This window comes from Rutidosis leptorrhynchoides, chromosome 6 (genome assembly GCF_046630445.1).
Source record: "Rutidosis leptorrhynchoides isolate AG116_Rl617_1_P2 chromosome 6, CSIRO_AGI_Rlap_v1, whole genome shotgun sequence".
In the NCBI taxonomy this organism is placed as follows: Eukaryota; Viridiplantae; Streptophyta; class Magnoliopsida; order Asterales; family Asteraceae; genus Rutidosis; species Rutidosis leptorrhynchoides.
The window spans coordinates 337,865,926-337,938,014 of NC_092338.1; positions in this window are offsets into that span (position 1 = coordinate 337,865,926).

Consider the following 72,089-nt stretch of genomic DNA (forward strand, 5'->3'; position numbering starts at 1 on the left):
TATATCCTGCTTGTAGTAGTTATCCACCTCCTGTTGTTCCGCATTCTCAGCAGGAGCATTACGGGCTTGGGATGAAGATTCACCCCTTTCAGTCTGCAAAACACATCAAACACAATTTTTGTGCATCCAAATATGCATTAGTGTCAGTAAAATCATCAATCAAAATAATTACAATGACATTTTAAACTTAAGCTTATTTTCACATTTTTATCAAATCTACACTTTTTCAAATAAGCATATACGAAAATGTTCGCCAAGTTCATAAGCATTCAACTCAAATAACATGTCAAAATAATCATTACTAGCAATTAAACAAGTTTCAAATGGCATTATCTTTCAAAAATCAAGTTCATGAATTTTAGACTTGAAAAAGTCCACTTTAATTCTCAAAATCATGTTTAGGCTCAAAGTTTGGATCATTTAACTACCTAAACATGTTACACTACTTAATTTAGCAACAATTCATGACAAAAATCGGCCATAACCTGTTTATATCAAAAAGCCCCAAATTGCTCAAGAACACAAACCCTAGATTATTCAAAATTTGAAGTTTAAGGCTTCTAATCATGTTAAATAGCATCAATCTAGGTTATACAAGCATAATACATAAACAATTTAAGCCTAATTACACTAAAAAGCATCAAAATCAAATTGGGGAAAAAAATTGCTCAAGAACACTAATTTCGGATTAAATGGTGTTTAGGTGTAGAAATTTACCGTTTTTCTTGAGTAATTCCTAGATAGCATCCTTCTCAACATGATTTTAGTAAAAGATTTGGTGATTAACGGTTAAAAATTGTGATTTGGGGGTTTTTTTTCGGGTTTTTCGTGGGTTTTTTTTTCGCAGTTTGTTTGAGTTGTGGAGTGTGAAACTGAGCTGTTGCAGCTCTTTATTTTTTTTCTGTAATCCGGTACTCCCGCGACTCGCGGCATTTAAGCCTTCAAACTCCGCGAGTCGCGGAGTTTGCTATATATATATATATATATATATATATATATATATATATATATATATATATATATATATATATATATATATATATATATATATATATATATATATATATATTTATAATCATTAACTTATGAAACAATTAAGTACTTAATTTTAAAATTTTGTTTCCCTTGTTATTTAGGACGAGGTCGTTTCGGATCGATGTCCTAGTCCGTCCCTCGACAAAATTTTAAAATTTGTCTTTTTGTAGCGATTGTTTTAAAAGCTAAGATTTTTTTTTGTTTTTTTTGGGGTTTTTTAATGTTTTTGGCATACTTTAATTCAATGAGATTAAAAATAATGATAATAAAAGTTCTCGTCCCTCTCTCGGGTAAAGCAATTTCGGTTCAAAGACCTAGTCTTCAACTTACGACGAATTTTAAAAATCATATTTTTAACTTAATGAGATAAAGTAAATTTTTGTTTTTTAAATTCACACAACTTAAATATAAAATTCAAAATTTATATTAAAAATTCACACCAAACTTAAAATTCGAAATGCATAAAATTAAAAATTTATATTTTTTTAAAAATTAAAAATTCACACCAAACTTAATTTAAAAATTTATATTATAAATTCATACTAAACTTATATTAATTTTTCAAATATTTACAATTTTAAAAATATATTTTTTTTTACAAAGTTTACAATATTAATTTAAGATTTAAATATTAATTTTAAAAACATGGTAAAAATAAAATTAAAAATCTTTTTGGCTTTTTATCCCACTTTAATCAATCAAATATTATCAAAAATATGCGCCCCTCTTTTCGGTAAAGTAATTTCGGTTCCAAAACCTAATTGAACTCATGACGAATTTTTAAAATATTTTGGGTTGATTGTTTAAAGATATTTATACCTTAAGAATAAACGTTAAATTTCGCAGTGATGTAATAAATTTTTTGAATGATATCAATAATTTCGGTCGCCAAACCTAATTTTATTCAATACCAATTTAATACTTTTTAGCGAACAAATTAGCGTTTATTATCAAAAGGTTAAAAATAAAAATAAAAATAAAAATTGTACAGACATACCTGTGGAATAGATTTCTTGGTTATATGATCTATCCCATTCATAAGATAGTCGGTTTAATTGGTTTTCCATGGCTACATAGGTTTTAACCTCGAGCATTCAGTGTCTTTTCTTCTAAACATATGAACGGTCCGTCTCTGCATAAAGTAACAAATTCGGTATTTGAATAGGTTTGATTATTTGAACATTTACCTCCATGTGACCATTTTCCGCATTTGTGATATCTTTCTAGGTGTCGTGCTCTTCTTTTCGCTGCGGATTTTGATTTTCCTTTACCAAATTGTAATTTATTATCTTCGCATCTGGATTCTTTTCTAACTCCGTCCATTCTTTCTCTGATTACTGATACTATTTCACTTGGTAGTATGTCATTATTTCTTTTAGTGATCAAAGCGTGTAGCATTAGACCATGGTTTAGTTCACAGGCAGTCTTCATTTTGTAAAAACCTATAAAAAAAAAAAATTCAGAATGGGGGGAGAAGACTAGTTCTTTAGGGTCTGCTAGGGAAAGACCATTCGGATTCTATTTTCGAGAACTACACGAAAACAGACAATCTAACTCTAACATAAATACATATTATCCTTTAAAGACTTGATTCTCCCCACACTTAGTTAGCTGTGGTGTCGAAATTGATATTAACTTCGTTGTCGACTTCCATTGGACCATGTATGTAATGTTTAACTCTGTGACCATTAACTTTAAATTCCATCCCATTTGAATTTATTAATTCTATCGTTCCGTATGGGAAAACTCTTTTGACTATGAATGGTCCAGACCATCTTGATTTCAATTTTCCAGGAAATAGCTTGAATCGTGAATTGAAAAGAAGAACTCTGTCTCCTTCTTTAAATTCTTTTGAACTTTTGATTCTTTTATCATGCCATTTCTTCGTTCTTTCTTTATAGATTAACGAATTTTCGTATGCTTCATGTCTTAATTCTTCTAATTCGTTTAGTTGACTTAATCGTAGACGTCTGGCTTCATGTAAATCAAGATTACATGTTTTCAAAGCCCAAAATGCTTTGTGTTCAATTTCTACTGGAAGATGACATGCTTTTCCATAAACAAGTCTAAAAGGTGTGGTTCCAATTGGAGTTTTGTAGGCTGTTCTAAAAGCCCAGAGTGCATCCTCCAATTTAATGGACCATTCCTTCGGATTTGATCCTACGGTTTTCTCTAGAATACGTTTTAAGGCTCGGTTGGTATTTTCAACTTGTCCACTTGTTTGTGGATGATATGCGGTGGAGATTTTATGAGTTACTCCATATCTTTTAAGAACTTTCTCAAGTTGATTATTACAGAAATGAGTACCCCGATCACTTATTAAAGATTTCGGTGTTCCAAACCTTGCAAAAAGACGTTTTAAAAAGTTGACTACAACTCGTGCATCGTTAGTTGGGAGAGCTTGTGCTTCCGCCCATTTAGATACATAATCAATGGCTACGAGTATATATAGATTATTATGAGATTTTGGAAATGGACCCATAAAGTCAATACCCCAAATGTCAAATACTTCACATACTTGGATGACATTTTGTGGCATTTCATCACGTTGACTTATTTTTCCGGCCCTTTGACATGCATCACAGGATTTGCAAAGAAGGTGTGCGTCTTTGTAAATTGTAGGCCAATAGAATCCAGCATCATAAACTTTTCTTGCTGTTAGTTGAGGCCCATAATGCCCTCCTGTTGGTCCTGTGTGACAATGGTTTAATATTTTACTAGCTTCATCTCCAAATACACATCGGCGTATTATTCCATCGGGACAACTTTTAAACAGATGTGGATCTTCCCAAAAATAGTGTTTTATATCACTGAAGAATTTCTTTCGTCTTTGGTACGATAATCCTTTTTCAAGGAATCCACAAACTAAGTAGTTTGCATAGTCTGCAAACCATGGGATTTCTTTATAATCTATTTTCAATAGATATTCATCAGTAAAGTTGTCTTTTATGGCTGATTCATTTAGAACTTCTAAATCGGGATTTTCAAGACGAGAAAGATGATCAGCGGCGAGATTTTCTGCTCCTCTTTTATCTCGGATTTCAATATCAAACTCTTGTAAGAGTAAGATCCAACAGATTAATCTTGGTTTAGCATCTTGTTTTGAAAATAGGTATCTAAGAGCAGAATGGTCGGTATAGACCACCGTTTTTGCTAGAACGAGATATGATCGAAATTTGTCAAAAGCAAGGACAATAGCAAGGAGTTCTTTTTCAGTAGTTGTATAGTTCGTTTGTGCTCCTTGTAATGTCTTACTAGCATAATATATAGGTTGAAATCGTTTTTCAATCCTTTGTCCTAAAACAGCTCCCATTGCAAAATCACTTGCATCGCACATTAGTTCAAATGGTAGATTCCAATTTGGTGTTATCATGATCGGCGCATTAGTGAGTTTCTCTTTAAGAATATTAAAAGATTTGATACACTCATCTGAAAAGATGAATGGCGCATCCTTTTCTAGGAGTTTATTCATAGGAGTGGCAATTTTAGAAAAATCTTTTATGAAACGTCGGTAAAAACCGGCATGCCCTAAAAAACTCCTAACTCCTCTAACATTGGTGGAATGTGGAAGTTTAGCAATTACATCTACTTTAGCTCTATCCACTTCAATTCCTTCTTTTGAAATTTTATGTCCAAGAACGATGCCTTCTTTAACCATGAAATGGCATTTCTCCCAATTAAGAACTAGATTTGATTGTTCACATCTAATTAGCATTCGTTCCAGATTAACTAGACATGATTTAAATGTATCACCGAAGACTGAAAAGTCATCCATGAATACTTCCATGCATTCTTCTATCATGTCGTGAAAAATCGCCATCATACACCTTTGAAAGGTTGCAGGGGCGTTGCAAAGTCCAAATGGCATGCGTTTGTAAGCAAAAGTACCATAAGGGCACGTGAATGTGGTTTTCTCTTGGTCCTCGGGTGCTATTGGAATTTGAAAATATCCGGAAAATCCATCTAGAAAACAATAGTAACTATTTCCGGCTAATCTTTCCAACATTTGATCTATGAAAGGTAAGGGAAAGTGATCTTTTCTGGTGGCGTCATTTAATTTTCTATAATCAATACACACACGCCATCCTGTTACAGTCCTAGTAGGAATAAGCTCATTTTTCTCATTTGTAATGACAGTCATGCCACCCTTCTTCGGCACGCATTGAACTGGGCTTACCCATGGACTATCAGAAATTGGATATATCAAACCTGCATCTAGCAGTTTAATAATCTCTTTCTTAACTACATCTTGCATATTAGGATTTAGTCTTCGTTGGCGTTGCACATACGTTTTATGACCTTCTTCCATAAAGATTTTATGTGTGCAATACGAAGGACTTATTCCTTTAATATCATGAATCTTCCATGCAATGGCTGGTTTATGAGCTTTCAACACAGAAATGAGTTGTGATTTCTCATTTTCAGTAAGAGAAGACGATATTATTACAGGTAATTCAGATTCACCATGTAAATAAGCGTATTCCAAATGGTTTGGAAGTGGCTTTAACTCTAATTTCGGAGGTTCTTCTATCGATGATTTGTATGGATATCTGTCTTCTTCTTTTAGCATTTGAATTTCTTCTGTTGTTGGTTCATATCCATTAGCTATAAGTGTAGCTAACATTTCAGCTTCATCAATTGGTTCATTACCTTCTCCTAAAGAACATTCTCCTGTTCCTTGTAATTCTGGAAATTCTTCTAATAATTCTGCATGTGCATCTATAGTTTGAATATAATAACATGTATCATCTGCAGATTGTGGTTGTTGCATTGCTCTATCAACTGAAAAGGTAACACTCTCATCCTCTATACTTAGGGTCAGTTTCTTATCGAACACGTCTATCATTGCTTTAGCCGTGTTTAAGAATGGTCTTCCTAATATGAGAGGAACTTGAGAATCTTCTTCCATGTCCAAAACAATAAAATCTACTGGAAATACTAAAGTACCAACTTTAACTAGCATGTTCTCCATTATCCCTCTAGGATATTTTATTGATCTATCGGCTAGTTGTATGCTTATTCTGGTTGGTTTCAATTCTCCAAGGTCTAGTTTAGTGTATAGTGAATACGGCATTAGATTTATACTAGCACCTAAGTCTGTCAATGCTTCTATTGAACTAAGACTACCCAGAAAACATGGAATTGTGAAACTTCCTGGATCAGATAATTTTTCTGGTATCTTATTCAACAGCACTGCTGAACAATTAGCATTCATAGTAACAGCCGAGAGTTCTTCCATTTTCTTTCTATTTGAAATTAGATCTTTCAATAATTTAGCATATCTAGGCATTCCTGAAATCACATCAATGAAAGGAAGATTTACATTTATCTGTTTAAACATATCCAAGAATTTGGATTGCTCGGCTTCAAGTTTCTCTTTCTTCATTTTACTCGGGTAAGGAAGTGGTGGTTGGTATGGTTTAACATAAGGTTTATCCTTAACTGTGTTATCTTCATTAACCTTTTCAACTACCGGTTCTTTTTCCTTATCTTGATCAGGTTGTGGTTCTTGTGGAGTAGGAATGGCTTCATCAGAAGTTACAGGTATTTCAGGTGGTTTAAGTGTTGTGCCACTTCTTGTGGTAATGGCTTTAGCTGTTTCACTCCGGGGGTTAGCATTTGTATCACTAGGTAGACTTCCCGGTTTTCTTTCACCTATTAACCTTGCTAGGTTACTCACTTCTTGTTCCAGATTTTGAATAGAAGCTTGTTGATTTCTAAATGCTTGAGCATTTTGTTCATTGGTTTGTTTCTGAGATGTGAAAAACTGCGTTTGAGTTTCAACTAGCTTCGTCATCATATCTTCTAAATTCGGCTTTTTATCATCGGTTTGTTGTGGTGGTTTGTTTTGAAAATTAGGTCTTTGCTGATTATAAGTATTATTGGATACTTGTTGATTGCTAGGACCTTGTTGGTTGTTGTATAGAATATTTCTGTTATAATTCTGGTTTTGATTGTAAATCGGTCTTGGCGGTTGATAATTATTCTGATAATTATTTCCAGGCCTTTGGTTTATGTATGAAATATTCTCTCTTTGTTCCATTGTTAATTCAATACTGAGACAATCTTTTGTCAAATGTGGTCCTCCACACTGCTCACAACTAATTCGTATTGAGTGAATATCTTTAGTCATCTTTTCCATTCGTCTCTCCACAGCATCTATCTTTGCGGAAATGGAATCTAAGTCATGGCTAGAATCGGCTCTAGCTGCTTTAGATGATCTAACGATGTCTTTTTCTTGGTGCCACTCATGTGAGTGGGAAGCAGTATTATCAATAATTTTGTAAGAATCAGTTTCGGTTTTCTTCATAATAGAACCACCAGCTGCTATATCTATGTCTTTTCTTGTAGTGATGTCGCATCCTTGGTAGAATATTTGTACTATTTGACAGGTGTCTAAACCATGTTGCGGACATCCTCTTAACAACTTTCCATATCTAGTCCACGCCTCATATAGAGTTTCATTTGGTTTCTGTGTGAACGTAACAATTTCTGCTTGAAGTCTTACGGCTTTAGATGCAGGAAAGAATTGTTTAAGAAATTTGTCAACTAAAACGTCCCATGTATCGATCGCCCCTTCAGGTAACGATTCCAACCAATCTTTGGCTTCTCCCTTTAAAGTCCAGGGAAATAACATGAGATATATCTGTTCATCCTCCACTTCTCGGATTTTAAATAGTGTGCAGATCCTATTAAAGGTACGTAGATGTTCATTTGGATCTTCCTTCGGCGCACCACTAAATTGGCATTGATTAGTCACCATGTGTAGAATTTGTCCTTTGATTTCATAATCTGGCGCATTAATGTCTAGATGAGTAATTGCGTGACCTTGGCCAGTGCGTTTAGCTCTCATTCGGTCTTCCATACTTAAAGGTTCCAGATTCTCCATAAATGAATTTGTTGAATCGGTATCACTAGATGATTCTGATTTAATGGTTCGTTCCTCAACAATCTCTGTTTGAATAATTGGTGGCTCCGGAGGAAAGTTTAATGGTTCAGGATCTACGAACCGTTCCTGAATATTTTCTGGATTCTCAATTGTGAGGTCGGGTTCAAAAAATGGATTATCGGAAATTTGAACTGAAGTACTTGGTCTACTGGATGACGATTCTAAAGAAAAATCAACGGCGGTTATATTTGCTAAATGTCTTGATCTAGTTACAGGTGGTGAACGTACAAAAGGTGGTGAACATCTTGCTCGGTGCATTCACTGAATATCCTATTAGTTTTAAAAAGGAAAGAAAAATTATAATAAGTTATCCAATCAATAGACTTTTCTGATTTTGCCCACGTTTCGAAGAGCCAAAAGATGCAGCAGAGGGGCAGGATTCATTTGGTCTCAATATAATTGAGGACTGTTTGGCTCCAATAACCCGGTCCACGTACAAATCCAACTATTACTACGAACCAGAAAATTTTGATGTCTATCAATTTAACCACTCAAAATAAATTTTCGTAATTTTAAGAAATTTAGATAAGAAGTAGAATAAAAATCTATGTCCTAAAACTAGAATAGCGAGAAATAAGAAAGAAAAAGAGTTCGTCGAAAAAGGTCGAAAAAGAAAAATGGTTGAAAAATAAAAGGTGACGAAAAAATAAAAGAAACTTATAAAACTTAAAAATACTTGACTAACCTAACCTTATTACTACAACTAACTTAAAATTATAATCGCAAATTGAAATTACTAATTGGAATGATAATTGATACATAGGTAAAAGTCGTCTAAAAATATTAAAGCTTACAGGAAAAACTAAATCCCAAATGGAAATAACTTAAAAAGAAACTAAAACTTAAAAAGGCGTCGCAAAATTCTAAAGCACCTAAATCTTAGTCTAAAGAAAAAGCACTTAAGGAATTTTACGGCAAAGCCTAAAAATCTAGGAGTAAAAATAACTATAGTAAAAACTAAGTTTAAAACTAAATATGAGCTAAAAATACAAATATTATGCTACAACGATTAAAAAGGGACAAAATATAAAAATATACAAAAAGTTGTAAAAAGTACAATTTTTATAAAAATATTATTTTTATATTATTTAATTAATAAAACTATTAATTTAATATTTTAATTAAACTAATTAAACAAAATAATAATAAAAACTAAAATTAATACTTAATTAAAACCTAATTAGGGTTTTATATTAATAATTATAATATAATCCGTAATTAATGTGAAATTAGGGTTCTGTCAGCGTGTCAGAGCAGCTCCGCGACTTGCGGTATTCAAAGCTTCAAACCCCGCGAGTCGCGGGGTTCCAAAATTCAGCTGACAGGTTATTTAAATTCGACGCGTTTTTTTTTATTTATTTATTTATTTTTTTTTTCTGTTAAAAAAAATATGTGTATAAAAACTTATATTTTAAAAACTTAAATAAAATAGAACTACTTTATAATTTTAATAAATAAAATGCTTAAAACTAGATTTATATATATAATTTTTTTAAGTTTTTAAATAAAAACAAAATACTTAAATAAAACTTATGTTTTTATAAAATAAAAATAAAGAAACTTTATAAAACTTAAATATTTAACAAAATCTTAAAAATACTTATATTTTTGTTTTTCTTTTTATATTTTCGAATATTTAAAACGTATTTTTACAAAAGCGACTTTTAATAGAAGTAAACTAAAAATCTCTTTTTTTTTTATTAGCGTTGCGCTTCCGGCGTTTAGAAAGATCCCCGGCAGCGGCGCCAAAAATACTTGATGTTAAAGCGAAGGGGTACAAAATAGTTATTATATTTAACTACGAAATACGTTACAAATTACACAAGTTTTAATTATTTATAGAATGGATATACTTAAACCTTGCTACAACACTTATAGGCAGTGTACCTAATCGTACAGTAGTGTAGTTTTTAGTAAGTCCGGTTCGTTCCACAGGGAAAATCTTTAAACAAAGCTTAACGCTATATTAGTTTACTTTTATAAAAATACAAATATATATATATATATAAGTAATATTATTATTATAAAGGGGGGTTTTTACCGTTTAATGACCGGTTTGTCGATTTTAAAACTTTAGTCGCAGTTAAAACCAAATGTAAAATATTAAAAATGAATACAAGACTTAAATTAAAGCATAAAGTAAATAACGATAATGAAATTGCGAATAATAAAAGTGCGATAAAATAAACTTGCGATAATTAAAAAGTACGATAATTAAAAGTGCAATTAAATACAATAATAATAAAAATGCGATATTTAGAAGTGCAATTAAATATAAAATAAAGGAAATTAAATATGAAATAAAAGAATTATGCTTATTTAAACTTCCGTAATCATGATGTTTGACGTGTTGATTTTTGTTTTATGCCCATGGGTTAATTGTCCTTTGTCCTGGATTATTTAATATGTCCGTCTGGTTTTTGTCCATAACAGTCCATCAGTCATAAATATAAAATGCGAGTGTCCTCGTCAAATTATCCTTATACCCGAAGTTAAATATTCCAACTAATTGGGGACTTAAACTGTAACAAGATTTTAATACTTTGTTTAATAATTACACCAGGATGTCGACTGAGTGTAACCCAAGGTTTTAATATTTTGTTATCAATTATACCAAGTGTCCTTGTACATAATTTCACCCCTGTTTTAATTATTCTAGTGGCTATTAATCCATTCCCGTGTCCGGTTAAATGAACGATTATTCGTTGGTATAAATACCCCGCCCATCGTGTCCGATCGAGTGTATATGGTAATTTATAGGGACGCCCAATTGTAAATCTTTATATTAACATTAACAAACTATCATTTAGTTAAACAAATATAAAGCCCATTAATAGCCCATAGTCTAATTTCCACAAGTGTCGTTCTTTTGTCCAAACCCCAATTATGGTACAAAGCTCAATTACCCAATTTTAGTAATTAGCCCAATATCATGATTACTTCGTTTTAAATAAGCATAATAATAACTTAGCTACGAGACATTAATGTAAAAAGGTTGAACATAACTTACAATGATTAAAAATAGCGTAGCGTTACATGGACAGAATTTCGACTTACACCCTTACAATATTCGCTAACATACCCTTATTATTAGAATTATAATTAAAATTAAAATTAAAATATAAATTATAAATATAAATATATCGTATGAATGAGGAGAAAAAAAAGATGATGATTTGCGATCAGAATTCGGTTGCTTTTATAGGAAAATTCAACTTTTGGGGCTCCGCGACTCGCGGTGAAATACTCTTCAAACTCCGCGAGTCGCGGAGAATGAAATTACAGCTCAGTCCCTTTGGAGTCTTTCTTGCCGACGGTTTTTATTATTTATTATAATATATAAATAATTATAAGAATTATTTAAATATTATATTATATTTATGTGCATAGTTGACTTGTAATTTTTAGTCCGTTGCGTCGAGCGTTGAGAGTTGACTCTAGTCCCGGTTCCGAATTTTCGAACGTCCTTGCGTACAATTTAATATCTTGTACTTTGCGTTTTGAATCTTGTACTCTTGTAATTTCGAGACGTTTCTTATCAATAATTGGAACCTCTTTGATTGTCTTTTGTACTTTTGAGCTTTTTGGTCGTTTGCGTCTTCAATTCGTCGAATCTGTCTTTTGTCTTCACCTTTTATTATTTAAACGAATATCACTTGTAAATAGAACAATTGTAACTAAAAGCTTGTCTTTCTTGAGGAATAATGCTATGAAATATATGTTCGTTTTTAGCATTATCAAAGAAGCACTTGAAATAAACATCAGGTAAAATCTTTTTGCATAAACAAGAGCAATACATTCATCCGTCACACTCTAGACGGATCCACCATACCTCCTCGGAGTTACCATACCTCTATAAATTAGGTGTCTCATCCCTGGACAAGCACTTTGTCCCGGAGTAAGCAAATAGTCCTGGAACAAGCACCTTGTCCCGGAACAAACACATGATCCCGGAACGAACACACAAATGGACTGCAAACCACGTCATCCCATGAATCTAGGAAAGTTTGTTAGGATCTGTTTGTTATTCCATTAAAAGGGACATGTGCCACGTTGATATCGGCTAAAAAGTCACGTTTTCACCCCGGTATTAAGGCCCAAAAACAAGAAAGATTCAAACTTTGTCGGCAACATACCCACTTTGTCGGTTAGAATTGAAGAACAAGTAATTACGATCCAGAGAAAAGGCTGACTAGGCCAGCAAACGGCTTGCCATATGGCTTGTCAAACGACATGCCAGTATGGCAAACGGCCTGAAAAGCGGTCAGATCAAACGGGCTCGATAAACGGCTTGCCTTAGCAAACGGCCTCCACAAACGGCCTGTCAAACGGCCTGCCAGCCGTTTGCAGGCAAAAATCTTGTTTATTTAAAGGGTCTTTGTCATTCATTCCAACACACACTTCAAGTCACTTATTTCTCTCTCTTGTACAATATTAGCCATACTCTCAAGCCCTTCGACTCAGTAGGGGAAACCTAGTACCCAGAGAAGAACAGAAAATTAGGAGCGCTCTAGAGTCTTGAAGTTGTCACTTTTGTATTCGGAACTCATTTAATCTACTGGTACTTCTATCCCTTATCTTTATATAATGTCTTCTATCATTATGTTATGTGATATTGTTGACATGATTAGCGAGTAGTTATCTTTAGTGTATGCTATGATGTAAGCAGTTATAAATAATGCCGAAATAATATTATGGTTTGTGTATGCTGTTGAAATGCTTTCCGATTATGCTTTAAACTCAATTGCTTTTCCAACTAATAGAACGTATTTATTGGCTCTGTTATTGGGAAGTCGCGAACCCCGATTCAGAGTACACTATCTGTGTCACCCCTTGGTAAGAGAAGTCTATCGGATAAAACGTAAGATCGACTGAGGCACACCGGTTTTAGTAAGTCTAACAAGCTTTGGATTCCGACCGAGGACTCTTTCGTAGTGAAACATCTGACTAGACCCTTAGTACATTGTCGGTCCCAGACCATGCTAGTGTAGTCACCAAGCATATAAACTTCGTACAAGCACGCTGAAGCACAGCAATTGTTGTAAGCTGTATGATAATGCTAAAAACGAACATATATTTCATAGCATTATTCCTCAAGAAAGACAAGCTTTTAGTTGCAATTGTTCTATTTACAAGAGATATTCGTTTAAATAATAAAAGGTGAAGACAAAAGACAGATTCGACGAATTGAAGACGCAAACGACCAAAAAGCTCAAAAGAATAAAAGACAATCAAAAAGGTTCCAATTATTGATAAGAAACGTCTCGAAATCACAAGAGTACAAGATTCAAAACGCAAAGTACAAGATATTAAATTGTACGCGAGGACGTTCGAAAATCCGGAACCGGGACCAGAGTCAACTCTTAACGCTCGACGCAACGGACTAAAAATTACAAGTTAACTATGTATATAAATATAATATAATATATAATTAATTATATTAATTATATATATATTTATTAAAAACCGTCGGCAGCAAGAAACTCCAAGGGTGTGAGCTGTAAATACCTCTCCGCGACTCGCGGAGTTTTAAGGGCATTTTGCCGCGAGTCGCGGAGCCCCAAAAATCAAGTCTGGCTATAAAGCCAACCGAATTCTGATCAAATTTCATATCTTTTTTTCTCTTCCTCTTCATACGTAAATATATTTATATTTATAATTTATATTTTAATTTTAATTATAATTCTAATAATAAGGGTATGTTAGCGAATGTTGTAAGGGTGTAAGTCGAAATTCTGTCCGTGTAACGCTACGCTATTTTTAATCATTGTAAGTTATGTTCAACCTTTTTACATTAATGTCTCGTAGCTAAGTTATTATTATGCTTATTTAAAACGAAGTAATCATGATGTTGGGCTAATTACTAAAATTGGGTAATTGGGCTTTGTACCATAATTGGGGTTTGGATAAAAGAACGACACTTGTGGAAACTAGACTATGGGCTATTAATGGGCTTTATATTTGTTTAACTAAATGAAAGTTTGTTAATGTTAATATAAAGATTTACAATTGGGCGTCCCTATAAATTACCATATACACTCGATCGGACACGATGGGCGGGGTATTTATATGTACGAATAATCGTTCATTTTACCGGACACGGGAATGGATTAATAGCCACTAGAATAATCAAAACAGGGGTGAAATTACATTCAAGGGTAATTGGTGTAATTGTTAACAAAGTGGTAAAACCTTGGTTTACACGCAGTCGATAACCTGGTGTATTCATTAAACAAAGTATTAAAACCTTGTTACAATTCGAATCCCCAATTAGTTGGAATATTTATCTTCGGGTATAATAATAATTTGACAAGGACACTTGCAATTTATATTTATGACTGATGGACTGTTATGGACAAAAACCAGACGGACATATTGAATAATCCAGGACAAAGGACAATTAACCCATGGGCATAAAACTAAAATCAACACGACAAACATCATGATTACGGAAGTTTAAATAAGCATAATTCTTTTATTTCATATTTAATTTCCTTTATTTTATATTTAATTGCACTTCTAATTATCGCACTTTTATTTATTGTTATTTAATCGCACTTTTAATTATCGTACTTTTATTATTCGCAATTTCATTATCGTTATTTACTTTACGCTTTAATTTAAGTCTTGTATTTATTTTATATTTTACATTAGGTTTTAACTGCGACTAAAATCTTAAAATCGACAAACCGGTCATTAAACGGTAAAAACCCCCCTTTTATAATAATAATATTACTTATATATATGTTTGTATTTTTATAAAAGTAAACTAATATAGCGTTGAGCTTTGTTTAAAGATTTCCCTGTGGAACGAACCGGACTTACTAAAAACTACACTACTGTACGATTAGGTACACTGCCTATAAGTGTTGTAGCAAGGTTTAAGTATATCCATTCTATAAATAAATAAATATCTTGTGTAAAATTGTATCGTATTTAATAGTATTTTCCTAGTAAAATAATAACTATTTTATATACACCTCGTTCGACATCAAGTATTTTTGGCGCCGCTGCCGGGGAAAAACTCTTAAACGCCGGAAGCGCAACGCTAATATAAAAAAGAAAAAAAAAAGATTTTTAGTTACTTTTATTAAAATTCGTTTTGTAAAAATACGTTTTAAATATTCGAAAAATATAAAAAGAAAAACAAAAATATATGTATTTTTAAGATTTTGTAAATATTTAAGTTTTATAAGTTTCTTTATTTCTATTTTAGTTTATAAAAATATAAGTTTTATTTTAAAATCGTTTATTTAAATTAAAAACAGAAAAAATAAAAAAAAAATAAAGAAAAACGCGTAAAAAGTAAAACCTGTCAACTGAATTCTGGATCCCCGCGACTCGCGGGGTTTTCTTCTCTCTTTGCCGCGACTCGCGGAGGGCTTCTGACACACGGACAAAACCCTAATCAAGCATTGATTACGGGTATTTTTAATTATTATTATTAAAACCTAATTATTATTATTATTATTATTAGTTTTAATTTTACTTTTACTTTTTATTTATATATTTTAGTTAAATTAGTTTTAATAAAATTGTAAAATTAATAGTTTTATAAAATAAATAATATAAAAATAATATTTTTATAAAAATTGTACTTTTTACAACTTTTTGTATATTTTTATATTTTGTACCTTTTTAATCGTTGTAGCGTAAAATTTGTATTTTTTAGCTCATATTTAATTTTAAACTTAGTTTTTGCTATAATTATTTTTACTCCTAGATTTTTAGGCTTTGCCGTAGAATTCCTTAAGTGCTTTTTCTTTAGACTAAGATTTAGGTGCTTTAGAATTTTGCGACGCCCTTTTTAAGTTTTAGTTTCTTTTTAAGTTATTTCCATTTGGGATTTAGTTTTTCCTGTAAGCCTTAATATTTTTAGACACCTTTTACTATGTATCAATTATCATTTCAATTAGTAATCTCAATTTGCGATTATAATTTTAAGTTAGTTGTAGTAATAAGGTTAGGTTAGTTAAGTATTTTTAAGTTTTTATAAGTTTCTTTTATTTTTCCGTCGTCTTTTATTTTTCAACCATTTTTTCTTTTTCAACCTTTATCGACAAACTCTTTTTCTCTCTTATTTCTCGCTATTCTAGTTTTAGGACTTAGAATTTTTTCTACTTCTTATCTAAATTTCTAAAAATTACGAAAATTTATTTTAAGTGGTTAAATTGATAGACATCAAAATTTTCTGGTTCGTAGTAATAGTTGGATTTGTACGTGGACCGGGTTATTGGAGCCAAACAGTCCTCAATTATATTGAGACCAAACGAATCCTGCCCCTCTGCTGCATCTTTTGGCTATTCGAAACGTGGGCAAAATCAGAAAAGTCTATTGATTGGATAACTTATTATAATTTTTCTTTCCTTTTTAAAACTAATAGGATATTCAGTGAATGCACCGAGCAAGACGTTCATCACCTTTTGTACGTTCACCACCTGTAACTCGATCAAGACATCGTTTAACAAATATAACCGCCGTTGATTTTTCTTTAGAATCGTCATCCAGTCGACCAAGTACTTCAGTTCAAATTTCCGATAATCCAGTTTTTGAAACAAACCTCACAATTGAGAATCCAGAAAATATTCAGGAACGGTTCGTAGATCCTGAACCATTAAACTTTCCTCCGGAACCACCAATCATTCAAACAGAGATTGTTGAGGAACGAACTATTAAATCAGAATCATTTAGTGATACCGATTCAACAAATTCAATTATGGAGAATCTGGAACCTTTAAGTATGGAAGACCGAATGAGAGCTAAACGCACTGGACAAGGTCACGCAATTACTCATCCAGACATTAATGCGCCAGATTATGAAATCAAAGGACAAATTTTACACATGGTGACTAATCAATGCCAATTTAGTGGTGCGCCGAAGGAAGAACCAAATGAACATCTACGTACCTTTAATAGGATCTGCACACTATTTAAAATACGAGAAGTGGAGGATGAACAGATATATCTCATGTTATTTCCCTGGACTTTAAAGGGAGAAGCCAAAGATTGGTTGGAATCGTTACCTGAAGGGGCGATTGATACATGGGACGTTTTAGTTGACAAATTTCTTAAACAATTTTTTCCTGCATCTAAAGCCGTAAGACTTCAAGCAGAAATTGTTACGTTCACACAGAAGCCAAATGAAACTCTATATGAGGCGTGGACAAGATATGGAAAGTTACTAAGAGGATGTCCGCAACATGGTTTAGACACCTGTCAAATAGTACAAATATTTTACCGAGGATGCGACATCACTACAAGAAAAGACATAGATATAGCAGCTGGTGGTTCTATTATGAAGAAAACCGAAACTGATGCTTACAAAATTATTGATAATACTGCTGCCCACTCACATGAGTGGCACCAAGAAAAAGATATCATTAGATCATCTAAAGCAGCTAGAGCCGATTCTAGCCATGACTTAGATTCCATTTCCGCAAAGATAGATGCTTTCGAGAGACGAATGGAAAAGATGACTAAGGATATTCACTCAATACGAATTAGTTGTGAGCAGTGTGGAGGACCACATTTGACAAAAGATTGTCTCAATATTGAATTAACAATGGAACAAAGAGAGAATATTTCATACATAAACCAAAGGCCTGGAAATAATTATCAGAATAATTATCAACCGCCAAGACCGATTTACAATCAAAACCAGAATTATAACCGAAATATTCCATACAATAACCAACAAGGTCCTAGCAATCAACAAGTATCCAATAATACTTATAATCAGCAAAGACTGAATTTTCAAAACAAACCACCACAACAAACCGATGATAAAAAGCCGAATTTAGAAGATATGATGACGAAGCTAGTTGAAACTCAAACGCAGTTTTTCACATCTCAAAAACAAACCAATGAACAAAATGCTCAAGCATTTAGAAATCAACAAGCTTCTATTCAAAATCTGGAACAAGAAGTAAGTAACCTAGCAAGGTTAATAGGTGAAAGAAAACCGGGAAGTCTACCTAGTGATACAAACGCTAACCCCCGGAATGAAACAGCTAAAGCTATTACCACAAGAAGTGGTACAACACTTAAACCACCTGAAATACATGTAACTTCTGATGAAACTATTCCTACTCCACAAGAACCACAACCTGATCAAGATAAGGAAAAAGAACCGGTAGTTGAAAAGGTTAATGAAGATAACACAGTTAAGGATAAACCTTATGTTAAACCATACCAACCACCACTTCCTTACCCGAGTAAAATGAAGAAGGAAAAACTTGAAGCCGAGCAATCCAAATTCTTGGATATGTTTAAACAGATAAATGTAAATCTTCCTTTCATTGATGTGATTTCAGGAATGCCAAGATATGCTAAATTCTTGAAAGATCTAATCACGAATAGAAAGAAAATGGAAGAACTCTCGGCTGTCACTATGAATGCAAATTGTTCAGCAGTGCTGTTGAATAAGATACCAGAAAAACTATCTGATCCAGGAAGTTTCACAATTCCATGTTTTCTGGGTAGTCTTAGTTCAATAGAAGCATTGGCAGACTTAGGTGCTAGTATAAATCTAATGCCGTATTCACTATACGCTAAACTAGACCTTGGAGAATTGAAACCAACCAGAATAAGCATACAACTAGCCGATAGATCAATAAAATATCCTAAAGGGATAATGGAGAACATGCTAGTTAAAGTTGGTACTTTAGTATTTCCAGTAGATTTTGTTGTTTTGGACATGAAAGAAGATTCTCAAGTTCCTCTCATATTAGGAAGACCATTCTTAAACACGGCTAAAGCAATGATAGACGTGTTCGGTAAGAAACTGACCCTAAGTATAGAGGATGAGAGTGTTACCTTTTCAGTTGATAGAGCAATGCAACAACCACAATCTGCAGATGATACATGTTATTATATTCAAACTATAGATGCACATGCAGAATTATTAGAAGAATTTCCAGAATTACAAGGAACAGGAGAATGTTCTTTAGGAGAAAGTAATGAACCAATTGATGAAGCTGAAATGTTAGCTACACTTATAGCTAATGGATATGAACCAACAACAGAAGAAATTCAAATGCTAAAAGAAGAAGACAGATATCGATATAAATCATCGATAGAAGAACCTCCGAAATTAGAGTTAAAGCCACTTCCAAACCATTTGGAATACGCTTATTTACATGGTGAATCTGATTTACCTGTAATAATATCGTCTTCTCTTACTGAAAATGAGAAATCACAACTCATTTCTGTGTTGAAAGCTCATAAACCAGCCATTGCATGAAAGATTCATGATATTAAAGGAATAAGTCCTTCGTATTGCACACATAAAATCCTTATGGAAGAAGGTCATAAAACGTATGTGCAACGTCAACGAAGACTAAATCCTAATATGCAAGATGTAGTTAAGAAAGAGATTATTAAACTGCTAGATGCAGGTTTGATATATCCAATCTCTGATAGTCCATGGGTAAGCCCAGTTCAATGCGTGCCTAAGAAGGGTGGCATGACTGTCATTACAAATGAGAAAAATGAGCTTATTCCTACTAGGACTGTAACAGGATGGCGTGTATGTATTGATTATAGAAAATTAAATGACGCCACCAGAAAAGATCACTTTCCCTTACCTTTCATAGATCAAATGTTGGAAAGATTAGCCGGAAATAGTTACTATTGTTTTCTAGATGGATTTTCCGGATATTTTCAAATTCCAATAGCACCCGAAGATCAAGAAAAAACCACATTCACGTGCCCTTATGGTACTTTTGCTTACAAACGCATGCCATTTGGACTTTGTAACGCCCCTGCAACCTTTCAAAGGTGTATGATGGCGATTTTTCACGACATGATAGAAGAATGCATGGAAGTATTCATGGATGACTTTTCAGTCTTCGGTGATACATTTAAATCATGTCTAGTTAATCTGGAACGAATGCTAATTAGATGCGAAAAATCAAATCTAGTACTTAATTGGGAGAAATGCCATTTCATGGTTAAAGAAGGCATCGTTCTTGGACATAAAATTTCAAAAGAAGGAATTGAAGTGGATAGAGCTAAAGTAGATGTAATTGCTAAACTTCCACATCCCACCAATGTTAGAGGAGTAAGGAGTTTTCTAGGGCATGCCGGTTTTTACCGACGTTTCATAAAAGATTTTTCTAAAATTGCCACTCCTATGAATAAACTCCTAGAAAAGGATGTGCCATTCATCTTTTCAGATGAATGTATCAAATCTTTTAATATTCTTAAAGAAAAACTCACTAATGCACCGATCATGATAACACCAAATTGGAATCTACCATTTGAACTAATGTGCGATGCAAGTGATTTTGCAATGGGAGCCGTTTTAGGACAAAGGATTGAAAAACGATTTCAACCTATATATTATGCTAGTAAGACATTACAAGGAGCACAAACGAACTATACAACTACTGAAAAAGAACTCCTTGCTATTGTCTTTGCTTTTGACAAATTTCGATCATATCTCGTTCTAGCAAAAACGGTGGTCTATACCGACCATTCTGCTCTTAGATACCTATTTTCAAAACAAGATGCTAAACCAAGATTAATCCGTTGGATCTTACTCTTACAAGAGTTTGATATTGAAATCCGAGATAAAAAAGGAGCAGAAAATCTCGCCGCTGATCATCTTTCTCGTCTTAAAAATCCCGAATTAGAAGTTCTGAATGAATCGGCCATACAAGACAACTTTCCTGATGAATATCTATTGAAGATAGATTATAAAGAAATCCCATGGTTTGCAGACTATGCAAACTACTTAGTTTGTGGATTCCTTGAAAAAGGATTATCGTACCAAAGACGAAAGAAATTCTTCAGTGATATAAAACACTATTTCTGGGAAGATCCACATCTGTTTAAAAGTTGTCCCGATGGAATAATACGCCGATGTGTATTTGGAGATGAAGCTAGTAAAATTTTAAACCATTGTCACACAGGACCAACAGGAGGGCATTATGGGCCTCAACTAACAGCAAAAAAAGTTTATGAAGCTGGATTCTATTGGCCTACAATTTACAAAGACGCACACCTTCTTTGCAAATCCTGTGATGCATGTCAAAGGGCCGGAAAAATAAGTCAACGTGATGAAATGCCACAAAATGTCATCCAAGTATGTGAAGTATTTGACATTTGGGGTATTGACTTTATGGGTCCATTTCCAAAATCTCATAATAATCTATATATACTCGTAGCCATTGATTATGTATCTAAATGGGCGGAAGCACAAGCTCTCCCAACTAACGATGCACGAGTTGTAGTCAACTTTTTAAAACGTCTTTTTGCAAGGTTTGGAACACCGAAAGCTTTAATAAGTGATCGGGGTACTCATTTCTGTAATAATCAACTTGAGAAAGTTCTTAAAAGATATGGAGTAACTCATAAAATCTCCACCGCATATCATCCACAAACAAGTGGACAAGTTGAAAATACCAACCGAGCTTTAAAACGTATTCTAGAGAAAACCGTAGGATCAAATCCGAAGGAATGGTCCATTAAATTGGAGGATGCACTCTGGGCTTTCAGAACAGCCTACAAAACTCCAATTGGAACCACACCTTTTAGACTTGTGTATGGAAAAGCATGTCATCTTCCAGTAGAAATTGAACACAAAGCATTTTGGGCTTTGAAGACATGTAATCTTGATTTACATGAAGCCGGACGTCTACGATTAAGTCAACTAAACGAATTAGAAGAATTAAGACATGAAGCATACGAAAATTCGTTAATCTATAAAGAAAGAACGAAGAAATGGCATGATAAAATAATCAGAAGTTCAAAAGAATTTAAAGAAGGAGACAGAGTTCTTCTTTTCAATTCACGATTCAAGCTATTTCCTGGAAAATTGAAATCAAGATGGTCTGGACCATTCATAGTCAAAAGAGTTTTCCCATACGGAACGATAGAATTAATAAATTCAAATGGGATTGAATTTAAAGTTAATGGTCACAGAGTTAAACATTACATACATGGTCCGATGGAAGTCGACAACGAAGTTAATCACAATTTCGACACCACAGCTAACTAAGTGTGGGGAGAATCAAGTCTGTAAAGGATAATATGTATTTCTGTTAGAGTTAGATTGTCTGTTTTCGTGTAGTTCTCGAAAATGGAACACGTATGGTCTTTCCCTAGCAGACCCTAAAGAACTAGTCTTCTCCCCCCATTCTGAATTTTTATTTTTTTTAGGTTTTTACGAAATGAAGACTGCCTGTGAACTAAACCATGGTCTAATGCTACACGCTTTGATCACTAAAAGAAATAATGACATACTACCGAGTGAATTAGTATCAGTAATCAGAGAAAGAATGGACGGAGTTAGAAAAGGATCCAGATGCGAAGATAATAAGTTACAATTTGGTAAAGGAAAATCAAAATCCGCAGCGAAAAGAAGAGCACGACACTTAGAACGATGTCACAAATGCGGAAAATGGTCACATGGAGGTAAATGTTCAAATAATCAAACCTATTCAAATACCGAATTTGTTACTTTATGCAGAGACGGACCGTTCATATGTTTAGAAGAAAAGACAATGAATGCTCGAGGTTACGCTTATGCAGCCATGGAAAATCAATTAAACCGACTATCTTATGAATATAATAGATCATATAACTAAGAAATCTATTTCACAGGTATGTCTGTACAGTTTTTATTTTTATTTTTATTTTTAACCTTTTGATAATAAACGCTAATTTGTTCGCTAAAAAGTATTAAATTGGTATTAAATAAAATTAGGTTTGGCGACCGAAATTATTGATATCATTCAAAAATTTATTACATCACTGCGAAATTTAACGTTTATTCTTAAGGTATAAATATCTTTAATCAATCAAACCAAAATATTTCAAAAATTCGTCATGAGTTAAATTAGGTCTTGGAACCGAAATTACTTTACCGAAAAGAGGGGCGCATATTTTTGATAATATTTGATTGATTAAAGTGGGATAAAAAGACAAAAAGATTTTTAATTTTATTTTTACCATGTTTTTAAAATTAATATTTAAATCTTAAATTAATATTGTAAACTTTGTAAAAACAATATATTTAAAATTATAAATATTTGAAAAATTAATATAAGTTTGATATGAATTTATAAATTTTTAAATTAAGTTTGGTGTGAATTTTTAATTTTTAAAATATTAATTTTTAATTTTATGCATTTTAAATTTTGAGTTTGGTGTGAATTTTTAATATTAATTTTGAATTTTATATTTATGTTGTGTGAATTTAAAAACAAAAATTTACTTTATCTCATTAAGTTAAAAATATGATTTTTAAAATTCGTCGTAAGTTGAAGACTAGGTCTTTGAACCGAAATTGCTTTACCCGAGGGAGGGACGAGAACTTTTATTATCATTATTTTTAATCTTATTGATTTAAAGTATGCCAAAAACATTGAAAAAACCCAAAAATCTTAGCTTTTAAAACAATCGCTACAAAAAGACAAATTTTAAAATTTTGTCGAGGGACGGACTAGGACATCGATCCGAAACGACCTCGTCCTAAATAACAAGGGAAACAAAATTTTAAAATTAATTTCTTAATTGTTTTATAAGTTAAAAATTAAAAAAAAAAAAAAAAAAAAAAAAAAAAAAAGGTAAACTCCGCGACTCGCGGAGGGACCAAATTACAGAAAAAAAATAAAACAGCTGAAACGATCAGTTCACTCCCACAAACAAAAACACAGAAAAATACTGCGAAAAAGAACCCGAAAAAACCCGAAAATCACCCCCAAAAATCCCAATTTTTAACCGTTAATCACCAAATTTTTTGCTAAAATCATGTTGAGAAGGATGATATCTAAGAACTACTCAAGAAAAACGGTAAATTTCTACACCTAAACACCATTTAATTCGAAATTTTGTGTTCTTGAGCTATTTTTTCCCCAATTTGATTTTGATGCTTTTTAGTGTAATTAAGCTTAAATTGTTTATGTATTATGCTTGTATAACCTAGATTGATGCTGTTTAACATGATTAGAAGCCTTAAACTTCAAATTTTGAATAATCTAGGGTTTGTGTTCTTGAGCAAATTTGGGGCTTTTTGATATAAACAGGTTATGGCCGATTTTTGTCATGAATTGTTGCTAAATTGAGTAGTGTAACATGTCTAGGTAGTTAAATGATCCAAACTTTGAGCCTAAACATGATTTTGAGAATTAAAGTGGACTTTTTCAAGTCCAAAATTCATGAACTTGATTTTTGAAAGATAATGCCATTTGAGACTTGTTTATTTGCTAGTAATGATTATTTTGACATGTTATTTGAGTTGAATGCTTATGAACTTGGCGAAAATTTTCGTATATGCTTATTTGAAAAAGTGTAGATTTGATAAAAATGTGAAAATAAGCTTAAGTTTGATATAAATTGATAATGTCATTGTAATTATTTTGATTGATAATTTTGCTGACACTAATGCATATTTGGATGCACAAAATTTGTGTTTGATGTGTTTTGCAGAATGAAAGGGGTGAATCTTCATCCCAAGCCCGCCATGCTCCTGCTGAGAACTTGGAACAACAGGAGGTAGATAACTACTACAAGCAGGATGTACCTCATCCAGTCATGACCTTTTCAGATATGCACTTGGAACAGTTGCACCCGAACCTGCGATTTGACAGACTTTGGATAGATTATCCAAAATATCAACGGGGTTTGCATACTCTTCACTCTAAGGTTGTTGAGGTACCGAGGGTCATAGAATGGGGACCCTTGGAAGCTGTAGAATTGGCCGGGCCAATTAGGGAATTACTGGTACAGAGGTATGGTAATTCTTCTTTTAATGACTGGATATGTTTATTCACCATACGCAGACCTGTATATAAAGTATGGTGTGAAGAGTTGTTATGTAGTATAGAGTTGAATGATCGGGTAGCTAGTTTAACCGATCGTTCTTTTATTAGATTTTTGTTAGGCGGTTCGATGCGCCACATGTCTTTACTGGACATGGCTCAGGCTTTACGTATATATACGCCTGAGGAGTTAGCGTCTGCCGATTGTAGAGGATTGATACTAAACGGTAGAAAGATAGATGAGAATTTTGATACACACGGTGTGTGGAGTCAAATGACAAGCCATCACCGTTTCAAAGGGGGAAACTACTCTTATTTGGATATAGATAGAGCCGAATTAAGAGTAATACATAGGTTTTTAGCTAATTCGATTACACAAAGGGGTAAAAACAAAGAAAAGGTAAATGAACAAGATTTGTTTTACCATATGTGTATTCGAGACCCACACAGCGTTGTAAGTATACCATATTGTGTGGGTTATTATTTATCAGCTATGGTTCGGGGGATGCGTCCACATAGCATAATAGGAGGTGGTATTTTTATTACTTTGATTGGTGAATATCTCGGTGTGGATATAAGTCGGGGGGGATTATTAGTAGAAGAGCCGGAACCCCGCGACACTATAGGTTTAAATGTATACCATGGTGCAAAAGTTTTGAAGCGGCGAAATAACGCCGCAGTACGATACAATGGTAGACATCCACAGGTAGAGAGAAACCAGGAACAAGGTAATGTAGGAGGGGGGAATGAGATGCAAGAAATGCATAGGTTTATAGCTTCTCAGGAATACGAAAATGCTAGACAGAGAGCATTTGAAGATTGGCAAGTTCATCAGAACCAGATCATAGCGCATTGCCAACATATAGGTAGAAACTATATTCCTACACCGAAACCCGTCTTCCCTCCTTGGTCGATAGAGATGCAGCCACCATATCCTACGTATGACCCTGCCGAAGCATTCTATAGCACTTATGGTTATGCGTGGAACCCCTATTGGTACCAATATCATCCTTAGTTTACTTATTATTTTTTATTATTTTGTAATTTGTAATTATTTATACATTTAATATTTTTGTTAATATTGTAATCATTTTTATAATTTCTAACTTTTATTCTTAGATTTTAAAAATTTTTGAATGTGGGGTAATAAACCAAACTTCAAAAATATGTATATATGTTTGCAGTTTATCTTATGTATACAACAGGGTAAAACAACACATTTTCAAAGACTGGCATTAAGTTCAGCAAAAGCAAGTAATTTTGACGACAAGATGCAAAATATATGTGAAATAACAACAAGACGGAATGAACAAATGATGTGCACCATTTTCATTCAGCAAACAAACGCCAATATATTTGGAAACTTTGGTAAAAATTTAATCATTTTCACACAAATCACCCTCAATAATTTAAATTGTTACTGATTTCTTGCAAATGAGGGCATTGCAAGATCTTAAGTGTGGGAAGGGATTAAATTCTTTCGGATTTTAAAATTTTTATATTAAACACTTGGTTACCATTAAAAATACTAGTAAAGCAGTAGTTGTATTAGAATCTAGTGCTCTCTGATAAAAAAGAACAGCCCTAGTCTTATATGCTGACTACCCAATTCTAGTAAAATTTTTCAAAATTTTCAATTAAATGAATTAAAATCATGTTTATACATATTTATGAACGATAAAACTAGGTTTTAACACCGAAATTATTGTTACCTCGGAAAGGAGATAAATTGAGAAACAAACTAAAATGTTAAAATTCATTTAAAATGGAATAGAGGACGATAAAAAGGAAAATAAAAGCCAAGTGTGGGAAAATTTACCAAGTTATTTTAAACATATGTCACATATATCTGTAAAAAATAACTGAAAATACTTTTGCTTTGGACTAAACTAAACTGTTTTACCCAATGAAAGAAAAGAAGAGATGGATCTACACGATGAATCAATTCCATCATTAAAAGGAAGTAAAGTCTTCCGAAAAAGACACGCGCTTCTTGATTTAGGTCATGAAGTTGTCGTCCAGACCAGCTGTAGGTTGACGAAAAATCTAGAAAAGTCATCACTAAAATCAGCAGGAAATCCACGGACCTCAGCATCAAACAGGGTCGCCAAGTGGTCAGATTTATCCTAACCATGAGAAGGATTTATCTCGTACAATGGGGGGGCACCATGCAAATTAGCTGGATAAGACTAATGAATCAGATCCCCAGAAAGGATAATCTCCTTAAAGATCAAAAATCAGCTTTTAAGCCTGATATTACTCAATCCTTGAGATTGACCTTAAAGATTGAGAATTACAAACTCATGGAATTCAATGATATCTAAACTCGAGCTTAAACGAGAAAATATTTTGATCAAAATTATAAACCGATTTGTTTTCTGAAAACCCTATTTTCAATGCGTTCATTGCCATTGAACGTAAAATCCTAGGAATTCACCTGGAATTCATTAGGTCACCTGAACTAAATCGGGTGTCAACCGTAAGAACGGTGGTTGCATAGCATGGTCAAAGACAGGACCTTGTGCCAGACCGAAAAATTATAAGGGTGAGCTTTACTATTGCTCCTACCAAGGATAGTAATTGCGTCCGACACGTTATAGACCATAATCAAAAGCATGTCACGGGACATTGCCTTAACAGTTGCTTGTTCAACGCTTTCCTTTACAACCGGACGGTAGTTTACCGAAAGGTAATATACGGGACAAGTAAACTGGACGTGTTGCTTTCCAAATACAAGGTTAGCAAGTGGGTGACACAAAACCGCAAGTTTTGAGCTAAAATTTTTAAATCTGAAACCCACCAAACCCACAAAAATATTTTGCAAACACCGGTAAAGGGTTATTCCGGAAAACTTATCTAGGGTAAAAACTAGATTTAATTTTCAAAAGATCAAATGTTTTCATAAAGATCCAATTTCCTTAATGGATCTAAATTTTTATAGTCATGTGGGACTGTAAACCATATCGTTACTACCATTTTTTATACCGCCGTATAGAAATCACTGATGTACAAAGTGTGAAGAATAAAGAAGTGATTCTAGTATTTCAAGACGATATTGCTTGAGGACAAGCAACGCTCAAGTGTGGGAATATTTGATAATGCTAAAAACGAACATATATTTTATAGCATTATTCCTCAAGAAAGACAAGCTTTTAGTTGCAATTGTTCTATTTACAAGAGATATTCGTTTAAATAATAAAAGGTGAAGACAAAAGACAGATTCGACGAATTGAAGACGCAAACGACCAAAAAGCTCAAAAGAATAAAAGACAATCAAAAAGGTTCCAATTATTGATAAGAAACGTCTCGAAATCACAAGAGTACAAGATTCAAAACGCAAAGTACAAGATATTAAATTGTACGCGAGGACGTTCGAAAATCCGGAACCGGGACCAGAGTCAACTCTTAACGCTCGACGCAACGGACTAAAAATTACAAGTTAACTATGTATATAAATATAATATAATATATAATTAATTATATTAATTATATATATATTATATATATATATTAAAAACCGTCGGCAGCAAGAAACTCCAAGGGTGTGAGCTGTAAATACCTCTCCGCGACTCGCGGAGTTTTAAGGGCATTTTGCCGCGAGTCGCGGAGCCCCAAAAATCAAGTCTGGCTATAAAGCCAACCGAATTCTGATCAAATTTCATATCTTTTTTTCTCTTCCTCTTCATACGTAAATATATTTATATTTATAATTTATATTTTAATTTTAATTATAATTCTAATAATAAGGGTATGTTAGCGAATGTTGTAAGGGTGTAAGTCGAAATTCTGTCCGTGTAACGCTACGCTATTTTTAATCATTGTAAGTTATGTTCAACCTTTTTACATTAATGTCTCGTAGCTAAGTTATTATTATGCTTATTTAAAACGAAGTAATCATGATGTTGGGCTAATTACTAAAATTGGGTAATTGGGCTTTGTACCATAATTGGGGTTTGGATAAAAGAACGACACTTGTGGAAACTAGACTATGGGCTATTAATGGGCTTTATATTTGTTTAACTAAATGAAAGTTTGTTAATGTTAATATAAAGATTTACAATTGGGCGTCCCTATAAATTACCATATACACTCGATCGGACACGATGGGCGGGGTATTTATATGTACGAATAATCGTTCATTTTACCGGACACGGGAATGGATTAATAGCCACTAGAATAATCAAAACAGGGGTGAAATTACATTCAAGGGTAATTGGTGTAATTGTTAACAAAGTGGTAAAACCTTGGTTTACACGCAGTCGATAACCTGGTGTATTCATTAAACAAAGTATTAAAACCTTGTTACAATTCGAATCCCCAATTAGTTGGAATATTTATCTTCGGGTATAATAATAATTTGACAAGGACACTTGCAATTTATATTTATGACTGATGGACTGTTATGGACAAAAACCAGACGGACATATTGAATAATCCAGGACAAAGGACAATTAACCCATGGGCATAAAACTAAAATCAACACGACAAACATCATGATTACGGAAGTTTAAATAAGCATAATTCTTTTATTTCATATTTAATTTCCTTTATTTTATATTTAATTGCACTTCTAATTATCGCACTTTTATTTATTGTTATTTAATCGCACTTTTAATTATCGTACTTTTATTATTCGCAATTTCATTATCGTTATTTACTTTACGCTTTAATTTAAGTCTTGTATTTATTTTATATTTTACATTAGGTTTTAACTGCGACTAAAATCTTAAAATCGACAAACCGGTCATTAAACGGTAAAAACCCCCCTTTTATAATAATAATATTACTTATATATATGTTTGTATTTTTATAAAAGTAAACTAATATAGCGTTGAGCTTTGTTTAAAGATTTCCCTGTGGAACGAACCGGACTTACTAAAAACTACACTACTGTACGATTAGGTACACTGCCTATAAGTGTTGTAGCAAGGTTTAAGTATATCCATTCTATAAATAAATAAATATCTTGTGTAAAATTGTATCGTATTTAATAGTATTTTCCTAGTAAAATAATAACTATTTTATATACACCTCGTTCGACATCACTGTACCTCTGCTAAGTAAGGCCATGGAACCCGGTCAGTGTTGATTAGTACACTGCACCATAACGCGGTCTCAAGCATTGCATCCCGCTTGAGGGATTCTTAGTTAATTAAGGAATTGTTTGTTTAGACGCATAAAGGATTGGACCGTTAGGATTATCGAACGTGGTCATGGAAGTCAGCTTGACTTGCCATGGTGTTCTTTATGGTTGAACTCTTTTTAAGGGCCTAACTATCTTTTAAAACCAATCATTAACGAAAGCATTAAAACACATCACGTCTCTCGGATATGGTAAACCATGTATTCTATTATACTTAAGAAAGTTTAGACCATTGTGGAATGTTAATACATCACCAAACCGAGTCGATCAATTGGATGAGCCGTCTGAACGTGTTTGCCTGTAGTCAGAATGCACGGGCGTCGGGGGTAAGGGACGTTGTTGTCTATTCAGAATCTTCAAGCCTAACGCAGTACCCAGTGACATGTCTTATGACAAGGGCGTTTAGGACCAGTGTAATGAATACAAGGCCTCTGCCTATTCATGAGCCAGCATTCCATAATCTCGGCAGAATAACTGATGAAGTCATAGTATGCACTCACTTTAACTTTATATGAATTACGAATTTTATCGCATTTACTTTATTTGTCTTATAAATTAGAAAATCCCAAAATTAAGTAACCACTACTCTTTCCTAACTATCTTAGGCTTAAATATAGGTTCGTTTCTACTGATATCTCAAAAGTACGACTCTAGGTCATACTTTCCTTACTCATACTAAGGAGTAGTACGATTTAGGCCCCACTAAATATAAATATAAAACAGTACCTTCCCCCTGGGTGGCTGATCATGGCGCGCTGCGGCCCGACGATACCGCACGAATAAAAACTGCCCGTTTCGGCCATATCACGGGGGAGTAGAAGTTTTTGGCCCCGCTCCCGGAGAACTGGTTTCAGGCAATACAGCTCTCTATCAAACTTATTCACAAGCATTTAGTGTTGTCTAAGAAAGACAATTATACACGGACTTGGTTATTGAATTTTCCGAACTATCGCCAATTATATTGGGACCAAAAGGATCCTGCCTCTCTGTAGTCGGCCCGGCCACTTGGTTTGTTGAATAGTTCGTGCGAAGCTCTGTAACCGAAATACCAGGGAATCAGTAGCCAGAACCAAAAACATATTCAACCATAAGGTTAGTTAGTTAATTAAATTAGATTACCTCAAATTAGATTACTTTAGACTACCTTAGATTAAATTAGATTACATTAGATTACCTTAGAATTAGACTACCTTAGACTAGTTTAGCTTATTTTTAGATTACTTTATAAATTTAGTTTATTTGCTAAAAATTAAAAACAAAAAAAGGCATACCCAGTGTATGACCCAAACCCGATCTAAACCAGGGCCGTTGTTATTCGTACCTGATCCAGACGCAATAATCTCTAAAGCACGCAAGGAAGCACGAATCAGAAATCAAATGGTGTTACGCGTTACTTTAGCAGAAAATACTAAACCCTCGATTGAAGGTAGAGGAGGACCGATCAGATTTCCAGAAATTCAAGGACAGTCGTTCGAGTTAAAACATCACATCATCCAGCTCATTCAGAACAGCTGTCAGTTTCATGGATTACCGAATGACGATCCCAATTCTCACCTTGATAAATTCATATCTCTTTCGAACTCCTACAAACAGCCAGAGATAGGACAAGATATAGTCTGGCTATACTTGTTTCCCTATTCTCTCACTCATCATGCTCAAACTTGGTTCGAAGGACTGGAAAAAGATTCCATCACGTCATGGACGGAGATGGCTACTAAATTCCTAACCAAATATTTCCCTCATTTTAAACAAACCAAACTAAAGAATGACATCATTAACTTCAAACAAAGTTATGATGAATCTCTTTGCACTGCATGGGAGCGATTCAAAACCCTGCTGAAGAAATGCCCTAATCACCAGCTAGAACGATCAGCCCAAATATGTACCTTCTACAATGGTCTTACGGTAAATCATAGGACGATGATCGATGCAGCAGCTCAAGGGAATCTGATGAACCAAACCGCAGACGAAGCCTGGGAGTTGCTCGAGTACATGACAATGCATCATCATGACTGGAACAGTGGTGAAACAACTTCATCATCTTCCCTACTCTCTGCACTCAAATATGTGGTGAAACAACAAATATGTAGCGCGGCCTGTACTGCGGCTATGTTGGAAGCAAGAAAGGCACGAAATTCCTCTTCGCTCATATTCAAGGTGTGTCGAGTAGTCGGTGCCATTTCCTTCAAAATAGTCAAATGAAACAATTTAATCATACAGAATAATAAGAGTAGTCAATAGTATCTCGTGAAATGTCCGGTTCTTATTGATTAAAAACGTTCCATATTAATTGATTTCGTTGCGAGGTTTTGCCCTCTATATGAGACGTTTTTCAAAGACTGCATTCATTTTCAAAACAAACCATAACCTTTATTTCATAAATAAAGGTTTAAAAAGCTTTACGTAGATTATCAAATAATGATAATCTAAAATATCCTGTTTACACACGACCATTACATAATGGTTTATAATTCAAATATGTTACATCGAAATCAGTTTCTTGAATGCAGTTTTTACACAATATCATACAAATATGGACTCCAAATCTTTTCCTTATTTTAGTATGCAACAGCGGAAGTTCTTAGCATTCACCTGAGAATAAACATGCTTTAAACGTCAACAAAAATGTTAGTGAGTAATAGGTTTAACCTATATATATCAAATCGTAATAATAGACCACAAGATTTCATATTTCAATACACATCCCATACATAGAGATAAAAATCATTCATATGGTGAACACCTGGTAACCGACATTAACAAGATGCATATATAAGAATATCCCCATCATTCCGGGACACCCTTCGGATATGATATAAATTTTGAAGTACTAAAGTATCCTGTACTTTGGATGGGGTTTGTTAGGCCCAATAGATCTATCTTTAGGATTCGCGTCAATTAGGGTGTCTGTTCCCTAATTCTTAGATTACCAGACTTAATAAAAAGGGGCATATTCGATTTCGATAATTCAACCATATAATGTAGTTTCACGTACTTTTGTCTATTTTGTAAATCATTTATAAAACCTGCATGTATTCTCATCCCAAAAATATTAGATTTTAAAAGTGGGACTATAACTCACTTTCACAGATTTTTACTTCGTCGGGAAGTAAGACTTGGCCACTGGTTGATTCACGAACCTATAACAATATATACATATATATCAAAGTATGTTCAAAATATATTTACAACACTTTTAATATATTTTGATGTTTTAAGTTTATTAAGTCAGCTGTCCTTGGATGGCTCAAAGTTCTTGAAGCAGAATCATGACACGAAAACAAGTTCAAGTAAGATCATCACTTGAAATAAGATTGTTATATTTATAGAAATTGAACCAAAGTTTGAATATGATTATTACCTTGTATTAGAATGATAAACTACTGTAAGAAACAAAGATTTCTTGAGGTTGGATGATCACCTTACAAGATTAGAAGTGAGCTAGCAAACTTGAAAGTATTCTTGATTTTATGAAACTAGAACTTGTAGAATTTATGAAGAACACTTAGAACTTGAAGATAGAACTTGAGAGAGATCAATTAGATGAAGAAAATTGAAGAATGAAAGTGTTTGTAGGTGTTTTTGGTCGTTGGTGTATGGATTAGATATACAGGATATGTAATTTTGTTTTCATGTAAATAAGTCATGAATGATTACTCATATTTTTGTAATTTTATGAGATATTTCATGCTAGTTGCCAAATGATGGTTCCCACATGTGTTAGGTGACTCACATGGGCTGCTAAGAGCTGATCATTGGAGTGTATATACCAATAGTACATACATCTAAAAGCTGTGTATTGTACGAGTACGAATACGGGTGCATACGAGTAGAATTGTTGATGAAACTGAACGAGGATGTAATTGTAAGAATTTTTGTTAAGTAGAAGTATTTTGATAAGTGTCTTGAAGTCTTTCAAAAGTGTATGAATACATATTAAAACACTACATGTATATACATTTTAACTGAGTCGTTAAGTCATCGTTAGTCGTTACATGTAAATGTTGTTTTGAAACCTTTAGGTTAACGATCTTGTTAAATGTTGTTAACCCAATGTTTATATTATCAAATGAGATTTAAAATTATTATATTATCATGATATTATGATATATTAATATATCTTAATATGATATATACATTTAAATGTCGTTACAACAATAATCGTTACATATATGTCTCGTTTCGAAATCCTTAAGTTAGTAGTCTTATTTTTACTTATGTAGTTCACTGTTAATACACTTAATGATATATTTAATTATCATATTATCATGTTATATATAATATAACAATGTATTAATATGCTTCATATATATTTAGTAAGACGTGGTTATAACAATAATCGTCATATGTATCTTTTCGAGTTTCATACGTCAATAGTCTCCTTTTTAAGTATATAACTTATTGTTACTATTTTTAATGAGATACTTGATGATCATTATATCATGTTAAACATATATATTTATTCATTTATGTATCATCATGTCATATACAACTTATAGCGTTCGTGAATCATTGGTCAAACTGGGTAATCAGACGTTTACAAAATTTCCGTTTCAATTAACCAAGTCTTAACAAGTTTGATTGCTTAACATGTTGGAAACATTTAATCATGTAAATATAGTTTTCATTAAACATATAATCATAGAAAGGTTCGGAAAAGTTCGGGTCACTACAGTACCTACCCGTTAAATAAATTTCGTCCCGGAATTTTAAGCAGTTGGAGGTGTTAACGTATCTTCTGGAAATAAATGTGGGTATTTCTTCTTCATATGATCTTCACGCTCCCAGGTGAACTCGGGTCCTCTACGAGCATTCCATTGAACCTTAACAATTGGTATCTTGTTTTGTTTAAGTCTCTTAACCTCACGATCCATTATTTCGACGAGTTCTTCAATGAATTGAAGTTTTTTCATTGATTTGGATTTCGTCCAACGGAATAGTGAGATCTTCTTTAGCAAAACATTTCTTCAAATTTGAGACGTGGAAAGTGTTATGTACAGCCGCGAGTTGTTGAGGTAGCTCCAGTTGGTAAGCTACTGGTCCGACACGATCTATAATCTTGAATGGTCCAATGTACCTTGGATTTAGTTTCCCCCATTTACCAAATCAAACAACGCCTTTCCAAGGTGAAACCTTAAGCATGACCATTTCTCCAATTTCAAACTCTATATCTTTTCTTTTACTGTCTGCGTAGCTCTTTTGTCGACTCTGGGCGGTTTTCAATCTTTGTTGAATTTGGATGATTTTCTCGGTAGTTTCTTGTATTATCTCCGGACCCGTAATCTGTCTATCCCCCACTTCACTCCAACAAATCGGATACCTGCACTTTCTACCATAAAGTGCTTCAAACGGCGCCATCTCAATGCTTGAATGGTAGCTGTTGTTGTAGGAAAATTCTGCTAACGGTAGATGTCGATCCCAACTATTTCCGAAATCAATAACACAAGCTCGTAGCATGTCTTCAAGCGTTTGTATCGTCCTTTCGCTCTGCCCATCAGTTTGTGGATGATAGGCAGTACTCATGTCTAGACGAGTTCCCAATGCTTTCTGTAATGTCTGCCAGAATCTTGAAATAAATCTGCCATCCCAATCAGAGATAATAGAGATTGGTATTCCATGTCTGGAGACGACTTCCTTCAAATACAGTCGTGCTAACTTCTCCATCTTGTCATCTTCTCTTATTGGCAGGAAGTGTGCTGACTTGGTGAGACGATCAACTATTACCCAAATAGTATCATAACCACTTGCAGTCCTTGGCAATTTAGTAATGAAATCCATGGTAATGTTTTCCCATTTCCATTCCGGGATTTCAGGTTGTTGTAGTAGACCTGATGGTTTCTAATGTTCAGCTTTGACCTTAGAACACGTCAAACATTCTCCTACATATTTAGCAATATCGGCTTTCATACCTGGCCACCAAAAATGTTTCTTAAGATCCTTGTACATCTTCCCCGTTCCAGGATGTATTGAGTATCTGGTTTTATGAGCTTCTCTAAGTACCATTTCTCTCATATCTCCAAATTTTGGTACCCAAATTCTTTCAGCCCTATACCGGGTTCCGTCTTCCCGAATATTAAGATGCTTCTCCGATCCTTTGGGTAATTCATCCTTTAAATTTCCCTCTTTTAAAACTCCTTGTTGCGCCTCCTTTATTTGAGTAGTAAGGTTAGTGTGAATCATTATATTCATAGATTTTACTCGAATGGGTTCTCTGTCCATTCTGCTCAAGGCGTCGGCTACCATATTTGCCTTCCGTGGGTGGTAACGAATCTCAAAGTCGTAATCATTCAAAAATTCAATCCACCTACGCTGCCTCATATTCAGTTGTTTGTGATTAAATATGTGTTGAAGACTTTTGTGGTCGGTATATATAATACTTTTGACCCCATATAAGTAGTGCCTCCAAGTCTTTAATGCAAAAACAACCGCGCCTAATTTCAAATCATGCGTCGTATAATTTTGCTCATGAATCTTCAATTGTCTAGACACATAAGCAATCACCTTCGTCCGTTGCATTAATACACAACCGAGACCTTGCTTTGATGCATCACAATAAATCACAAAATCATCATTCCCTTCAGGAAATGACAATATAGGTGCCGTAGTTAGCTTTTTCTTCAATAATTGAAACGCCTTCTCTTGTTCATCCTTCCATTCAAATTTCTTCCCTTTATGCGTTAATGCAGTCAAGGGTTTTGCTATTTTGGAGAAATCTTGGATGAATCTTCTGTAGTAACCAGCCAATCCTAAAAATTGACGTATATGCTTCGGAGTTTTTGGGGTTTCCCACTTTTCAACGGTTTCGATCTTTGCCGGGTCCACCTGGATACCTTCTTTGTTCACTATGTGACCGAGGAATTGAACTTCTTCCAACCAAAATGCACACTTTGAAAACTTAGCGTACAGTTTTTCTTTCCTCAATACTTCTAGCGCTTTTCTCAAATGTTTTTCGTGCTCTTGATCATTCTTTGAGTAAATAAGTATGTCATCGATGAAAACAATGATAAACTTGTCAAGATATGGCCCACACACTCGGTTCATAAGGTCCATGAACACGGCTGGTGCGTTAGTCATCCTCCTTTACTCGCATTTGATGATATCCAGAACGCAAATCGATCTTCGAATAAACTAACGAGCCTTGTAGTTGATCAAATAAGTCATCAATTCTCGGCAGTGGATAACGGTTTTTGATGGTAAGTTTGTTCAACTCTCTGTAGTCAATACACAACCTAAATGTACCATCCTTCTTCTTGACATACAAAACAGGAGCTCCCCACGGTGATGTGCTTGGTCGAATGAAACCACGCTCTAAAAGTTCTTGTAATTGGCTCTGAAGTTCCTTCATTTCGCTAGGTACGAGTCTGTATGGAGCACGAGCTATTGGTGCAGCTCCCGGTACAAGGTCTATTTGAAATTCAACGGATCGGTGTGGAGGTAGTCCCGGTAATTCTTTCGAAAATACATCGAGAAATTCTTTTGCGACGGGAATATCATTGATGTTCTTTTCTTCGGAATTCACTTTCTCGACGTGTGCTAGTACATCATAGCAACCTTTTCTTATTAGTTTTTGTGCCTTCAGGTTACTAATAAGATTTAACTTCGCGTTGCTCTTTTCTCCGTACACCATTAAGGGTTTTCCTTTTTCTCGTATAATGCGAATTGCATTTTTGTAACAAACGATCTCTGCTTTCACTTCTCTCAACCAGTCCATACCGATTATCACATCAAAACTCCCTAACTCTACTGGTATCAAGTCAATCTTAAATGTTTCGCTAACCAGTTTAATTTCTCGATTCCGACATATATTATCTGCTGAAATTAATTTACCATTTGCTAATTCGAGTAAAAATTTACTATCCAACGGCGTCAATGGACAACTTAGTTTAGCACAAAAATCTCTACTTATATAGCTTCTATCCGCACCCGAATCAAATAAAACGTAAGCAGATTTTTTGTCAATAAGAAACGTACCCGTAACAAGCTCCGGGTCTTCCTGTGCCTCTGCCGCATTAATATTGAAAACTCTTCCGCTGCCTTGTCCATTCGTGTTCTCCTGGTTCGGGCAATTTCTAATAATGTGGCCCGGTTTTCCACATTTATAACAAACTACATTGGCATAACTTGCTCCGACACTACTTGCTCCGCCATTACTCGTTCCGACACCATTTGTTCCTTTCATTCTGTTAACCCCTGGTCCGTAGACCTCACACTTCGCCGTGCTATGACCATTTCTTTTACACTTGTTGCAAAATTTGGTGCAGAACCCCGAGTGATACTTTTCACACCTTTGGCATAGCTGCTTCTGATTGTTGTTGTTGTTGCGGTTGTTATTGTTGTTGGGATGATTGTTGTAGTTGCTGTTGTTGTTGTTGTTGTTGTTGTTGTTGTTGTTGTTGGGCCGTTTGTTTTAGTTGCGATTGATGTTGCGATTGTTGGGATAATTGTTGCGATTATTATTGCAATTGCTATTGTTGTTGTATTGGTGATTCTTATCACCGTTTTCCTCCCACTTTCTTTTGACTTGCTTCAAATTGGCCTCTTCAGCCGTCTGTTCTTTAATTCTTTCCTCAATCTGGTTCACTAGTTTGTGAGCCATTCTACATGCATATTGTATGGAGGCGGGCTCGTGTGAACTTATATCTTCTTGGATTCTTTCCGGTAATCCTTTCACAAATGCGTCGATCTTCTCTTCCTCATCTTCGAACGCTCCCGGACACAATAGGCACAATTCTGTGAATCGTCTTTCTTATGTGGTAATATCAAATCCTTGGGTTCGTAACCCTCTAAGTTCTGTCTTGAGCTTATTGACTTCGGTTCTGGGACGGTACTTCTCGTTCATCAAGTGCTTGAATGCTGACCACGGTAGTGCGTACGCATCATCTTGTCCCACTTGCTCTAGATAGGTATTCCACCATGTTAACGCAAAACCTGTGAAGGTATGCGTAGCGTACTTCACTTTGTCCTCTTCAGTACACTTACTTATGGCAAACACCGATTTGACCTTCTCGGTCCACCGTTTCAATCCGATCGGTCCTTCGGTTCCATCAAATTCCAAAGGTTTGCAGGCAGTGAATTCTTTGTAGGTGCATCCTACACGATTTCATGTACTTCTAGATCCAAGGTTATTGTTGGTATGTAGCGCAGCCTGTACTGCGGCTATGTTTGAAGCTAGAAAAGTACGGAATTCCTCTTCATTCATATTCACGGTGTGTCGAGTAGTCGGTGCCATTTCCTTCAAAATAGTCAAATGGAAAAAGTTAATCATACAGAATATTAAGAGTAGTCAATAGTATCTCGTAGCATAATATGAACTCATTTATAAATGCTTTTTCTTCATCTTAGCATTTTATAAGTTTAAATTCGGGTAGTACCTACCCGTTAAGTTCATACTTAGTAGCTAATATACAATTCAACTACTACAATTCTATATGAAAAACTGATTATAATAATATTTCGCGTTCAAACTTTTTCACAATATTTTACAAACTTACAATACCCCTTATTTTACATATAACATGAAATATAGCACACAATAACTTTGATACAAGATAGTTGTGAAGATAATTCTAGCTAGTACACAAGTCATTCAGCAAAGGCAATAAAGACACGTAATTCATACGTCCAGAAACAAGTCATGCATTCTGGTTTTACTAGGACTACTTCCCATCCTTGGTCTTGTGGAACATAACCGTTATGGCCGTTGATAAGACAGCGTGTTGTAACGTCGTCAAAGGGACGAGGGTTATGTAATGTCCAACAGTCCCGTAACAATCTAAAAACCTTGTTTCTCACCCCAACTACTGAGTCCGTCACTTGTGGGAACTTTTGTTTAATAGTTGTAGCCCGATGTTCTTGTTCTCACTTTGATGAGAAGCGAACATTACTAACCCGTAAGCATAACATGCTTCTTTATGTTGCATGTTAGCCGCTTTTTCTAAATCACGAAGTCCTATATTTGGATATATTGAGTCAAAATAATTTCTTAACCCGTTGCGTAAAATAGCATTTGGGTTCCCCGCAATATATGCGTCAAAGTAAACACATCGTAACTTATGGATTTCCCAATGTGATATCCCCCATCTTTCGAACGAAAGCCTTTTATAAACCAAGGCATTCTTGGAACGTTCTTCGAATGTCTTACAAACTGATCTCGCCTTAAATAGTCGTGCCGAGGAAATCTGACCGACTCTAGACAAGATTTCATCAATCGTGTCTCCGGGTAGGTCTCTTAAAATGTTGGGTTGTCTATCCATTTTGTGTTTTTATATTGTAAAATAGACAAGAGTTAGATTCATAAAAAAAATACTTATTAATACAAGCAATTTTTACATATATCATAAAGCATAAGCACACTATATTACATATATTACACCACACGAATACAACTATCTTATTCCGACTCGCTCGTTTCTTCTTCTTCGGTTTTGGTTCGTTTTTCCAAGTTTCTAGGGATATATGATGTTCCCCTAATACGAGCGGTCGTTTTCCACATTGGTTTAGAAAAACCTGGTGGTTTAGAGGTTCCCGGGTTATTGTCGCAACTTAAGAAATACGGGTGTTGACGATACATATAAAGTTCATCGGGTTTGGAATCAAATTTCTCTATTTTTATGCCCTTTCCCTTATTGTTCTCTTTTGCCTTATTAAATTGTGTTGGGGTAATTTCTATAACATCATCGGAATCCTTGTCAGGATCCGATTCATCGGAGAATTGGTAATCCTCCCAATACTTTGCTTCCTTGGCGGAAACATCATTGACCATAGTTAACTTTGGTCGGTTGGTTGAGGATTTTCTTCTACTTAACCGTTTTATTATTTCCCCCACTGGTTCTATTTCTTCTTCCGGTTCTGATTCTTCTTCCGGTTCCGATTCTTCTTCCGGTTCCGACTCTTCTTCCGGTTCCTCTTCGGGAACTTGTGAATCAGTCCACGAATCATTCCAATTTATATTTGACTCTTCATTATTATTAGGTGAATCAATGGGACTTGTTCTAGAGGTAGACATCTATCACATAATATCAAACACGTTAAGAGATTAATATATCATATAATATTCACATGTTAAAAATATATAGTTTCCAACAAAATTTGTTAAGCAATCATTTTTCAAGTAAACACGGTCGAAGTCCAGACTCACTAATATATCCTAACAAACTCGATAAGACACACTAATGTAAAATTCTGGTTCTCTAAGACCAATGCTCTGATACCAACTGAAATGTCCCGTTCTTATTGATTAAAAACGTTCCATATTAATTGATTTCGTTGCGAGGTTTTTCCCTCTATATGAGACATTTTTCAAAGACTGCATTCATTTTTAAAACAAACCATAACCTTTATTTCATAAATAAAGGTTTAAAAAGCTTACGTAGATTATCAAATAATGATAATCTAAAATATCCTGTTTACACACGACCATTATATAATGGTTTACAATACAAATATGTTACATTGAAATCAGTTTCTTGAATGCAGTTTTTACACAATATCATACAAACATGGACTCCAAATCTTATCCTTATTTTAGTATGCAACAGCGGAAGCTCTTAGTATTCACCTGAGAATAAACATGCTTTAAACGTCAACAAAAATGTTGGTGAGTTATAGGTTTAACCTAAATATATCAAATCGTAACAATAGACCACAAGATTTCATATTTCAATACACATCCCATACATAGAGATAAAAATCATTCATATGGTGAACACCTGGTAACCGACATTAACAAGATGCATATATAAGAATATCCCCATCATTCCGGGACACCCTTCGGATATGATATAAATTTCGAAGTACTAAAGCATCCGGTACTTTGGATGGGGTTTGTTAGGCCCAATAGATCTATCTTTAGGATTCGCGTCAATTAGGGTGTCTGTTCCCTAATTCTTAGATTACCAGACTTAATAAAAAGGGGCATATTCGATTTCGATAATTCAACCATAGAATGTAGTTTCACGTACTTGTGTCTATTTTGTAAATCATTTATAAAACCTGCATGTATTCTCATCCCAAAAATATTAGATTTTAAAAGTGGGACTATAACTCACTTTCATAGATTTTTACTTCATCGGGAAGTAAGACTTGGCCACTGGTTGATTCATGAACCTATAACAATATATACATATATATCAATGTATGTTCAAAATATATTTACAACACTTTTAATATATTTTGATGTTTTAAGTTTATTAAGTCAGCTGTCCTCGTTAGTAACCTACAACTAGTTGTCCACAGTTAGATGTACAGAAATAAATCGATAATATTATCTTGAATCAATCCACGACCCAGTGTATACGTATCTCAGTATTGATCACAACTCAAACTATATATATTTTGGAATCAACCTCAACCCTGTATAGCTAACTCCAACATTCACATATAGAGTGTCTATGGTTGTTCCGAAATATATATAGATGTGTCGACATGATAGGTAGAAACATGGTATACGTGTCTATGGTATATCAAGATTACATAATATATAATACAAGTTGATTAAGTTATGGTTGGAATAGATTTGTTACCAATTTTCACGTAGCTAAAATGAGAAAAATTATCCAACCTTGTTTTACCCATAACTTCTTCATTTTAAATCCGTTTTGAGTGAATCAAATTGCTATGGTTTCATATTGAACTCTATTTTATGAATCTAAACAGAAAAAGTATAGGTTTATAGTCGGAAAAATAAGTTACAAGTCGTTTTTGAAAGAGGTAGTCATTTCCGTCGAAAGAACGACATCTTGATGACTGTTTTGAAAAACATACTTTCACTTTGAGTTTAACCGTGATTTTTGGATATGGTTTCATGTTCATAAGAAAAATCGGTTTCCTAGAAGTATAGCTTTTAAATCAAAGTTTATCATAGTTTTTAATTATCCAAACCAAAACAGCCCCCGGTTGTAACTACGACGGCGTAAATCCGGTTTTATGGTGTTTATCGTGTTTCCGGGTTATAAATCATTAAGTTAGCATATCTTATAGATATAGATCATGTGTATAGTTGATTTTAAAAGTGTAGTTAGAAGGATTAACCTTATTTGCGAACAAGTTTAGAATTAACTAAACTATGTTCTAGTGATTACTAGTTTACCACTTCGAATATGATAGCGTTTTATGTATGAATCGAATAATGTTATGAACATCATTACTACCTTAAGTTCCTTGGATAAACCTACTGGAAAAGAGAAAAATGGATCTAGCTTCAACGGATCCTTGGATGGCTCGAAGTTCTTGAAGCAGAATCATGACACGAAAACAAGTTCAAGTAAGATCATCACTTGAAATAAGATTGTTATAGTTATAGAAATTGAACCAAAGTTTGAATATGATTATTACCTTGTATTAGAATGATAACCTACTGTAAGAAACAAAGATTTCTTGAGGTTGGATGATCACCTTACAAGATTGGAAGTGAGCTAGCAAACTTGAAAGTATTCTTGATTTTATGAAACTAGAACTTGTAGAACTTATGAAGAACACTTAGAACTTGAAGATAGAACTTGAGAGAGATCAATTATATGAAGAAAATTGAAGAATGAAAGTGTTTGTAGGTGTTTTTGGTCGTTGGTGTATGGATTAGATATAAAGGATATGTAATTTTGTTTTCATGTAAATAAGTCATGAATGATTACTCATATTTTTGTAATTTTATGAGATATTTCATGCTAGTTGCCAAATGATGGTTCCCACATGTGTTAGGTGACTCACATGGGCTACTAAGAGCTTATCATTGGAGTGTATATACCAATAGTACATACATCTAAAAGCTGTGTATTGTACGAGTACGAATACGAGTGCATATGAGTAGAATTGTTGATGAAACTGAACGAGGATGTAATTGTAAGCATTTTTGTTAAGTAGAAGTATTTTGATAAGTGTCTTGAAGTCTTTCAAAAGTGTATGAATAAATATTAAAACACTACATGTATATACATTTTAACTGAGTCGTTAAGTCATCGTTAGTCGTTACATGTAAGTGTTGTTTTGAAACCTTTAGGTTAACGATCTTGTTACATGTTGTTAACCCAATGTTTATATTATCAAATGAGATTTTAAATTACTATATTATCATGATATTATGATATATTAATATATCTTAATATGATATATATACATTTAAATGTCGTTACAACAGTAATCGTTACATATATGTCTCGTTTCGAAATCCTTAAGTTAGTAGTCTTGTTTTTACTTATGTAGTTCATTGTTAATACACTTAATGATATATTTAATTATCATATTATCATGTTATATATAATATAACAATGTATTAATATGCTTCATATATATTTAGTAAGACGTGGTTATAACGATAATCGTTATATGTATCGTTTCGAGTTTCATACGTCAATAGTCTCCTTTTTAAGTATATAACTTATTGTTACTATTTTTAATGAGATACTTGATGATCATTATATCATGTTAAACATATATATTTATTCATTTATGTATCATCATGTCATATACAACTTATAGCGTTCGTGAATCATTGGTCAAACTGGGTAATCAGACGTTTACAAATTTCCGTTTCAATTAACCAAGTCTTAACAAGTTTGATTGCTTAACATGTTGGAAACATTTAATCATGTAAATATAGTTTTCATTAAATATATAATCATAGAAAGGTTCGGAAAAGTTCGGGTCACTACATCTCGTAGCATAATATGAACTCATTTATAAAAGCTTTTTCTTCATATTAGCGTTTTATAAGTTTAAATTCGCGTACTACCTACCCGTTAAGTTCATACTTAGTAGCTAATATACAATTCAACTACTACAATTCTATATGAAAAACTGATTATAATAATATATCACATACAAATATTCTTCAAACTTACAACTTCGCTATATTACATATAACATGAAATATAGTACACTATGATACAGGACAGTTTTGAAGATAAATCTAGTTAATACGCAAGTTGTTCAGCAAAGGAAATAAAGACACGTAATTCATAAGTCCAGAAACAAGTCATGCATTCTGGTTTTACTAAGACGACTTCCCATCCTTGGTCTTGTGGAAAATAACCGTTATGACCATTGGCTAGGCAGCATGTTATAATGTCGTCAAAAGGACGAGGGTTTCGTAATGTCCAACAGCCCCTAAATGATCTAAAAACCTTGTTTCTCACCCCAACTACTGAATTCGTCACTTGTGGGAAAGTTTTATTTAAAAGCTGCAATCCGATGTTCTTTTTCTCACTTTGGTAAGAAGCGAACATCACTAACCCGTAAGCATAACATGCTTCTTTATGTTGCATGTTAGAAGCACTTTCTAATTCACGAAATCCTATGTTGGGATATGTTGAGTCAAAATAGGTTCTTAACCCATAGCGTAAAATTGCATTTGGGTTCCCCGCATTTAACGCTTTAAAGAAAACACGGCATAACTTAAAGTCTCCCCAATGTGATATACCCCACCTATCAAAGGAAAGACTTTTATAAACTAAGGCATTTCTAGAAAGTCTTTCAAATGTTTGACAAGTTAATTTTGACATAACTAAATGTGCTGATGAATTCTGACCGACTCTAGACAAGATTTCCTCAATCATATCCTCTGGTAGGTCTTCTAAAATATTCGGTTGTCTACCCTTAACGTCCATTTTGTTTTTATACTGTAAAATAGACAAGGATTAGATTCGTAATAACAAATAATACAAGCAATTTTTACATGAAACATAAAAGTACAAGCACACTACAACACATTTATTACACAACATGCTCACACCCCTCTAATCTGAATCACTGGTTTCTTCTTCTTCGGACTTAGTTCTTTTTCCTAATCTTTTAGGGATATATGATGTTCCTATAATACGAGTCGTCGTTTTCCACATTGGTTTAGAAAAACCTGGTGCTTTAGAGGTTCCCGGGTTATTGTCACGATATTGAAAATACGGGTGTTGACGGTACATATAAAGTTAATCGGGGTCGGAATCAAATTTCTCTATTTTGATGCCTTTTCCCTTATTAGTTTCTTTTGCCTCATTAAATTGGGTCGGGGTAATTTCTATAACATCATCGGAATCCTCATCAGGATCCGATTCATCGGAAAATTGGTAATTTTCCCAATATTTCGCTTCCTTAGCGGAAACACCATTGACCATTATTAACTTTGGTCCATTGGTTGAGGATTTTCTTTTATTTGACCAGTTTTCTGTGGTTCCTACTATTCCTCCTCCGGAACCTCTTCTTCTTCCGGTTCCTCTTCTTCTGGTTCCTCTTCTTCCGGTTCCTCTTCTTCCAGTTCCGTTTCCTCTTCTTCCAATTCTTCGGGAACTTGTGAATCTTGCCAATATATATTCGACTCTTCATTATTATTAGGTGAGTCAATGGGATTTGTGCTAGAGGTAGACATCTATCACACAATATCAAACATGTTAAGAGATTAATATATCACATAATATTTACATGTTAATAATATATAGTTTCCAACAAAAATGTTAAGCAATCATTTTTAAAGAAAACACGGTCGAAGTCCAGACTCACTAATGCATCCTAACAAACTTGATAAGACACACTAATGCAAATTTCCTGGTTCTCTAAGACCAACGCTCGGATACCAACTGAAATGTTCCGTTCATATTGATTATAAACGTTCCATATTAATTGATTTCGTTGCGAGGTTTTGACCTATATATGAGACATTTTTCAAAGACTGCATTCATTTTTAAAACAACCATAACCTTTATTTTATCAATAAAGGTTTTAAAAACATTACGTAGATTATCAAATATTGATAATCTAAAATATACTGTTTACACACGACCATTACATAATGGTTTACAATAGAAATATATTACATCGACATATGTTTCTTGAATGCAGTTTTTACACAATATCATACAAACATGGACTCCAAATCTTGTCCTTATTTTAGTATTCAATAGCGGAAGCTCTTAGTATTCACCTGAGAATAAACATGCTTTAAACGTCAACAAAAATGTTGGTGAGTTATAGGTTTAACCTATATATATCAAATCGTAACAATAGACCACAAGATTTCATATTTCAATACACATCCCATACATAGAGATAAAAATCATTATTATGGTGAACACCTGGTAACCGACATTAACAAGATGCATATATAAGAATATCCCCATCATTCCAGGACACCCTTCGGATATGATATAAATTTCGAAGTACTAAAGCATCCGGTACTTTGGATGGGGTTTGTTCGGCCCAATAGATCTATCTTTAGGATTCGCGTCAATTAGGGTGTCTGTTCCCTAATTCTTAGATTACCAGATTTAATAAAAAAGGGCATATTCAATTTCGATAATTCAACCATAGAATGTAGTTTCACGTACTTGTGTCTATTTTGTAAATCATTTATAAAACCTGCATGTATTCTCATCCCAAAATTATTAGATTTTAAAAGTGGGACTATAACTCACTTTCACAGATATTTCCTTCCTCGGAAATAAGACTTGGCCACGGATCGATTCACGAACCTATACAAATATGTACATATATATCAAAGTATGATCAAAATATAAATACAACCATTTTTATTATGTTTTAAAGATTTGAGTGTATTAAGTCAGCTGTCCTCGTTAGTAACCTACAACTAGTTGTCCACAGTTAGATGTACAGAAATAAATCGATATATATTATCTTGAATCAATCCACGACCCAGTGTATACACATCTCAGGCTAAATCACAACTCAAAGTATATATATTTTTGAAATCAACCTCAACCCTGTATAGCTAACTCCAACATTACTGCATATAGAGTGAATATGGTTGTTCCAAATAATATATATACATGGGTCGATATGATATGTCAAAACATTTGCATACGTGTCTATGGTATCCCAAGATTACATAATATATTAGAATACATTTATAATACAATATAAGTTAGCTAGGATATGATTTGTATAGATTTGTTAAACATTTTCCGTAGCTAAAAAGATCAAAAATATCCAATCTTGTTTTACCCATAACTTCTTCATTTTAAATCCGTTTTGAGTGAATCAAATTGCTATGGTTTCATATTGAACTCTAATTTAAGAATCTAAACAGAAAAAGTATATGTTTATAGTCGTAAATTTAAGTTACATGTCAATTACTAAAGAGGTAGTCATTTCCGTCGAAAGAACGACATCTTGATGACCATTTTGAAAAACATACTTTCACTTTGAGTTTAACCAAGATTTTTGGATATAGTTTCATGTTCATATGAAAAATCATTTTCCCAGAAGAAAAACTTTTAAATCAAAGTTTATCATAGTTTTTAATTATCCAAACCAAAACAGCCCCCGGTTTCACTACGACGGCGTATATCCGATTTTATAGTGTTCATCGTGTTTCCAGGTTTTAAATCATTAAGTTAGCATATCATATAGATATAGAACATGTGTTTATTTGATTTTAAAAGTCAAGTTAGAAGGATTAACTTTTGTTTGCGAACAAGTTTAGAATTAACTAAACTATGTTCTAGTGATTAAAAGTTTAAACCTTCGAATAAGATAGCTTTATATGTATGAATCGAATGATGTTATGAACATCATTACTACCTCAAGTTTTCTGGATAAAACTACTGGAAATGAGAAAAATGGATCTAGCTTCAAAGGATCCTTGGATGGCATGAAAGTTCTTGAAGCAGAATCATGACACGAAAACAGTTCAAGTAAGATTTTCACTCGAAATAAGATTGTTATAGTTGTAGAAATTGAATTAAAGTTTGAATATGAATATTACCTTGAATTAGAAAGATAACCTACTGTAAATAACAAAGGTTCCTTGATCTTAGATGATTACTTGGAATGGATTAGAAAGCTTGGAAGTAGACTTGTAAACTTGGAAGTATTCTTGATTTTTATGAAACTATACTTATGGAATTTTTGAAGAACACTTAGAACTTGAAGATGGAACTTGAGAGAGATCAATTATATGAAGAAAATTGAAGAATGAAAGTGTTTGTAGGTGTTTTTGGTCGTTGGTATATGGATTAGATATAAAGGATATGTAATTTTGTTTTCATGTAAATAAGTCATGAATGATTACTAATATTTTTGTAATTTTATGAGATATTTCATGCTAGTTGCCAAATTATGGTTCCCACATGTGTTAGGTGACTCACATGGGCTGCTAAGAGCTGATCATTGGAGTGTATATACCAATAGTACATACATCTAAAAGCTGTGTATTGTACGAGTACGAATACGGGTGAATACGAGTAGAATTGCTGATGAAACTGAACGAGGATGTAATTGTAAGCATTTTTGTTAAGTAGAAGTACTTTAATATGTGTCTTAAAGTCTTTCAAAAGTGTAAGAATACATATCAAAACACAACTGTATATACATTCTAATAGAGTCGTTAAGTCTTCGTTAGTCGTTACATGTAAGTGTTGTTTTGAAACCTTTAAGTTAGCGATCTCAATTAATGTTGTTAACCCAATGTTTATTATATCAAATGAGATTTTAAATTATTATATTATCATGATATTATGATGTATGAATATCTCTTAATATGATATATACATTAAAATATCGTTACAACGATAATCGTTACATATAAGTCTCGTTTCGTAATTCTTGAGTTAGTAGTCTTGTTTTTACATATGTAGTTAATTGTTAACACGCTTAATGATATATTTAAATATCATTTTATCATGTTAAATATAGTGTATCAATATCTTAATATGATATATATGTATTATTAGACGTTATCATAACGATAATCGTTATATATATCATTTCGAGTTTCTTAACTTAGTAATCTCATTTCTTATGTATATCACACATTGTTAATATACTTAGTGATATACTTACTCATCATAATCTCATGTCAACCATATATATATATATATATATATATATATATATATATATATATATATATATATATATCTATGTATACCACAACATGTAGTTTTTACAATTTTGTAACGTTCGTGAATCGCCGGTCAACTTGGGTGATCAATTGTCTATATGAAACTTATTTCATTTAATCAAGTCTTAACAAGTTTGATTGCTTAACATGTTGGAAACATTTAGTCATGTAAATATCAATCTCAATTAATATATATAAACATGGAAAAGTTCGGGTCACTACTGTACCTACCCGTTAAATAAATTTCGTCCCAAAATTTTAAGCTGTTGAAGGTGTTGACGAATCTTCTGGAAATAGATGCGGGTATTTATTCTTCATCTAATCTTCATGCTCCCAGGTGAACTCAGGTCCTCTACGAGCATTCCATAGAACCTTAACAATCGATATCTTGTTTTGCTCAAGTCTCTTAACCTCACGATCCATTATTTCGACGGGTTCTTCAATGAATTGAAGTTTTTCATTGATTTGGATTTCGTCCGACGGAATAGTGAGATCTTCTTTAGCAAAACATTTCTTCAAATTTGAGACGTGGAAAGTGTTATGTACAGTCGCGAGCTGTTGAGGTAGCTCCAGTTGGTAAGCTACTGGTCCGACACGATCTATAATCTTGAATGGTCGAATGTACCTTGGATTTAGTTTCCCCCGTTTACCAAATCGAACAACGCCTTTCCAAGGTGAAACCTTAAGCATGACCATTTCTCCAATTTCAAACTCTATATCTTTTCTTTTACTATCCGCGTAGCTCTTTTGTCGACTCTGGGCGGTTTTCAATCGTTGTTGAATTTGGATGATTTTCTCGGTAGTTTCTTGTATTATCTCCGGACCCGTAATCTGTCTATCCCCCACTTCATTCCAACAAATCGGAGACCTGCACTTTCTACCATAAAGTGCCTCAAACGGCGCCATCTCAATACTAGAATGATAACTGTTGTTGTAGGAAAATTCTGCTAACGGTAGGTGTCGATCCCAACTGTTTCTGAAATCAATAACACATGCTCGTAGCATGTCTTCAAGCGTTTGTATCGTCCTTTCGTTCTGCCCATCAGTTTGTGGATGATATGCAGTACTCATGTCTAGACGAGTCCCCAATGCTTGTTGCAACATCTGCCAGAACCTTGAAACAAATCTACCATCCCTATCAGAGATAATAGAGACGGGTATTCCATGTCTGGAGACAACCTCCTTCAAATACAATCGCGCCAACTTCTCCATTTTGTCATCTTCTCTCATTGGTAGGAAGTGTGCTGAATTGGTGAGACGATCAACTATTACCCAAATAGTATCATAACCACTTGCAGTCCTTGGCAATTTAGTAATGAAATCCATGGTAATGTTTTCCCATTTCCATTCTGGGATTTCAGGTTATTGTAGTAGACCTGATGGTTTCTGATGTTCATCTTTGACCTTAGAACACATCAAACATTCTCCTACATATTTAGCAATATCGGCTTTCATACCCGGCCACCAAAAGTATTTCTTGAGATCTTTATACATCTTCCCCGCTCCGTGATGTATTGAATATCTGGTTTTATGTGCTTTTTTAAGTACCATTTCTCTCACATCTCCAAACCTTGGTACCCAAATTCTATCAGCCCTATATCGGGTTCCGTCTTCCCGAATATTAAGATGTTTCTCTGATCCTTTGGGTATCTCATTCTTCAACTTTCCTTCTTTTACAACCCCCTGTTGCGCCTCCTTTATTTGAGTAGTAAGGTTAGTACGAATAATTATATTCATAGCTTTTACCCGTATAGGTTCTCTGTCCTTTCTACTCAAAGCGTCAGCTACCACATTCGCCTTCCCCGGGTGGTATTGATTCTCAAAATCATAATCATTCAACAGTTCAATCCACCTGCATTGTCTCATATTCAGTTGCTTCTGATTAAATATATGTTGGAGACTTTTGTGGTCGGTATATATAATACTTTTGACTACATATAAATAATGCCTCCAAGTCTTTAATGCAAAAACAACAGCACCCAATTCCAAATCATGAGTTGTATAATTTTTCTCGTGAATCTTCAATTGTCTTGACGCATAAGCAATCACCTTCGTTCGTTGCATTAATACACAACCGAGACCTTGCTTTGATGCGTCACAATAAATCACAAAATCATCATTCCCTTCAGACAATGACAATATAGGTGCCGTAGTTAGCTTTTTCTTCAATAACTGAAACGCATTCTCTTGTTCATCCTTCCATTCAAATTTCTTCCCTTTATGCGTTAATGCAGTCAAGGGTTTTGCTATTTTGGAGAAATCTTGGATGAATCTTCTGTAGTAACCAGTCAATCCTAAAAATTGACGTATATGCTTCGGAGTTTTTGGGGTTTCCCAATTTTCAACGGTTTCGATCTTTGCCGGGTCCACCTGGATACCTTCTTTGTTCACTATGTGACCGAGGAATTGAACTTCTTCCAACCAAAATGCACACTTTGAAAACTTTGCGTACAGTTTTTCTTTCCTCAATACTTCTAGCACTTTTTTCAAATGTTCTTCGTGCTCTTGATCATTCTTTGAGTAAATAAGTATATCATCAATGAAAACAATGACAAACTTGTCAAGATATGGCCCACACACTCGGTTCATAAGGTCCATAAACACAGCTGGTGTGTTAGTCAATCCAAACGGCATAACCATAAACTCGTAATGACCATAACGCGTCCTAAAAGCAGTTTTTGGAATATCATCCTCCTTTACTCGCATTTGATGATATCCAGAACGTAAATCGATTTTCAAATAAACCGACGAGCCTTGTAGTTGATCAAATAAGTCGTCAATTCTCGGCAGTGGTTAACGGTTTTTGATGGTAAGTTTATTCAACTCTCTGTAGTCAATACACAACCTAAATGTACCATCCTTCTTCTTGACAAAAAAAAACAGGAGCTCCCCATGGTGATGTGCTTGGTCAAATGAAACCACGTTCTAATAGTTTTTGCAGTTGGCTTTCCAGTTCTTTCATCTCACTGGGTGCGAGTCTGTAAGGAGCATGAGCTATTGGTGCAGCTCCTGGTACAAGATCTATTTGAAATTCAATAGATCGATGTGGAGGTAGTCCCGGTAATTCTTTCGGAAATACATCTGGAAATTCTTTTGTGACTGGAACATCATTGATGCTCTTTTCTTCAGTTTGTACTTTCTCGACGTGTGCTAGAACAGAATAGCAACTTTTCTTATTAGTTTTTGTGCTTTCAAATTACTAATAAGATGTAGCTTCTTGTTGCCCTTTTCTCTGTACACCATTAAGGGTTCTCCTTCTTCTCGTACAATGCGAATTGAATTTTTGTAACATACGATCTCTGCTTTCATCTCCTTCAGCCAGTCCATGCCAACTATTACATCAAAACTCCCTAACTCTACTGGTATCAAATCAATCTTAAATATTTCGCTACCCAGTTTAATTTCTCGATTCCGGCATATATAATCTGCTGAAATTAATTTACCGTTGGCTAATTCGAGTAAAAATTTACTATCCAACGGCGTCAATGGACAACTTAATTTAGCACAAAAGTCTCTACTCATATAGCTTCTATCCACACCCGAATCAAATAAAACGTAAGCAGATTTATTGTCAATAAGAAACGTACCCGTAACAAGCTCCGGGTTTTCCTGTGCCTCTGCCGCATTAATATTGAAAACTCTTCCGCGGCCTTGTCCATTCGTGTTCTCCTGGTTCGGGAAATTTCTAATAATGTGGCCCGGTTATCCACATTTATAACAAACTACATTGGCATAACTTGCTCCGACACTACTTGCTCCGCCATTACTCATTCCGACACCATTTGTTCCTTTCGTTCTGTTAACCCCTGGTTCGTAGACCTCACACTTCGCCGCGCTATGACCATTTCTTTTACACTTGTTGCAAAATTTGGTGCAGAACCCTGAGTGATACTTTTCACACCTTTGGCATAGCTGCTTCTGATTGTTGTTGTTGTTGCGGTTGTTATTGTTGTTGGGATGATTGTTGTAGTTGTTGTTGTTGTTGTGCCATTTGTTGTAGTTGCGATTGATGTTGCGATTGTTGGGATAGTTGTTGTTGTTTTGGTTATCACCATTTTCCTCCCACTTTCTTTTGACTAGCTTCACGTTGGCCTCTTCGGTCGCCTGTTCTTTAATTCTTCCCTCAATCTAGTTCACTAGTTTGTGAGCCATTCTACATGCCTTTTATATGGAGGCAGGCTCATGTGAACTTATATCTTCTTGGATTCTCTCCGGTAACCCTTTCATAAATGCGTCGATCTTCTCTTCCTCATCTTCGAACGCTCTCGGACACAATAGAAAAATTATGTGGATCGTCTTTCGTACGAAGTAATATCGAATCCCTGTGTTCGTAACCCTCTAAGTTCTGACTTGAGCTTATTGACCTCGGTTCTGGGACGGTACTTCTCGTTCATCAAGTGCTTGAATGCTGACCACGGTAGCACATAAGCAGCATCTTGTCCCACTTGCTCAAGATAGGTATTCCACCATGTTAATGCAATACTTGTGAAGGTATGCGTAGCGTACTTCACTTTGTCTCCTTCAGCACACTTACTTATGGCAAACACCGATTCAACTTTCTCGGTCCACCGTTTCAATCCGATTGGTCCTTCGGTCCCATCAAATTCTGAAGGTTTGCAGGCAGTGAATTCCTTGTAAGAGCATCCTACACGATTTCTTGCGCCGTTAGCTGTATTGCTAGATTCAGAGTTATTGTTGGTATGTAGCGCAGCCTGTACTGCGGCTATGTTTGAAGCAAGAAAGGCACAAAATTCCTCTTCGCTCATATTCAAGGTGTGTCGAGTAGTCGGTGTCATTTCCTTCAAAATAGTCAAATGAAACAATTTAATCATACAGAATATTAAGAGTAGTGAGTAGTATCTCGTAGCATAATATGAACTCATTTATAAAAGCTTTTTCTTCATATTAGCGTTTTATAAGTTTAAATTCGGGTACTACCTACCCGTTAAGTTCATACTTAGTAGCTAATATATAATTCAATTACTATAATTCCATATGAAAAACTGATTATAATAATATATCACATACAAATATTCCTCAAACTTACAACTTCGCTATATTACATATAACATGAAATATAGTACACTATGATACAGGGCAGTTTTGAAGATAAATCTAGTTAATACGCAAGTTGTTCCGCAAAGGAAATAAAGACACGTAATTCATAAGTCCAGAAACAAGTCATGCATTCTGGTTTTACTAAGACGACTTCCCATCCTTGGTCTTGTGGAAAATAACCGTTATGACCATTGGCTAGGCAGCATGTTGTAATGTCGTCAAAAGGACGAGGGTTTCGTAATGTCCAACAGCCCCTAAATGATCTAAAAACCTTGTTTCTCACCCCAACTACTGAATCCGTCACTTGTGGGAAAGTTTTATTTAAAAGCTGCAATCCGATGTTCTTTTTCTCACTTTGGTAAGAAGCGAACATCACTAACCCGTAAGCATAACATGCTTCTTTATGTTGCATGTTAGAAGCTCTTTCTAATTCACGAAATCCTATGTTGGGATATGTTGAGTCAAAATAGGTTCTTAACCCGTAGCGTAAAATTGCATTTAGGTTCCCCGCATTTAACGCTTTAAAGAAAACACGGCGTAACTTAAAGTCTCCCCAATGTGATATACCCCACCTATCAAAGGAAAGCCTTTTATAAACTAAGGCATTTCTGGAAAGTCTTTCAAATGTTTGACAAGTTAATTTTGCCATAACTAAATGTGCTGATGAATTCTGACCGACTCTAGACAAGATTTCCTCAATCATATCCTCTGGTAGGTCTTCTAAAATATTCGGTTGTCTACCCTTAACGTCCATTTTGTTTTTATACTGTAAAATAGACAAGGATTAGATTCGTAATAACAAATAATACAAGCAATTTTTACATAGAACATAAAAGTACAAGCACACTACAACACATTTATTACACAACATGCTCACACCCCTCTAATCTGAATCACTAGTTTCTTCTTCTTCGAACTTGGTTCTTTTTCCTAATCTTCTAGGGATATATGATGTTCCTATAATACGAGTCATCGTTTTCCACATTGGTTTAGAAAAACCTGGTGGTTTAGAGGTTCCCGGGTTATTGTCACGATATTGAAAATATGGGTGTTGACGGTACATATAAAGTTCATCGGGGTCGGAATCAGATTTTTCTATTTTGATGCCTTTTCCCTTATTATTTTCTTTTGCCTCATTAAATTGGGTCGGGGTAATTTCTATAACATCATCGGAATCCTCATCAGGATTCGATTCATCGGAAAATTGGTAATTTTCCCAATATTTTGCTTTCTTAGCGGAAACACCATTGACCATTATTAACTTTGGTCCATTGGTTGAGGATTTTCTTATATTTGACCGGTTTTCTGTGGTTCCTACTATTCCCCCCTCCGGAACCTCTTCTTCTTCTGGTTCCTTTTCTTCTGGTTCCTCTTCTTCTGGTTCCTCTTCTTCCAGTTCCGTTTCCTCTTCTTCCGATTCTTCGGGAACTTGTGAATCTTGCCAATATATATTCGACTCTTCGTTATTATTAGGTGAGTCAATGGGATTTGTGCTAGAGGTAGACATCTATCACACAATATCAAACATGTTAAGAGATTAATATATCACATAATATTTACATGTTAATAATATATAGTTTCCAACAAAAATGTTAAGCAATCATTTTTAAAGAAAACACGGTCGAAGTCCAGACTCACTAATGCATCCTAACAAACTCGATAAGACACACTAATGCAAATTTTCTGGTTCTCTAAGACCAACGCTCGGATACCAACTGAAATGTCTCGTTCATTTTGATTATAAACGTTCCATATTAATTGATTTCGTTGCGAGGTTTTGACCTCTATATGAGACATTTTTCAAAGACTGCATTCATTTTTAAAACAACCATAACCTTTATTTTATCAATAAAGGTTTTAAAAACATTACGTAGATTATCAAATAATGATAATCTAAAATATACTGTTTACACACGACCATTACATAATGGTTTACAATAGAAATATATTACATCGACATATGTTTCTTGAATGCAGATTTTACACAATATCATACAAACATGGACTCCAAATCCTGTCCTTATTTTAGTATGCAATAGCGGAAGCTCTTAGTATTCACCTGAGAATAAACATGCTTTAAACGTCAACAAAAATGTTGGTGAGTTATAGGTTTAACCTATATATATCAAATCGTAACAATAGACCACAAGATTTCATATTTCAATACACATCCCATACATAGAGATAAAAATCATTCGTATGGTGAACACCTGGTAACCGACATTAACAAGATGCATATATAAGAATATCCCCATCATTCCGGGACACCCTTCGGATATGATATAAATTTCGAAGTACTAAAGCATCCGGTACTTTGGATGGGGTTTGTTAGGCCCAATAGATCTATCTTTAGGATTCGCGTCAATTAGGGTGTCTGTTCCCTAATTCTTAGATTACCAGATTTAATAAAAAGGGGCATATTCAATTTCGATAATTCAACCATAGAATGTAGTTTCACGTACTTGTGTCTATTTTGTAAATCATTTATAAAACCTGCATGTATTCTCATCCCAAAAATATTAGATTTTAAAAGTGGGACTATAACTCACTTTCACAGATATTTCCTTCCTCGAAAATAAGACTTGGCCACGGATCGATTCACGAACCTATACAAATATGTACATATATATCAAAGTATGATCAAAATATAATTACAACCATTTTTATTATGTTTTAAAGATTTGAGTGTATTAAGTCAGCTGTCCTCGTTAGTAACTTACAACTAGTTGTCCACAGTTAGATGTACAGAAATAAATCGATATATATTATCTTGAATCAATCCACGACCCAGTGTATAAACGTCTCAGGCTAGATCACAACTCAAAGTATATATATTTTTGAAATCAACCTCAACCCTTTATAGCTAACTCCAACATTACTGCATATAGAGTGTCTATGGTTGTTCCAAATAATATATATACATGGGTCGATATGATATGTCAAAACATTTGCATACGTGTCTATGGTATCCCAAGATTACATAATATATTAGAATACATTTATAATACAATATAAGTTAGCTAGGATATGATTTGTATAGATTTGTTAAACATTTTCCGTAGCTAAAAAGATCAAAAATATCCAATCTTGTTTTACCCATAACTTCTTCATTTTAAATCCGTTTTGAGTGAATCAAATTGCTATGGTTTCATATTGAACTCTAATTTAAGAATCCAAACAGAAAAAGTATAGGTTTATAGTCATAAATTTAAGTTACATGTCAATTACTAAAGAGGTAGTCATTTCCGTCGAAAGAACGACATCTTGATGACCATTTTGAAAAACATATTTTCACTTTGAGTTTAACCAAGATTTTTGGATATAGTTTCATGTTCATATGAAAAATCATTTTCCCAGAAGAAAAACTTTTAAATCAAAGTTTATAATAGTTTTTAATTATCCAAATCAAAACAGCCCCCGGTTTCACTACGACGGCGTATATCCGATTTTATGGTGTTCATCGTGTTTCCAGGTTTTAAATCATTAAGTTAGCATATCATATAGATATAGAAAATGTGTTTAGTTGATTTTAAAAGTCAAGTTAGAAGGATTAACTTTTGTTTGCGAACGAGTTTAGAATTAACTAAACTATGTTCTAGTGATTAAAAGTTTAAACCTTCGAATAAGATAGCTTTATATGTATGAATCGAATGATGTTATGAACATCATTACTACCTCAAGTTTTCTGGATAAAACTACTGGAAATGAGAAAAATGGATCTAGCTTCAAAGGATCCTTGGATGGCTTGAAAGTTCTTGAAGCAGAATCATGACACGAAAACAGTTCAAGTAAGATTTTCACTCGAAATAAGATTGTTATAGTTGTAGAAATTGAATCAAAGTTTGAATATGAATATTACCTTGAATTAGAAAGATAACCTACTGTAAATAACAAAGGTTCCTTGATCTTAGATGATTACTTGGAATGGATTAGAAAGCTTGGAAGTAGACTTGTAAACTTGGAAGTATTCTTGATTTTTATGAAACTATACTTATGGAATTTATGAAGAACACTTAGAACTTGAAGATGAAACTTTAGAGAGATCAATTATATGAAAAAAATTGAAGAATGAAAGTGTTTGTAGGTATTTTTGGTCGTTGGTATATGGATTAGATATAAAGGATATGTAATTTTGTTTTCATGTAAATAAGTCATGAATGATTACTAATATTTTTGTAATTTTATGAGATATTTCATGCTAGTTGCCAAATGATGGTTCTCACATGTGTTAGGTAACTCACATGGGCTGCTAAGAGCTGATCATTGGAGTGTATATACTAATAGTACATACATCTAAAAGCTGTGTATTGTACGAGTACGAATACGGGTGAATACGAGTAGAATTACTGATGAAACTGAACGAGGATGTAATTGTAAGAATTTTTGTTAAGTATAAATACTTTGATATGTGTCTTGAAGTCTTTCAAAAGTGTAAGAATACATATCAAAACACAACATGTATATACATTCTAATGGAGTCGTTAAGTCTTCGTTAGTCGTTACATGTAAGTGTTGTTTTGAAACCTTTAGTTAACGATCTCAATTAATGTTGTTAACCCAATGTTTATTATATCAAATGAGATGTTAAATTATTATATTATCATGATATTATGATGTATGAATATCTCTTAATATGATATATACATTAAAATATCGTTACAACGATAATCGTTACATATAAGTCTCGTTTTGTAATTCTTGAGTTAGTAGTCTTGTTTTTACAAATGTAGTTAATTGTTAACACACTTAATGATATATTTAAATATCATTTTATCATGTTAAATATAGTGTATCAATATCTTAATATGATACATATCTATTTAGTAGACGTTATCATAACGATAATCGTTATATATATCATTTCGAGTTTCTTAACTTAGTAATCTCATTTCTTATGTATATCACACATTGTTAATATACTTAGTGAGATACTTACTCATCATAATCTCATATCAACTATATATATATGTCTATGTATACCACAACATGTAGTTTTTACAATTTTGTAACGTTCGTGAATCGCCGGTCAACTTGGGTGATCAATTGTCTATACGAAACTTATTTCATTTAATCAAGTCTTAACAAGTTTGATTGCTTAACACGTTGGAAACATTTAGTCATGTAAATATCAATCTCAATTAATATATATAAACATGGAAAAGTTCGGGTCACTACAGTACCTACCCGTTAAATAAATTTCGTCCCAAAATTTTAAGCTGTTGAAGGTGTTGACGAATCTTCTGGAAATAGATCCGGGTATTTCTTCTTCATCTAATCTTCACGCTCCCATGTGAACTCATGTCCTCTATGAGCATTCCATAGAACCTTAACAATCGGTATCTTGTTTTGCTTAAGTCTCTTAACCTCACGATCCATTATTTCGACGGGTTCTTCAATGAATTGAAGTTTTTCATTGATTTGGATTTCGTCCAACGGAATAGTGAGATCTTCTTTAGCAAAACATTTCTTCAAATTCGAGACGTGGAAAGTGTTATGTACAGCCACGAGCTGTTGAGGTAGCTCCAGTTGGTAAGCTACTGGTCCGACACGATCTATAATCTTGAATGGTCCAATGTACCTTGGATTTAGTTTCCCCCGTTTACCAAATCGAACAACGCCTTTCCAAGGTGAAACCTTAAGCATGAGCATTTCTCCAATTTTAAACTCTATATCTTTTCTTTTACTATCCGCGTAGCTCTTTTGTCGACTCTGGGCGGTTTTCAATCGTTGTTGAATTTGGATGATTTTCTCGGTAGTTTCTTGTATTATCTCCGGACCCGTAATCTGTCTATCCCCCACTTCATTTCAACAAATCGGAGACCTGCACTTTCTACCATAAAGTACCTCAAACGGTGCCATCTCAATACTAGAATGATAACTGTTGTTGTAGGAAAATTCTGCTAACGGTAGGTGTCGATCCCAACTGTTTTTGAAATCAATAACACATGCTCGTAGCATGTCTTCAAGTGTTTGTATCGTCCTTTCATTCTGCCCATCAGTTTGTGGATGATAGGCAGTACTCATGTCTAGATGAGTCCCCAATGCTTGTTGCAACATCTGCCAGAACCTTGAAACAAATCTACCATCCCTATCAGAGATAATAGAGACGGATATTCCATGTCTGGAGACAACCTCCTTCAAATACAATCGCGCCAACTTCTCCATTTTGTCATCTTCTCTCATTGGCAGGAAGTGTGCTGACTTGGTGAGACGATCAACTATTACCCAAATAGTATCATAACCACTTGCAGTCCTTGGCAATTTAGTAATGAAATCCATGGTAATGTTTTCCCATTTCCATTCCGGGATTTCAGGTTGTTGTAGTAGACCTGATGGTTTCTGATGTTCAGCTTTGACCTTAGAACACGTCAAACATTCTCCTACATATTTAGCAATATCGGCTTTCATACCCGGCCACCAAAAGTGTTTCTTGAGATCTTTATACATCTTCCCCGCTCCGGGATGTATTGAATATCTGGTTTTATGTGCTTTTTTAAGTACCATTTCTCTCACATCTCCAAACCTTGGTACCCAAATTCTATCAGCCCTATATCGGGTTTCGTCTTCCCGAATATTAAGATGTTTCTCTGATCCTTTGGGTATCTCATTCTTCAACTTTCCTTCTTTTACAACCCCCTGTTGCGCCTCCTTTATTTGAGTAGTAAGGTTAGTACGAATAATTATATTCATAGCTTTTACCCGTATAGGTTCTCTGTCCTTTCTACTCAAAGCGTCAGCTACCACATTCGCCTTCCTCGGGTGGTATTGATGTAGTGACCCGAACTTTTCCATGTTTATATATATATTAAATGAAATTGTTATTTTACATGATTAAGTATTTCCAACATGTTAAGCAATCAAACTTGTTAAGACTTGATTAATTGAAATAGGTTTCATATAGAAAATTTGACCACCCAAGTTGACCGGTGATTCACGAACGTTAAAACTTGTAAAAACTATATGATGACATATATATGGTTATATATATAGTTAACATGATATTATGATAAGTAAACATATCATTAAGTATATTAACAATGAACTACATATGTAAAAACAAGACTACTAACTTAATGATTTTGAAACGAGACATATATGTAACGATTATCGTTGTAACGACATTTAATGTATATATATCATATTAAGAGATATTCGTACATCATAATATCATGATAATATAATAATTTAAAATCTCTTTTGATATTATAAACATTGGGTTAACAACATTTAATAAGATCGTTAACCTAAAGGTTTCAAAACAACACTTACATGTAACGACTAACGATGACTTAATGACTCAGTTAAAATGTATATACATGTAGTGTTTTAATATGTATTCATACACTTTTGAAAGACTTTAATACACTTATCAAAATACTTCTACTTAACAAAAATGCTTACAATTACATCCTCGTTCAGTTTCATCAACAATTCTACTCGTATGCACCCGTATTTGTACTCGTACAATACACAGCTTTTAGATGTATGTACTATTGATATATACACTCCAATGATCAGCTCTTAGCAGCCCATGTGAGTCACCTAACATTTGTGGGAACCATCATTTGGCAACTAGCATGAAATATCTCATAAAATTACAAAAATATGAGTAATCATTCATGACTTATTTACATGAAAACAAAATTACATATCCTTTATATCTAATCCATACACCAACGACCAAAAACACCTACAAACACTTTCATTCTTCAATTTTCTTCATCTAATTGATCTCTCTCAAGTTCTAAGTGTTCTTTATAAATTCCAAAAGTTCTAGTTTCATAAAATCAAGAATACTTCCAAGATTTGCAAGTTTACTTCCAAGTTTTCTAAATCCATTCCAAGTAATCATCCAAGATCAAGAAACCTTTGTTACTTACAGTAGGTTATCTTTCTAATACAAGGTAATAATCATATTCAAACTTTAATTCAATTTTTATAACTATAACAATCTTATTTCGAGTGGAAATCTTACTTGAAATTGTTTTCGTGTTATGATTCTGCTTTCAAGAACTTTCAAGCCATCCAAGGATCCTTTGAAGCTAGATCCATTTTTCTCATTTCCAGTAGGTTTATCCAAGGAACTTGAAGTAGTAATGATGTTCATAACATCATTTGATTCATACATAAAAAGCTGTCTTATTCAACGTTATAAACTTGTAATCACTAGAACATAGTTTAGTTAATTCTAAACTTGTTCGCAAATAAAGTTAATCCTTCTAACTAGACTTTTAAAATCAACTAAAAACATGTTCTATATCTATATGATATGCTAACTTAATGATTTAAAACCCGGAAACACGATAAACACCATAAAACTGGATATACGCCGTCGTAGTAAAACCGGGGGCTGTTTTAGTTGGGATAATTAAAAGCTAAGAAGAACTTTGATTTAAAAGCTATACTTCTGGAAAAATAATTTTTCTTATGAACATGAAACTATATCCAAAAATCATGGTTAAACCCAAAGTGAAAGTATGTTTTTCAAAATGGTCATCAAGATGTCGTTCTTTCGATGAAAATGACAACCTCTTTCAAAAACGACTTGTAACTTGTATTTCTGACTATACACTTATACTTTTTATGTTTAGATTCATAAAGTTAAGTTCAATACGAAATCATGACCACTGGAATCACTCAAAATGGATTAGAAACGAAGAAATGGCGAGTAAAACAAGATTGATAAAAACTACTCATTTTACCTACGTGAAAGTTAGTAATAAATCTATTCCAACCACAACCTAATCAACTTATATTGTATATTATGTAATCTTGAGATACCATAGACACGTATACAATGTTTCAACCTATCATGTCGACCCATCTATATATATTGCGGAACAACCATAGACACTCAATATGTGAATGTTGGAGTTAGCTATACAGGGTTGAGGTTGATTCCAAAATATATATATATATATATATATATATATATATATATATATATATATATATATATATATATATATATATATATATATATATATATATATATATATATATATATAGTTTGATTTGTGATCAATAATGAGATACATATACACTGGGTCGTGGATTGATTCAAGATAATATTTATCGATTTATTTCTGTACATCTAACTGTGACCAACTAGTTGTATGTTACTAACGAGGACAGCTGACTTAATAAACTTAAAACATCAAAATGTATTAAAAGTTTTGTAAATATATTTTGAACATACTTTGATATATATGTATATATTGTTATAGGTTTGTGAATCAACCAGTGGCCAAGTCTTACTTCCCGACGAAGTAAAAATCTGTGAAAGTGAGTTATAGTCCCACTTTTAAAATCTAATATTTTTGGGATGAGAATACATGCGGGTTTTATAAATGATTTACAAAAAAGACACAAGTACGTGAAACTACATTCTATGGTTGAATTATCGAAATCGAATATGCCCCTTTTTATTAAGTCTGGTAATCTAAGAATTAGGGAACAGACACCCTAATTGACGCGAATCCGAAAGATAGATCTATTGGGCCTAACAAACCCCATCCAAAGTACCGGATGCTTTAGTACTTCGAAATTTATATCATATCCGAAGGGTGTCCTGGAATGATGGAGATATTCTTATATATGCATCTTGTTAATGTCGGTTACCAGGTGTTCACCATATGAATGATTTTTATCTCTATGTATGGGATGTGTATTGAAATATGAAATCTTGTGGTCTATTGTTACGATTTGATATATATAGGTTAAACCTATAACTCACCAACATGTTTGTTGACGTTTAAAGCATGTTTATTCTCAGGTGAATACTAAGAGCTTCCGTTGTTGTATACTAAAATAAGGACAAGATTTGGAGTCCATGTTTGTATGATATTGTGTAAAAACTGCATTCAAGAAACTGATTTCGATGTAACATATTTGTATTGTAAACTATTATGTAATGGTCGTGTGTAAACAGGATATTTTAGATTATCATTATTTGATAATCTACGTAAAGCTTTTTAAACCTTTATTTATGAAATAAAGGTTATGGTTTGTTTTAAAAATAAATGCAGTCTTTGAAAAAAACGTCTCATATAGAGGTCAAAACCTCACAATGAAATCAATTAATATGGAACGTTTTTAATCAATAAGAACGGGACATTTCAGTTGGTATCCGAGCGTTGGTCTTAGAGTACCAGAATTTTACATTAGTGTGTCTTATCGAGTTTGTTAGGATGCATTAGTGAGTCTGGACTTCGACCGTGTTTACTTGAAAAATGATTGCTTAACAAATTTTGTTGGAAATTATATATTTTTAACATGTGAATATTATGTGATATATTAATCTCTTAACGTGTTTGATATTATGTGATAGATGTCTACCTCTAATACAAGTCCCATTGACTCACCTAATAATAATGAAGAGTCAAATGTAATTTGGAATGATTCGTGGACTGATTCACAAATTCCCGAAGAGGAACCGGAAGAAGAATCGGAACCAGAAGAAGAATCGGAACCGGAGGAAGAGGAACCAGAAGAAGAAATAGAACCGGTAGGGGAAATAATAAAACGGTTAAGTAAAAGAAAATCCTCAACCAACCGACCAAGGTTAATTATGGTCAACGGTGTTTCCGCCAAGGAAGCAAAATATTGGGAGGATTACCAATTCTCCGATGAATCGGATCCCGACGAGGATTCCGATGATGTTATAGAAATTACCCCAACTGAATTTAAAAAGGCAAAAGAGAACAATAAGGGAAAGGGCATAAAAATAGAGAAATCTGATTCCAACCCCGATGAACTTTATATGTATCGTCAACACCCGTATTTCTTAAGTTGTAACAATAACCCGGGAACCTCTAAACCACCAGGTTTTTCTAGATCAATGTGGAAAACGACAGCTCGTATTAGGGAAACATCATATATCCCTAAAAACTTAGCAAAAAGAACCAAGTTCAAAAAAGAAGAAACGAGTGAGTCGGAATAAGATAGTTGTATTTGTGCGGTGTAATATATGTAATATAGTGTGCTTATGCTTTACGATATATGTAAAAATTGCTTGTATTAATAAGTATCTTTTATGAATCTAACTCTTGTCTATTTTACAGTATAAAAACACAAAATGGATAGACAACCCAATATTTTAGAAGACTTACCCGGAGACATGATTGATGAAATCTTGTCTAGAGTCGGACAGAATTCCTCGGCACAACTATATATGGCAAAATCAGTTTGTAAGATATTCGAAGAACGTTCCAAGAATGCCTTGGTTTATAAAAGGCTTTCGTTTGAAAGATGGGGGATATTACATTGGGAAATCCATAAGTTACGATGTGTTTACTTTGACGCATATATTACGGGGAACCCAAATGCTATTTTACGCAACGGGTTAAGAAATTATTTTGACTCAATCTATCCGAATATAGGACTTCATGATTTAGAAAAAGCGGCTAACATGCAACATAAAGAAGCATGTTATGCTTACGGGTTAGTAATGTTCGCTTCTCACCAAAGTGAGAAAAAGAACATCGGGCTACAACTATTAAACAAAACGTTCCCACAAGTGACGGAGTCGGTAATTGGGGTAAGAAATGAGGTTTTTAGGTTATTACGAGACTGTTGGTCATTACGTAACCTTCGTCCTTTTGACGACGTTACAACACGTTGTCATACTATCGGTCACAATGGTTACGTTCCACAAGACCAAGGATGGGAAGTGGTATTAGTAAAACCAGAATGCATGACTTGTTTCTGGACGTATGAATTACGTGTCTTTGTTACCTTTGCTGAACGCCTTATTTATTAACTAGAATTATCTTCGCAACTACTTTGTATCAAAGTTTTATGTGCTATATTTCAAGCTATATGTAAAATAGCGGTATTGTATGTTTGCAAGTTATTGTATAAATGTTTGAATATGATATATATTTTTTTTGTGATTAGTTTTTCATATAGAATTGTAGTAGTTGAAATGGTACGTTAGCTACTAAGTATGAACTTAACGGGTAGGTACTACCCGAATTAAAGAGTATAAAACGCTAATATGAAGAAAGAGCTTTTATAAATAAGTTCATATTATGCTACGAAATACTATTGACTACTCTTGATATTCTATATGATTAACTCGTTTCATTTGACTATTTTGAAGGAAATGGCACCGACTACTCTACACACCTTGAATATGAGTGAAGAGGAATTTCGTGCCTTTCTTGCTTCAAACATAGCCGCAGTACAGGCCGCGCTACATACCAACAATAACCATGGATCTAGCAGTACAGGAAATCGTGTAGGATGCACCTACAAAGAATTCACTGCCTGCAAACCTTTGGAATTTGATGGAACCAAAGGACCGATCGGATTGAAACGGTGGACCGAGAAGGTCGAATCGGTGTTTGCCATAAGTAAGTGTACTGAAGAGGACAAAGTGAAGTACGCTACGCATACCTTCACAGGTTCTGCGTTAACATGGTGGAATACCTATCTAGAACAAGTGGGACAAGATGATGCTTATGCACTACCGTGGTCAGCATTCAAGCACTTGATGAACGAGAAGTACCGTCCCAGAACCGAGGTCAATAAGCTCAAGATAGAACTTAGAGGGTTACGAACCCAAGGATTTGATATTACCACGTACGAAAGACGATTCACAGAATTGTGCCTATTGTGTCCGGGAGCGTTAGAAGATGAGGAAGAGAAGATCGACGCGTTTGTGAAAGGATTACCGGAAAGAATCCAAGAGGATATAAGTTTACACAAGCCCGCCTCCATACAACAGGCATGTAGAATGGCTCACAAACTAGTGAACCAGATTGAGGAAAGAATTAAAGAACAGGCGGCTGAAGAGGCCAATGTGAAGCAAGTCAAAAGAAAGTGGGAGGAAAACGGTGATAAGAATCACCAATACAACAACAACAGCAATTACAACAATAATCGCAACAACTATCCCAACAATCGCAACATCAATCCCAACTACAACAAACGGCCCAACAACAACAACAACAACAGCAGCAGCAGCAACTACAACAATCATCCCAACAACAATAATAATCGCAACAACAACAACAATCAGAAGCAGCTATGCCAAAGGTGTGAAAAGTATCACTCGGGGTTCTGCACCAAATTTTGCAACAAGTGTAAAAGAAATGGTCATAGCGCGGTGAAGTGTGAGGTCTACGGACCAGGGGTTAACAGAATGAAAGGAACAAATGGTGTCGGAACGAGTAATGGCGGAGCAAGTAGTGTCAGAGCAAGTTATGCCAATGTAGTTTGTTATAAATGTGGAAAACCGGGCCACATTATTAGAAATTGCCCGAACCAGGAGAACACGAATGGACAAGGCCGCGGAAGAGTTTTCAATATTAATGCGGTAGAGGCACAGGAAGACCCGGAGCTTGTTACAGGTACGTTTCTTATTGACAATAAATCTGCTTACGTTTTATTTGATTCGGGTGCGGATAGAAGCTATATGAGTAGAGATTTTTGTACTAAATTAAGTTGTCCATTGACGCCTTTGGATAGTAAATTTTTACTCGAATTAGCAAATGGTAAATTAATTTCAGCAGATAATATATGTCGGAATCGAGAAATTAAACTGGTTAGCGAAACATTTAAGATTGACTTGATACCAGTAGAGTTAGGAGTTTTGATGTGATAATCGGTATGGACTGGTTGAAAGAAGTGAAAGCAGAGATCGTTTGTTACAAAAATGCAATTCGCATTATACGAGAAAAAGGAAAACCCTTAATGGTGTACGGAGAAAAGGGCAACACGAAGCTACATCTTATTAGTAATTTGAAGGCACAAAAACTAATAAGAAAAGGTTGCTATGCTGTTCTAGCACACGTCGAGAAAGTACAAACTGAAGAAAAGAGCATCAATGATGTTCCCGTCGCAAAAGAATTTCCCGATGTATTTTCGAAAAAATTACCGGGATTACCCCCACATCGATCCGTTGAATTTCAAATAGATCTTGTACCAGAGCTGCACCAATAGCTCGTGCTCTTTACAAACTCGCACCCAGCGAGATGAAAGAACTGCAAAGCCAATTACAAGAACTTTTAGAGCGTGGTTTCATTCGACCAAGCACATCGCCGTGGGGAGCTCCTGTTTTGTTTGTCAAGAAGAAAGATGGTACATTCAGGTTGTGTATCGACTACCGAGAGTTGAACAAACTTACCATCAAGAACCGCTACCCACTACCGAGAATCGACGACTTATTTGATCAACTACAAGGCTCGTCTGTTTATTCAAAGATTGACTTACGTTCCGGGTATCATCAGATGAGGGTGAAAGAAGATGATATTCCAAAGACTGATTTCAGAATACGTTACGGTCATTACGAGTTTATGGTCATGCCGTTTGGTTTAACTAATGCACCAGCTGTGTTCATGGACCTTATGAACTGAGTGTGTGGACCATACCTTGACAAGTTTGTCATTTTTTTCATTGATGACATACTTATTTACTCAAAGAATGACCAAGAACACGGTGAACATTTGAGAAAGGTGTTAGAAGTATTGAGGAAGGAAGAATTGTACGCTAAGTTTTCAAAGTGTGCATTTTGGTTGGAAGAAGTTCAATTCCTCGGTCACATAGTGAACAAAGAAGGTATTAAGGTGGATCCGGCAAAGATAGAAACTGTTGAAAAGTGAGAAACCCCGAAAACTCCGAAACACATACGCCAGTTTTTAGGACTAGCTGGTTACTACAGAAGGTTCATCCAAGACTTTTCCAGAATAGCAAAACCCTTGACTGCATTAACACATAAAGGGAAGAAATTTGAATGGAAGGATGAACAAGAGAAAGCGTTCCAGTTATTGAAGAAAAAGCTAACTACAGCACCTATATTGTCATTGCCTGAAGGGAATGATGATTTTTTTATTTATTGTGACGCATCAAAGCAAGGTCTCGGTTGTGTTTTAATGCAATGAACGAAGGTGATTGCTTATGCGTCTAGACAATTGAAGATTCACGAACAAAATTATACGACGCATGATTTGGAATTAGGCGCGGTTGTTTTTGCATTAAAGACTTGGAGGCACTACTTATATGGGGTCAAAAGTATTATATATACCGACCACAAAAGTCTTCAACACATATTTAATCAGAAACAACTGAATATGAGGCAGCGTAGGTGGATTGAATTGTTGAATGATTACGACTTTGAGATTCGTTACCACCTGGGGAAGGCAAATGTGGTAGCTGACGCCTTGAGCAGGAAGGACAGAGAACCCATTCAAGTAAAATCTATGAATATAATGATTCACAATAACCTTACTACTCAAATAAAGGAGGCGCAACAAGGAGTTTTAAAAGAGGGAAATTTAAAGGATGAAATACCCAAAGGATCGGAGAAGCATCTTAATATTCGGGAAGACGGAACCCGGTATAGGGCTGAAAGGATTTAGGTACCAAAATTTGGAGATATGAGAGAAATGGTACTTAGAGAAGCTCATAAAACCAGATACTCAATACATCCTGGAACGGGGAAGATGTACAAGGATCTCAAGAAACATTTTTGGTGGCCGGGTATGAAAGCCGATGTTGCTAAATACGTAGGAGAATGTTTGACGTGTTCTAAGGTCAAAGCTGAGCATCAGAAACCATCAGGTCTACTTCAACAACCCGAAATCCTGGAATGGAAATGGGAAAACATTACCATGGATTTCGTCACTAAATTACCAAGGACTGCATGTGGTTTTGATACTATTTGGGTAATAGTTGACCGTCTCACCAAATCAGCACACTTCCTACCAATAAGAGAAGATGACAAGATGGAGAAGTTAGCACAACTGTATTTGAAGGAAGTCGTCTCCAGACATGGAATACCAATCTCTATTATCTCTGATAGGGATGGCAGATTTATTTCAAGATTCTGGCAGACATTACAGCAAGCATTAGGAACTCGTCTAGACATGAGTACTGCCTATCATCCACAAACTGATGGGCAGAGCGAAAGGACGATACAAACACTTGAAGACATGCTATGAGCATGTGTTATTGATTTCGGAAACAGTTGGGATCGACATCTACCGTTAGCAGAATTTTCCTACAACAATAGCTACCATTCAAGCATTGAGATGGCACCGTTTGAAGCACTTTATGGTAGAAAGTGCAGGTCTCAGATTTGTTGGAGTGAAGTGCGGGATAAACAGATTACGGGTCCGGAGATAATACAAGAAACTACCGAGAAGATCATCCAAATTCAACAACGGTTGAAAACCGCCCAAAGTCGACAAAAGAGCTACGCTGACATTAAAAGAAAAGATATAGAATTTGAAATTGGAGAGATGGTCATGCTTAAAGTTGCACCTTGGAAAGGCGTTGTTCGATTTGGTAAACGAGGGAAATTAAATCCAAGGTATATTGGACCATTCAAGATTATTGATCGTGTCGGACCAGTAGCTTACCGACTTGAGTTACCTCAACAACTCGCGGCTGTACATAACACTTTCCACGTCTCGAATTTGAAGAAATGTTTTGCTAAAGAAGATCTCACTATTCCGTTAGATGAAATCCAAATCAACGAAAAACTTCAATTTATCGAAGAACCCGTCGAAATAATGGATCGTGAGGTTAAAAGACTTAAGCAAAACAAGATACCAATTGTTAAGGTTCGATGGAATGCTCACAGAGGACCTGAGTTCACCTGGGAACGAGAAGATCAAATGAAGAAGAAATACCCGCATTTATTTCCAGAAGATACGTCAACACCTCCAACTGCTTAAAATTTCGGGACGAAATTTATTTAACGGGTAGGTACTGTAGTGACCCGAACTTTTCCATGTTTATATATATATTAAATGAAATTTTTATTTTACATGATTAAGTGTTTCCAACATGTTAAGCAATCAAACTTGTTAAGACTTGATTAATTGAAATAGGTTTCATATAGACAATTGACCACCCAAGTTGACCGGTGATTCACGAACGTTAAAACTTGTAAAAACTATATGATGACATATATATGGTTATATATATAGTTAACATGATATTATGATAAGTAAACATATCATTAAGTATATTAACAATGAACTACATATGTAAAAACAAGACTACCAACTTAATGATTTTGAAACGAGACATATATGTAACGATTATCGTTGTAACGACATTTAATGTATATATATCATATTAAGAGATATTCGTACATCATAATATCATGATAATATAATAATTTAAAATCTCTTTTGATATTATAAACATTGGGTTAACAACATTTAACAAGATCGTTAACCTAAAGGTTTCAAAACAACACTTACATGTAACGACTAACGATGACTTAACGACTCAGTTAAAATGTATATACATGTAGTGTTTTAATATGTATTCATACACTTTTGA